The 72089-nt window shown below is 37.0% G+C and overlaps 2 protein-coding genes and 1 long non-coding RNA gene across 3 annotated transcripts; 2 read left to right on the top strand and 1 right to left on the bottom strand.

The window, feature by feature from the left end:
• Window positions 1-18447: 18447 nt before the first annotated feature.
• On the bottom strand, window positions 18448-35547 carry LOC102808522 (uncharacterized). The gene is made up of 8 exons (XM_085494738.1): window positions 35255-35547; window positions 33465-33763; window positions 32610-32761; window positions 27715-27832; window positions 27184-27347; window positions 22926-23016; window positions 20345-20509; window positions 18448-19969 (listed from the first exon to the last, which is right to left on the bottom strand). The coding sequence occupies exons 1-8, from the start codon at window positions 35511-35513 to the stop codon at window positions 19787-19789; spliced, it is 1431 nt and encodes a 476-aa protein (XP_085350864.1). The 5' UTR covers window positions 35514-35547; the 3' UTR covers window positions 18448-19786.
• Window positions 35548-41001: 5454 nt separating this feature from the next.
• On the top strand, window positions 41002-41896 carry LOC144351966 (uncharacterized). The gene is made up of 2 exons (XR_013420508.1): window positions 41002-41324; window positions 41755-41896. It is a non-coding gene; the product is annotated as an uncharacterized LOC144351966 (long non-coding RNA).
• Window positions 41897-46745: 4849 nt separating this feature from the next.
• LOC100371210 (guanine deaminase-like) lies at window positions 46746-51698 on the top strand. The gene is made up of 7 exons (XM_085494384.1): window positions 46746-46869; window positions 47114-47296; window positions 48568-48656; window positions 49393-49564; window positions 49750-49837; window positions 50351-50453; window positions 51551-51698. The coding sequence occupies exons 2-7, from the start codon at window positions 47168-47170 to the stop codon at window positions 51696-51698; spliced, it is 729 nt and encodes a 242-aa protein (XP_085350510.1). The 5' UTR covers window positions 46746-46869; window positions 47114-47167.
• The last annotated feature ends 20391 nt before the right edge of the window (window positions 51699-72089 follow it).

The raw sequence follows: 72089 nt of genomic DNA, 5'->3' as shown, positions 1-72089 counted from the left end.
CCTCTCCATTGAGTCAGTATGTAGCACACTCCACATGGGTACAGTGACTGTGACCTCTTCATTGAGTCGGTATGTAGCACACTCCCCCAGGGTACAGTGGCTTTGACCTCCCCATTGAGTCAGTATGTAGTACACTCCCCCAGGGTACAGGGGCTTTGACCTCTCCATTGAGTCAGTATGTAGTACACTCCCCCAGGGTACAGTGGCTTTGACCTCTCCATTGAGTCAGTATGTAGTGCACTCCACATGGGTACAGTGACTTTGACCTCTCCATTGAGTCACTATGTAGTACACTCCCCCAGGGTACAGTGACTTTGACCTCCCCAGTGAGTCAGCATATAGTACACTCCCCAGGGTACAGTGGCTTTGACCTCCACATTGAGTCAGTATGTAGTACACTCCCCCAGGGTACAGTGGCTTTGACCTCTCCATTGAGTCAGTATGTAGTACACTCCCCCAGGGTACAGTGGCTTTGACCTCCCCATTGAGTCAGTATGCAGTACACTCCCCCAGGGTACAGTGGCTTTGACCTCTCCATTGAGTCAGTATGTAGTACACTCCCCCAGGGTACAGTGGCTTTGACCTCCCCATTGAGTCAGTATGCAGTACACTCCCCCAGGGTACAGTGGTTTTGACCTCTCCAGTGAGTCAGTATGTAGTACACTTCCCCAGGTTACAGTAGCTTTGACCTCCCCAGTGAGTCAGTATATAGTACACTCTCCCAGGGTACAGTGACTTTGACCTCCACATTGAGTCAGTATGTAGTACACTCCCCCAGGGTACAGTGGCTTTGACCTCCCCATTGAGTCAGTATGCAGTACACTCCCCCAGGGTACAGTGGCTTTGACCTCTCTATTGAGTCAGTATGTAGCACACTCCCCCAGGGTACAGTGACTTTGACCTCTCCATTGAGTCACTATGTAGTACACTCCCCCAGGGTACAGTGACTTTGACCTCCCCAGTGAGTCAGCATATAGTACACTCCCCAGGGTACAGTGGCTTTGACCTCCACATTGAGTCAGTATGTAGTACACTCCCCCAGGGTACAGTGGCTTTGACCTCCCCATTGAGTCAGTATGCAGTACACTCCCCCAGGGTACAGTGGCTTTGACCTCCCCAGTGAGTCAGTATGTAGTACACTTCCCCAGGGTACAGTAGCTTTGACCTCCCCAGTGAGTCAGCATATAGTACACTCCCCAGGGTACAGTGGCTTTGACCTCCACATTGAGTCAGTATGTAGTACACTCCCCCAGGGTACAGTGGCTTTGACCTCCCCATTGAGTCAGTATGCAGTACACTCCCCCAGGGTACAGTGGCTTTGACCTCCCCAGTGAGTCAGTATGTAGTACACTTCCCCAGGGTACAGTAGCTTTGACTTCCCCATTGAGTCAGTATGTAGTACACTCTCCCAGGGTACAGTAGCTTTGACCTCTCTATTGAGTCAGTATATAGTACACTCTCCCAGGGTACAGTGACTTTGACCTCCCCATTGAGTCAGTATGTAGTACACTCCCCCAGGGTACAGTGACTTTGACCTCCCCATTGAGTCAGTATGTAGCACACTCCCCCAGGGTACAGTGGCTTTGACCTCCCCATTGAGTCAGTATGTAGCACACTCCCCCAGTGTACAGAGACTTTGACCTCCCCATTGAGTCAGTATGTAGTACACTCCCCCAGGGTACAGTAGCTTTGACCTCTCCATTGAGTCAGTATGTAGCACACTCCCCCAGGGTACAGTAGCTTTGACCTCTCCATTGAATCAGTATGTAGTACACTCCCCCAGGGTACAGGGGCTTTGACCTCTCCATTGAGTCAGTATGTAGCACACTCCCCCAGGGTACAGTAGCTTTGACCTCTCCATTGAGTCAGTATGTAGCACACTCCCCCAGGGTACAGTAGCTTTGACCTCTCCATTGAGTCAGTATGTAGCACACTCCCCCAGGGTACAGTGGCTTTGACCTCTCCATTGAGTCAGTATGTAGTACACTCCCCCAGTGTACAGTAGCTTTGACCTCTCCATTGAGTCAGTATGTAGTACACTCTCCCAGGGTACAGTGACTTTGACCTCCCCATTGAGTCAGTATGTAGCACACTCCCCCAGGGTACAGTAGCTTTGACCTCCCCATTGAGTCAGTATGTAGTACACTCCCCCAGGGTACAGTGGATGTGACCTCCCCATTGAGTCAGTATGTAGCACACTCCCCCAGTGTACAGTGACTTTGACCTCCCCATTGAGTCAGTATGTAGCACACTCCCCCAGTGTACAGAGACTTTGACCTCCCCATTGAGTCAGTATGTAGTACACTCCCCCAGTGTACAGTGGCTTTGACCTCTACATTGAGTCAGTATGTAGTACACTCTCCCAGGGTACAGTAGCTTTGACCTCTCCATTGAGTCAGTATGTAGCACACTCCCCCAGGGTACAGTGGCTTTGACCTCTCCATTGAGTCAGTATGTAGCACACTCCCCCAGTGTACAGTGACTTTGACCTCCCCATTGAGTCAGTATGTAGCACACTCCCCCAGTGTACAGAGACTTTGACCTCCCCATTGAGTCAGTATGTAGTACACTCCCCCAGTGTACAGTGGCTTTGACCTCTACATTGAGTCAGTATGTAGTACACTCTCCCAGGGTACAGTGACTTTGACCTCCCCATTGAGTCAGTATGTAGCACACTCCCCCAGTGTACAGTGGCTTTGACCTCCCCATTGAGTCAGTATGTAGTACACTCCTCCAGGGTACAGTGGCTTTGACCTCTCCATTGAGTCAGTATGTAGTACACTCCCCCAGTGTACAGTGGCTTTGACCTCTACATTGAGTCAGTATGTAGTACACTCTCCCAGGGTACAGTGGCTTTGACCTCCCCATTGAGTTAGTATGTAGCACACTCCCCCAGGGTACAGTGACTTTGACCTCCCCATTGAGTCAGTATGTAGCACACTCCCCCAGGGTACAGTGACTTTGACCTCCCCATTGAGTCAGTATGTAGTACACTCTCCCAGGGTACAGTGACTTTGACCTCCCCATTGAGTCAGTATGTAGTACACTCTCCCAGGGTACAGTAGCTTTGACCTCTCCATTGAGTCAGTATGTAGTACACTCTCCCAGGGTACAGTAGCTTTGACCTCTCCATTGAGTCAGTATGTAGTACACTCTCCCAGGGTACAGTAGCTTTGACCTCTCTATTGAGTCAGTATGTAGTACACTCTCCCAGGGTACAGTAGCTTTGACCTCTCCATTGAGTCAGTATGTAGTACACTCTCCCAGGGTACAGTAGCTTTGACCTCCCCATTCAGTCAGTATGTAGTACACTCTCTCAGGGTATAGTAGCTTTGACCTCTCTATTGAGTCAGTATGCACCCTGGAGTACAGCGGCCTTGACCTCCTGCTCGGGAAAAAGAATCGAGGCTGGTAGTACAGAATCCTTTTCGGGTAGATCAATACCTTGCTGATGTCATCCCAGCGTTTTTTGTGTTCAGCCTCTTCGTGTTACACCAAAAATGTGAGTATTATAGCTGTGAATCATGATAACCCAGGGTTTTTTCTAGATACAAACTGCAAAAGAAAGCACTGCACATCAGTGGCGCCACCAAGTGGGGGAGATAGCAATCTTCCTACCAGGGTGTGGATAATTTAAAATGGAGCATTCTATGGCTTCCTTGGGGCCAAAATTACTACCAGACAGGTCACAGTTGAAGACTGTGGCCACATGTGATCCCTGGTCATTCAGAATGTCATGGTTGGCAGAGAATCTGCTCCCCATGGTAAGGGGGTGCATGGCCATAGCATGAGGGCGCTGCGCCCCTGTTCCCTTGTTTTTAAAAATAAACCCCGATAACCTTGTGATACAACAAGGCTGAAAACACACTTTTCTGGCTTGCTACCCGGAATATACAGATAGATACGGGATTTCACATTATATAACCATTGGCCGGGAATTGAATGTGTTTTTTTTTGGTATCGGCGTGATATCAATGGAATCTAAAATGCAAACACCACAGACGAAAGAAATATCACAACCAAATGTCTTGTATATAACATAGTATTCACAGTGTTTGTAATTACTACCAACTATAACCCTGAGACAAGTAACTTTCTAATCTGGCTTTTAATAATGAAAATTGAAATGCTAAGTGATCTGGTAAAGAATTTTCATGGTCTGCTCCAATAAAATGTAATTTTACTAAATAATAATAATAATGGATATAATAGTTGAATGCTTTTCTTCTGTGGTAGCTGATATTAAGAAGGAAACAATTTAAAATGAAAAATTTAAATTATCCGTTTCTGTGTTTCTGCAGAATGTTGTTTTTTTGTTGAGCTTACTTAAATTGGAAATGGATGTATTTTAAAATAATCTTTAATTATGTTAAATTTTTTTTTCAGTATAAATTTGGTGAATTACTGCACATGTACAGATTTGCCTTTTCAGTTAATCTCTGTTGTAGTGTAGCCACCAGTATATAGCGCCACCTAGTGGCAGCAGATTCTCAGTCTGCTTCCATATTTTTGTTTTCCCGGCTGCTTTATATTTTGTCTACCCCCACCACCACCACCTTCACTTCCCCATTCCCTTTCTTTTTATTTCTTTTAACAGCATTGTGAAATTAATCAGTTTCAGTAATTACTTACTTTCCTGTTGTGGTCTGGGGTACTTTGAGGCCTAGTTTTGTATCAAAGTACCTCCTTTCTGCCAAACAATTTGTGTGTGTGTGTGTGTGTGTGTGTGTGTGTGTGTGTGTGTGTGTGTGTGTGATTCAGTTATCCATTTTTCTAGCATATTGTAGCAATTCTGGGCTGGTCGGGTAATTTTTTAGCAAGGCTGGTCAATTTTGAAGAGATCACTTGCCCTGGTGTCCTGGACACAATTTTGACAAATTTTAAACACAGATTAACATTATCCGCTTTACGCTCGACGGAGTTCCTGAATAATTTTCAACCCTTTAATCAACATAGTACGGTAAACTTTAGGCATCATATGCAAAATAGTTACATTTGCAGTCTGCGCTTTTTCACATAAAATGTTGTGAACAAAATTTTAATTTTTTGGCGAAAAAATAAACACTAAAACTATATATCATGATTTAAGCTGAAAACTTCAATCTGGGTTAAAAAAATGTCACTGTAAAATACTTTATTTTAGCTGGAAGTAATGTTTGCTGATAAGACATTTTGAGCGATTTGCATGGAATTTATTTTTACTGATTTTTGATGAGTTGAATGTAAAATACAGAAGAAAAGGTATTTTCACTGGATTTTATTTTCACACATTTGTCCCTTCAACAAAAAAATATAAAAAGTACTTTAAAGTATTCGATTTTTTTCTGATTAAATACAAAACAAAAATTTACATAAGTTAAATTCCAGTAATACTTCAGTGGTAGAATAAAATTAAAAAAAAGCTGAATAAAATAAAAACGGTGATTCACATTTTAGAAATAATTGATAAAAAAAAATATTTAAAAAAGAGCCTAAAATTATTGGTTCATTTCATTGCCTAGCAACCATCAGGGTAAAAGCAAAAATTCTTCATCATTGTCTCATGAAGACAATGATACTTTAATCTTTTCACCACCGGACTTTCTCGCCAAAATTTTTCTGCACTTTTTTCTAAACAGTAAGTAACATTACCCCCAGACAATACAGTGTCCGATATTAGTAACATAGGTAAATACTACAATTGCGAGGATACCAAAAAGTATGCACGAAGGCAGTACACTGTCGCTTTGATGACAATAATATTCACATTAAAATTATAGGTTTTCTGAAAAGGCAAAGGCAGCTGATGGCCAGCTTGGAAGTAACGTGACCCCCAGACTGTACAATATGTCCGATATTAGTAACCATGGTAAGTACTACAAAGAATAAGTGGAAATTATTGATGACAATTTGAAAAAGATAAGTTTTTATGAAAAGGCAAAGCCTGCTAATTAAAGGGCGGTAGTCGTCGCGCCACGCATGCACGAGGTATATGGGTCTCATATAACAAAGATGGCGACTTTGACTGTTGCGCAGATCAACAAGTTCAAAACTGAGATTTTTTAAGCTTTAATTAGGTATTTTTAGGTGATTGGAAGGTGTCGAAAGAGTCACCGGCGGTAATTAGTGCAAGTCGTGCCCAGGTCAAACCTCATACTTGTGATTTCCATTTGGAGAGCGCAATGGATTGTGGGAAAATCAATGTTTATCAACACAAATTTCGCACATGCACAGCGCGATGACAACCACGCTTTAAGTTACCCCGGACTGTTCTGTACCTTCTTATTATTTTATAAGTACCTGGGTCTTCTCTCTGCCATGGTCTGAAAATGCTGCAGAGAATTTTGCCTTTGTGGACAATGGGTGACTGCGATATTTTGATTGGCTGATAAATATAACACCCCGCTAATCTGATTATGCAAATTTTCGAAGCAATGGATGACAGTTACCATGGAGATGAAACATGTGATCGCCTCATTATTTGTGACATTAAGGTAGAAGCCTACTCATAATTTTTTGAGAAAGTTGGTCATAAATCGCATAGCATATTCATTAGTATGTAAAATACTTGATTTTCGCTTGGAATTTATTTTCGCTATTTTCGCTGAAGGGATGATTCAGTGAAAATAAAATCCAGCGAATATACTTTTTTTCCTATGTTTCACATTAAACTAATCAAAAATCAGTGAAAATAAATTCCAAGCAAAACGCCTAAAAACTTTTTCAGCGAAAATTAATTCCAGCGAAAATAAAGTATTCCACAGTATGTAAAATCATGAAGCTATTGTCCTATGGAACCATCAGATAGCATTGTTTTGTGTGTTACAGTGAAATTTATTTGAGAAAATTGTCCTAATAAATTGCTATTATTAGCATAATTGCATTTTTGCCACCTTTTTAGAACTCTGATTTTTTAAGATAATAATTCAGGACAACAAACAGTATTCCTTCATTCACAATATAAGATTTTTTCAGTCCATGTCACCAGACTACAATTTGGGATAATATATCTTCCAAATGAACCTATGGTGAAAGCATTTTAATACTGATAAAATGGCAGCTATCCACTAATGTACATGTACAACCATCATGTTCTCAAAAATTAGGCTAGTCAGACTCTATAGTATTCAATACTGTAGAATACTTTATTTTCGCTTGGAATTTATTTTCGCTATTTTCGCTGAAGGGATGATTCCGTGAAAATAAAATCCAGCGAATATACTTTTTTTCCTATATTTCACATTAAACTCATCAAAAATCAGTGAAAATAAATTCCAAGCAAAACAGCCCAAAAAGCCTTTTCAGCTAAAATTAATTCCAGCGAAAATAAAGTATTCCACAGTATTCTTATATTCCCCTTAAGTACAATTTATTAAAAAATGAATAAATTCTGGGTATTATCATTTATGTTTTCATTTCCACTTTAAAATAAATTTACATGGTTATAAGTAAAATCAAGGCTATATTTCCAGATATTTACAATGGAGAGGAACCACAAAATTAAGGTAACCAGGCTACTGTAAAATACTTTATTTTAGCTGGAATAAATTTTCGCTGAAAGGACTTTTTGGGTGTTCCATGATTTTTGACAACTTGAATGTAAAATATAGGAAAAAAGATATATATTCGCTAGATTTTATTTTCAACGAATCATCCCTACAGCAAAAATAAATTCCAAGCGAAAATAAAGTATTTTTCGGTATTAAACTGTAGATATGTAATTGGAAAAAATAAAATAAAAAATTAAACAAACCCTACCATCATCTCAGTACTTTATGTTACCCGAGACATCAAATTTGTTTTATATGGCCAAATAAAATATGCAAATTAGCCCCCTTGCTTTGGCAACCCTGAGAAAAAAACATCTTAACGATGTAATCAAACAAGAATACAATTTACCAAATATTTTGCTCTTGAAATCTTCATATATATATATATATTTTTTAAATTGCTAATTATTCTGAACCACTCGAAAATGAACTTTTAAAAAATAACAACTCACTCAAAAAGTTATAAAAAGAGTTCAGGGGTTAAGGGGTCAAAGGTCACCGACTCACTTGTATCCAAGTTTCAGTTTAAATTCCAATCCACTGTCTGTTTGTTTTACACAGAGTCTGATATCTTCCACCGACCAACTATTGCCGTCAGGAAGAACTCGCGAAAAATCAATGTCAACAGTTGGATTTATAAAGTCGCGGAAATATTCCCGATGATTTTGTCCATTCTCACCGTTATCGATAGTCAAACCGCCGCGAAATTTACCTGATGTGTTGTTCATGGTGTATTTCCCTTCAGCGATTATAAACTGATTCTCCTCGTTGTTTTTGCCTGCCACCCCTTCTTTGGAATGAACTGTTCCAGTATCAGATTGCGAATCGCCTTGAGTTTTTGTTGTATCATTTTGTGCACTCCTTCTGGGCAAATTAAGTAGCGACTCACCACTGTTCTGTCTTCTGTTGTTGCTTCGAACTGCTGGCTGCTTAAGCCTCCCATCCAAATCAGAACGGTGTTTGAAAGATGATTTTTCGTGCGCGTCTGGCACATCTTTCTCATCGTTACTGTCAGAGTTTTCCGCAATGAAGATTTCCTCATACTCCTGCTTGATGACCATTTCAGGTGACTCCGAATCACCGCTACTTCTATTTTCATCTCCCGAAGCAGCAGAACTAGGTATAATCACCCTACCTGTCGTACATGTCCAAGTCTGCGACAACGATGGCACATCGGACGAATGACCCCCTGCAACGTTAATGCTATGCTGCTCCCCAACGTGTACCGTTCTAGTCTGTGAAACATCTGTCGACGAGAGGGACATCGGGTTAGCCATCATGCTGGAGGCTGTTGTCATGGCAACCATTTCCGACTGCACATGTGGCTTGCTGCGTATCTGGCGCATGGTACCCATGATGCTGGCTGGACTATTGAAGATCTGAGGCTGACCAGTCTGTAACACCATACCCGGCACCATCGATTGTTGACTTGTCGGTACCATGGTGATCATCGGTGGTTGAGCAGCAGGCATGCTTGTTACATTCATTGGGAGGGTGGCAATGGGCCCTGCTGCATGTGTAGTCATGGTAACTGCTGGACCAATGGATGAAAACTGCTGCGGTATCTGCGATACAGAAGGGCAGACTTGGTGCTGAGACGATGATCGATTACTTCCGGTGTTATTCGGACAAGGGCTGTCTACAAGTAGACTAATTTGTTTCTGTTCGTACGCGGTACATGTTGAGTAGTCCCTTTTCCCATAATGCAATATCTGTCCGACAATATTGCTACGGAATGCTTTCAAAGAGCTCGCGCAGTATAGACCATTATAACCCGCGTCGGCCATCATGCTACGAATACGTTGCTGCAAACTATTTTTACCGACTGCGCTAACAGCGTAAAGAATGATATCGCTATTTTCGACAGGTTTCGGTGAGCGATACAAGAATCCGCTGGGATATATCTTTGACAGATATGTTTTGAATATTTTGTACACCGATCTTGGATTTTCCGGGTCGTCGTACTGCACGATTTCCTGTTTGACCTGCACGCTAGCTATCGGATGGTGAACGTCGTTCATCGAAGAAATCATCGGATTCTCGTATAACATAATGTATTTCCCGTTTTCGTCTTCGCCGAATTTAAAATTCTCCACACAAAGGGAACGGTGATCATCACCGCTTAACAGACAGAAAACTTTACAATTATAAAAATAAATTGTGTTACTTAATGACTGTGCCGTGCTCATTGATAAAATTCCTAGATCCCAAAGAGTTTTCTCGTGGTCGTAAGTTAATGGTAGTGGCTGTTTTAGACCCGGTCCAGCGCCCTCATCAGTAAGACGTTTCATTTCTGACTTCAAGGTCAGGGCGACCCCGGTATCACCAGTTGCAAGAGTCGCATATTTGTATCCAATCTCAGTCAGATACCGTTGTACGCCGGATAGTAAACAGGGCAGAGAGCTGGCTGTGTACGTCCCACCGTCCTTCTTTCGCAATTCCCGCAAAAACGTCTGTATTAACAGACTAAATTTGTTTTTGTCGACTCCGTGCATTTCGTCGAGCATTGGGATCCGGCCGAGATCGGGCTGTAAGTTCTCCGATGGGGAGCGAGAATTCCGCTCGTTCGCCCAGGCTCTCCACTTGTTGTAAGCCGTCAGAGTGGCTTTTTGCGTCCATTTTGATTTACTTGTAGCTTGCCACGGCCATGCTTCGATTTGCTGACTCGAATGCGTCGACATCACCGCTGAAATATCCATGCCTGAAACCTCCTCCAGTTCGTCGTCTGTTTCGGACGAAAACCTCGCTCTTTTCCAGTCCTGGTGGTCCGTAGTACGGTCGTCGGCCATCGTCCACCACGCTAACATCCAAATAAGTCGAAAAAATATCGAAAATCCGGTGTTTTATTTACACGGTGAATAAACAAACAGTGGATATCTGTAAAATGTCCTTTGTTCTGTATTAGTGTGTGTAGTAATTAAATGGACATGCGCAGTACGTTTATTTAAACACCCCACCCATATGCAAATGAGTTAGTTATTGTATTATGATAACGAGTTTGCGGCCGTGTTTTATGTGAGATTTGCGATAAACATCACCACTCCGATAAATATTTTAGAGTTGTATAATTTTCTTAAACAGCAAGAATGTATATATGGGTGATTGCTTAAGAATACTTGGGTATAAATAAAAAAATACAACTAGGAGCCGACCTTTAGGATCTCTGGGAAGGGATAAAGTAGGAAAAATGCATGTTTTTTGTTTCCTCCACTTAGTTAGGAGATGGCTTGCTTGACGCTGGTGAATTTTTATTTGCATTTTCTGTCAACTGTGCTTGTATAACAGGACATTTTCTGGAATATTATTTATATATTTTATTATTAAAATCACTGGATTTATCACAAATTATTTTAACTTGATTTTTCTCTGATTTTCTCTGTCTACAAAAGATTACCCTTCCCTTCCCTTGAATTTTAATGAATATTCATGATTTTTCAATGACAGTTGAAGACAGCCAGCCAATCAAAGAACGCAGTGCAGAATTACATCATTTTTAAAATGTTGCAATATTATTCCATCTGCCAATAGAAACCATTTCAAGTTAGATTGTGAAATTTCTAAACATTCATAAACATAAAGGTTGTATTGACAGTACTTCTTCAAGGAGTAATTTTTTGTCTCAGCAAGACAAGTTGTGTCTAGGCAATTTTTTTTCTCTTAAACTCTTCTTCTTTTTTTTCAATGTAGTGATATTGGTATATGTACAATGTTTTAAAAAATTCTGTTACTTTTTAAAAAAACATTATTTCCTGTAAAATACTTTATTTTTGCTTGGAATTAATTTTCGCTATTTTGGCTGAAGGGGATGATTCAGTGAAAATAAAAATCAGCGAATATACTTTTTTTCTTATATTTCACATTCAACTTGACAATTATCAGTGAAAATAAACTCCATACAAAACACCCAAAATGTCTTTTCAGTGAAAATAAATTCCAGCTATAATAAAGTATTTTACAGTAACAGCAACTGAATGTATCCCCATTGAATTTTTGCTGACCGTTAACGACAAGGATTGCTTATCTGATTGTGTAAGTATTTGTATGCACTTGTGTTCATTATGGCGATTTTTCTACCAGACATTCTCGCGCCGAAATTTTTCTGCACTTTTTTCTTATATTCTTCAATATTTTTGAAACGAACTCATATTTTGAAGCCAACAGAGAAAATTTGGGTCACTTTTCTGTTTTTACTAAAAAAAAATTGCTATTTTTGTCTAAATTTTCTGAAGGAAAGTGCAGACTATAAATGGGACTATTTTGTGGATTTGTGATGAAAAGAGGGAACTGGTGGTGAAAATGGTGGTGTAATGATTCAGTAATACAGTAAATGAGAAGTTTGGTTTGTATGCATTTCTAAAAGGGCAAATAGTCCACGCAGTGTTAAGTGGTTATATTTTTTAAAGCCCAGGAAAAAATATTTATTAAAACATGTATACACAGCATATTACTTTAGACTATTTTCAGAATTTTTGAATAAAAATTATATGATAAATTGATGGTGGATACATTTGATATTATTAGTGGTGCCATAACACACTTGTGGCAAATAAGGGGCAGACCATTTGAAATTATGAGGGGGGGGGGGTATTACAAAAACAATTTCAAGGTAGACTGCAAGAGAGAGATAAAAATGCATGGAAGGTTTTACAGGAATAATTGTTGGAAAAATTCAAGTAAAAGAAAAATGCGGAGACAAGACAAAATTATTGCACTGGCCAAACTCTACAGCCCCCCCCCCCCCCGCATGATTTCTCAAATGGTTGTTGACCCCTAGAAACAAATTGAAAAATCAATCTTCTGTCAGCAAAATTCCAGATTTTCAAATTCGATATGTAAAACTATAATTTTTTCCCAGTTTTCCATATTTCTAATACTTAAAATATTTATTCTGTCACTACATGTGTAACAAAAAAAAGCTATTTTAGAAAATGAACTAAAATATCATGAACAAAAATTTTTATTTTAAGAAAAGACTCTATAGAACCTATTTATTAATTTAATTTATTTTTAACATGTATTTTGAAATAGACCATCACAAGAATATGCTGCAAATATTCACCGCTAGCGAAGTCCACTATTGTGGCTTTTTTTCTCCGGAAAATTTCACTGTCAGAATTATATTTTATTCACAAATTTTTAACAGGACCAGTAGGCAATCGAAAATAATGTTCATTTAATTTAAAATCAACAAAATAAATATCTGAAAATGTTGCATTTAATTTTTAAGGGAAAAAAAATATGGTGTCCAAACTTGTGCAGGGACTGCTATGAAATGTTTATGACCCAAAGGGCAATAATTGGTTTGTATTCGAAATGAGTCCCATGCAACAGATGCAAAACATATTTTAATGTGGGCAGATTACATTACCAATTTTCACAACCCCTAAGGGTCACATCCTGGTACTTTGCATAACCACTAAAAGTTGGTTGGTTAAATCACAAGTACCAGGATGTGTGACCTTTAGTGGTTATGCAAAGTACCAGGATGTGTGACCTTTAGTGGTTATGCAAAGTACCAGGATGTGTGACCTTTAGTGGTTGTGAAAAGTGCCAGGATGTGTGACCCTTAGGGGTTATGCAAAGTACCAGGATGTGTGACACTTAAGGGTTATGCAAAGTACCAGGATGTGTGAACTTTAGGGGCAATGCAAAGTACCAGGATGTGTGACCTTCAGGGGTTGTGCAAAGTACCAGGATGTGTGACCCTTAGGGGTTATGCAAAGTACCAGGATGTGTGACCCTTAGGGGTTATGCAAAGTACCAGGAACTGTGACCCTTAGGGGTTATGCAAAGTACCAGGATGTGTGACCTTTAGTGGTTATGCAAAGTACCAGGATGTGACTCTTAGGGGTTGTGAAAAGTGCCAGGATGTGTGACCCTTAGGGGTTGTGAAAAGTACCAGAATGTGTGACCCTTAGGGGTTATGCAAAGTACCAGGATGTGACCCTTAGGGGTTATGCAAAGTACCAGGATGTGACCCTTAGGGGTTATGCAAAGTACCAGGATGTGTAACCTTCAGTGGTTATGCAAAGTACCAGGATGTGCAACCTTCAGTGGTTATGCAAAGTACCAGGATGTGCAACCTTCAGTGGTTATGCAAAGTACCAGGAAGTGACCCTTAGGGGTTATGCAAAGTACCAGGATGTGCGACCCTTAGGGGGTTATGCAAAGTACCAGGATGTGCGACCCTTAGGGGGTTATGCAAAGTACCATGATGTGTGACCTTTAGTGAGTATGCAAAGTATTTAGCTCTACCGTTCATTGTAAATGACACAAGACACATTTGCTAATTCAGCACAATTTTTTTTTTATTATTTTATGCACGACTAGACTCAGAAGCACTCATCTATAAATTAAACAATTCATACAAAAACAAATAATTCAAAATTGTACACATAATTTATTTTAAAAAATATTTTAAGTATATAGTAATATTTCCAATCTGATTAAAATCTGATGTATTGTATGGCGTGAATTTAATTTAATTTTTAATATATATAATATGTTTTATTGTGTTTATTATTATTACATACATCTTATTTTGTGTTACTTTAACTATCACTACATTTGTAGTCACCGAAATTTTTTAAACAAGCAGTCTGTCGGCTGAGATAGCTCCGCTGTTAGCAATGCACATGGCAATTAAAGAACAGAAGATATCATTAGAAAATGAACAAATCTGAGAGAGGTCCACATGTAATACCTATATGTATAATATATCAAAGCAATTGGACTTGTGGTTTTTAACAAGAAGTCGAAAATATCACTTTTTACCAAAATTTACAAAAATATTCACTAAAATTAGAGAATTAAAGATATCATTACAAAATGAACAAATCTGAGAGAGGTCCACATGTAGTACCTATATATGTAATATCAAAGCAATTGGACTTGCGGTTTTCAACAAGAAGTCGAAAATATCACTTTTTACCAAAATTTACAAAAATATTCACCAAAATTAGAGAAGTAAAGATATCATTACAAAATGAACAAATCTGAGAGAGGTCCATATGTAGTACCTATATATGTGATATCAAAGCAATTGGACTTGCGGTTTTCAACAAGAAGTCGAAAATATCACTTTTTACCAAAAATTTCAAAAATATTCACCAAAATTAGAGAATTAAAGATATCATTACAAAATGAACAAATCTGAGAGAGATCCACATGTAGTACCTATATATGTAATATCAAAACAATTGGACTTGCGGTTTTTAACAAGAAGTTGAAAATATCACTTTTTACCTAAAATTACAAAAATATTTACCAAAATTAGAGAATTGAAGATATCATTATGAAATGAACAAATCTGAGAGAGGTTCACATGTCGTACCTATATATGTAATATCAAAGCAATTGGACTTGCGGTTTTTAACAAGAAGTTGAAAATATCACTTTTTACCAAAAATGACAAAAATATTCACCAAAATTAGAGAATTGAAGATATGATCATGAAATGAACATATCTGAGAGAGGTCTACCCAAGGTACATATACACCAAGTATCAAAGCATTCAGGCTTGTAGTTTTCAAGAAGAAGTCGAAAAAGTAAAACATTGAAACTGACGACGATGGACAATCACTCATATGATAAGCTTCGCTCGACAAAGTCGACAGCAAAGCTAAAAATGACAAAATAATAAAGTGATGAAAATAAAAATTTAAAACATATTTGAAAAAGAAAAGAAAAGAAAAATACAGCCAAAATAGAATCTTATTTCAATCAGATTGGCTATATAATAATTTTTTCAAATCAATGATTAAATCAATAAAGACCAGGATTTACCGAGTATAAGCAAGTAAGTGGTAGGATACTAGATGAAGATCTCGCGAGAATTGTAGAGGTCTCATGAATTGCGAGATGTTCACAAAATTACAATACAAGTGTACATTTCTAGACATATTCATGTTATTGAGCAAACCCTACAGAGCGCCCTCTAAGTCAATATGCCATTTGCTGTGACACAACTAGTTGTACGAATTCACTGGTGTGCCCTCGACACAACATGTACATTAATATCGTGATCTTGAAAAACATGTTACTATAGTTACAGAATTTATAATTTGGTAAAATGACATTTACATTTCATAAACAGAATAAGTGTAAAATTTTGTTTGTGCTCTAATTCACCTAAACGATAATGTGAATTTATACAAAATCACAACAAGTTGAAAAGATTACTGCACACGTATCCTCGGGGGCGGAGCTACGTCACGGATGTTCCACGTTGCTAAGACGCGCACCACTGTACCACATATTTCTATGGGCTTTGTGCGCGCTGCTGTGGAACGCCGGTGGAGCCGGTGAAAACTCGAGAAAACAACATAAACTCAACTTTGAAGTAATCCCGAACAACCAAATTCATATATGTTACACACGTAGGGCTAATCTTGTTACACTGTTCAGGGGACTCTCATCAACCATCGCAAAGTACCGTTTTCTGCGAGTTTTTGGTCTTTGTTTTCACCGCGAGGGTTGCCAGGAGGAGGAAAATACCCGGATGTCCGCCCCCGAGGATAGCTCATATATGGTTTTCTGTTGCATCAATAATCCGCCAGTGAATGCGTCACAGCATATACATACATTAAAGGACGGTAGTCGTCGCGCTGCGCATGTGCGACATTTTGTGTTGATAAACATTGATTTTCCCACAATCCAATGCGCTCTTCAAATGGAAATCACAAGTATGAGGTTTGATTTGGTCGCGACTTGCACTAATTACCGCCGGTGACAATTCGATACCTTCCAATCACCTAAAAATACCTAATTAAGGCTTAGTAACGTTTCAGTTCGTACTCGTTGATTTGCACAACAGTCAAAGTCGCCATCTTTGTTTATACGAGACCCATATATCTTGCGTATGCGCAGCGCGGCGACTACCGCTGTTTAAAAGTTGATTTGGATTGATGAAACAACCTTTGAAACATTTCTCTATTTTACCATAAGTGGCGCACTTCACTGGTATGTAAAATGGCAAAACAAACGTTTGAGGCTCATACAGATTTCAGAGCGATTTTTTTTTGCAGCCTTAGTAGCTTTTCATCGAAGAACGTTACAACAGACAGGTATGACTAGATTCCTTAAGGAAAGGGGGATTACAATTCTGTAGGGAGAGGGATTGAATGAAAAACACGTGCAAAATAATAATTGCACAGACCCACCTCCAAATCAAAAGGTTTACCCCTGAAAAACCTTTACAGAACATGGTTGTAATAGACATTGTCTGCAAATAACCACCAAGATTTTGTTGAGATAAATAGTTTTTCTCTCTCATCGTGTACACTATTCTTAATACTGTAATGCAATTTAATTTAATTTTGATGTTTTTAGCGTATTCACCATGTTTTAAAGCGGGAGGGTCGTCACCTGCGCACGCACAGGAATTGAGTCCTAAGCGACAACAACAACACACGCTAAAAACGCAAAGACTCATGGGTAGATGCTTGTTTATAAACAATGACATGCTATGGCCATCTGACGCACGCGCAGGTGACGACCCCCCCCCCCACTTTAATTTCACGAATTAGGTCAAGGAAACAATAAATTATATTGTTATTTTACATGTTCACATTCATTTAATTTAGCGTATTTTACTTGTCAGCGAAAATAGCAAAATTGAAACCTGGGTACCATGATTCCATAGACCAGGAGGACAGTAGACACCATGACAGGAGAGAATAAACAATATCTGAAAAGCAAAAACAAGTCTTGCGGCACTCTCACTCTCAACGAGATCTCGGCGGCCAAAACAAAACTAGATTATGTAATACTCGTATATTAGGCAAACAAATTATTTTTGGTCAAGAAATGTTTCAAAAAATTACACTATGACAAACAATTTGTTGTTTAACTGCTACCAAAATTATTATTTTTGCATTTGACAACAAAAATGGTTCAAATTGACCTGAAACAAATTTATTTGGACGAAACATGATGTGGTTGTACATTTTTATGTATAGTTTAGTAAAACCCTGTGTTCACATTACCCTATTCACTACCAGTTCCATCTTTTCATCACAAAATAGTCCCATTTATAGACTTTCTTCAGAAGATTGGGACAAAAAATAGCCCTTTTTTTTTAGTACAAACTGAAAAAAAACTTAAATTTTGTCTATTGGTTCCAAAATTAGAATTCATTTCCAGAAATATTGAAGAATATAAAAACAAGTGCAGACAAATTTTCTGAAAAAAATTTTTGTGGTGAAAATGTACTGGAAATCCCTTACGAAAACAATCTGAAGAATTTCTATGGATTCTACAAAATTGTATAGATTTTAATAGTGGAATAAAATTTTATAGAATATTATCTACAGAATGAATTTACATACAATTTCTATAGAAAACATGATTTCTATAGATATTATCTACAGAAGTGTTGCAAATTACAGACAATTTCTATAGAAAATAAGTTTTCTATAAATATTATCTACAGAAGTGTTGTAAATTTCCATACAATTTGTATAGATATTATCTACAGAAGTGTTGTAAATTTCCATACAATTTCCATAGAAAATAAGTTTTCTATAGATATTATCTACAGAAGTGTTGTAAATTTCCATACAATTTCCATTGAAAATAAGTTTTCTATAGATATTATCTACAGAAGTGTTGTAAATTTCCATACAATTTCCATAGAAAATAAGTTTTCTATATATAGAATATTCAATTCTATAAAAATTCTATAGAAAAGAAGCCAATAAATACTCCATTAAAATCAACAGAAATTCTACAGAAGAATTTCGTAAGAAATATTTTTGTTTTCATATTACATATGAATTTTCAAGCAAATAAAAATTAATATTGCTTGGTAAATGTTTATACAAATTTGTATTCAAACTGTCTTTGCAAAAAACCCTGTTGTACCATTTTTTTTCAACAAAATTTTATAGAAATCATGAGAAAATCAAAATAACTTCACTACTGGTTGTAAATGTTATATTGTACCATTTTCAAATTCAATGTAAAATGTGCGTTTGTTTCCCCTACCAAAATTTAGTGCACAGTTTTGTAAGTTTTGTAATCCAGCGAATATACTTTTTTTCCTATATTCCACATTAAACTCATCAAAAATCAGTGAAAATAAATTCCATACAAATCGCCCAAAAAGCCTTTTCAGCGAAAATTAATTCCAGTATCAAGTATTCCACAGTATCTTAACCCTTTGAGTGCTAACGAAATAAATTTTTTTATATTTTTTTAATTCTGATCAAATCTATGTACTTATTTCCATAGAGCTAAGGGATCCATGTACTTATTTCCATGAGAAGCTAAAGGATCCATGTACTTATTTCCATGGAGATAAAGGATTCATGTACTTATTTCCATGGAGATAAAGGATTCATGTACTTATTTCCAGGGAGACAAAGGATTCATGTACTTATTTCTATAGAGATAAAGGATTCATGTACTTATTTCCATGGAGACAAAGGATTCACATACTTATTTATATGGAGATAAGAAATCCATGTACTTATTTCCATGGAGCTAAGGGATCCAGTACTTATTTCTATGGAGATAAGAGATTTTTGTACATATTTCCTTGGAGATAAGGGATCTATGTTCTCGTTAATTTTCATGCTTGTTAACACAATCAGTGTTAAGTCTACTTAAAGACTTTGCAAGGAGTACTACATCAAATATTGTAACAATATACTCACACAATCTGCTTTAGTCAAGATGATTATTAACACAGTCTGCTTTAGTTAACATGCTTATTAACAGTCTGCTTGATTTAACATGTTTATTATTAACAGTCGGCTTTAGTCAACATGTTTATTATTAACAGTCGGCTTTAGTCAACATGTTTATTATTAAGTCGGCTTTAGTCAACATGTTTATTAACAGTCGGCTTGAGTCAACATGTTTACTATCACAGTGTTAATTGCTTTCATACTTTGCAAGGAAAACTACATCTAAAATTGTAACAACATACTAACATAGTTCGCTTTAGTCAACATGCTTATTAACACAATCAGCATTAAATCTGCATTCATACTTTGCAAAGAGTACTACATCGAAAATTACATTCAGCTTTAGTCAACATGCTTATTAACAGTCGGCTTCAGTCAACATGCTAATTAACAGTCGACCTTAGTCAACAAGCTTATTAATAATCGGCCTTAGTCAACAAGCTTATTAATAATCGACCTTAGTCAACAAGCTTATTAACAGTCAGCTTTAGTCGACATGCTTATTATCACAATCAGTGATAAAACTGCTTTCAAACTTTGCAAGGAGTACGATGAGGTCTTCCAATCTCAATGCATCCATGTTAACCAGGGATGTAATGTCCCAAGATGCACCTCTGTGGTGTCTATATAATCTTTGTACACTCCTAGTGAAGGAAGTCCAATAAACGGTTTCACAATGTCATCAAACACCTCAGCATGTCGGATAATTCTCCATCTACTACCTTCAACCAACACTTCTGCTGGTCTTTGCTATGAATAGAAAAGAAAAATGAATACCAATTAAATAATATTCATGAAAACATTCAATTCAAACAAGGAGAGACTCTTCATCATTTTCGATTATTTTTTAGGAGGGATTGCAATTCAAAGACCAATCAAATACATTTTGATCTGAGTGTTGCTATGGGAACAGGAAGTTTGGGAAAGATTCTTCACCATTCCCAGATAGAGTCATTAATTCTATACATTATTGACAGGGGCCAATCAGAGAGCTTCATTAGGTTAATAGTGTGATGTAATATGTTTTGTCATGTTATTTGTAAGATTTACACAGAAAATAACAAATAAAACTATAACTTTATTAATCTGCAAGGTTCTGAACTTATACATAGATGGTATACATACCCGTAAACTGTAATTTGATGACATACTACCGCAGTAGGCACCGACATCTCTGATTGCCAGACCACATCCTTCATGCGGATACGGCATGTAGTAGTCTTCTGCTAAGAAGTCGCTACTTTCCCCGATGGGACCCACAATGTCAAAAACACATCCTTCTTTTTTACACTGAAATTAAAAAAATTAACAAGTCATTGTCAATGACACGTCCCCGTTCCGTTCATATTTGAGTGACATATACATTCAAAGCAGATCATGACCGAAATGCACCTGCATATGTACAACACATTGTGCTAAATCTGAACAAAATCCATCCATGCATGACTGAGATCCGGTTCTGGAATTGTGAAAATACGTGAATTTGATGCATTTTCGGCCTTAAAATGGCCATCATTCCGCTATTGTTAAGCAGATCATGAAACAAATGCACATATCTATTTGTGACATGATGTACCATGTGTGTGTGAAGTTTGAACGTGATCAATCCAGACATGTCTTGGATATGGATCCAGAACTGAATTCTTTAACAAAATGGCCGCCAGTCAGCCATTTCGAACTTGATCCGAAAAAAAAAAGACGTGCATCAAGGTCCTATTATGTTTAATGTATGTACCAAATTTGAACAAAATCCATCCATGCATAACTGAGATACGGGTCCGGAATGGTGAAAATGTGCGATTTCAATGCATTTTCGGCCTTAAAGCGGGCCCCCATTTGGCTATCGTTAATGAGATCATGAAACAAATGCACATACATATTTGTGACATGATGTACCTTGTGTGTGTGAAGTTTGAACTTGATCAATCCAGACATGTCTCGGATACGGATCCAGAACTGAATTCTTTAAAACAAAATGGCCGCCAGTCGGCTATTTCGAACTTGATCCGAAAAAAAAATGACGTGCATCAAGGTCCTATTATGTTTAATGTATGTACCAAATTTGAATGAAATCCGTCCATGCATAACTGAGATCCGGGTCCGGAATTGTGAAAATGTGCGATTTCAATGCATTTTCGGCCTTAAAGCGGCCGCCATTTGGCTATCGTTAATGAGATCATGAAACAAATGCACATACATATTTGTGACATGATGTACCTTGTGTGTGTGAAGGTTGAACTCGATCAATCCAAGCATGTCTCAGATACGGATCCAGAACTGAATTCTTTAAAACAAAATGGCCGCCAGTCGGCCATTTCGAACCCGATCCAAAAAAAAAAAATGACATGCATCAAGGTCCTATTATGTTTAATGTATGTACCAAATTTGAACAAAATCCGTCCATGCATAACTGAGATCCGGGTCCGGAATGGTGAAAATGTGCGATTTTGATGCATTTTCGGCTTTAAAATGGCCGCTATTCGGCTATCGTTAATCGGATCATGAAAAAAATGCATGTGCATATGTCCCATATAATGTGTGATGTATGAGTGAAGTTTGAACTTAATCGGTCCATGCATGTTCGAGATACAGGTGATCACGGACGCACGGACGGACGGACGCACGCACGCACGCACACAGGGCAAAACATAAGTCCCCGTTTTCGGACTGCGTCCGAACGGGGACTAAATATTATTCTAGTTGAATGATACAGCAAATGTTGTGAAGGGCTTAGAAAAATTAGTTATGTTTTTAGTCAGAGTGCGCACCACAACAATTCTTTTTTTCTTTCATTTTGCAACTGGACAGTACCAAATTAATAAAACCTGCGTAACTTTTCACCACCAGTTCCCTCTTCTCATAACAATTTCCCATTCATAGTCTGCACTTTCCTTCAGAAGATTAGGACAAAAACAGCCAAATTTTTTGAGTGAAAAACTGAAAATATAATCTAAATTTGTAATTTTATCTGTTGGCTCCAAAATTAGGGTTCATTTCCAGAAATATTCAAGAATTTAAGAAAAAAAGTGCAGAACAATTTGGGGGAGAAAGTCTGATGATAAAAAGGTTAATAACTTCAACTTTCATCAGACATTATTTGATCTAGCTTGGTAATTAATTAACAATTTTTACATAATAAGTCTTTTCAATTTGGCCAGAACCCTGGATAATAGATATAGATAATAAATAGTTGATTTTGCGCCATTTTTTCATGTTTGACTGAATTAAAATTTAGGGTAGACAATGTATTTTAGGTAGGATAGAGTTATCAGAACCATGCATACTTTTTTTTTTTAACTTTTACTACAATACAGACAATGCTTTGACATTTACCAGTTACATGTCCCTGTATTCTCTAGTGTAATTGAATCAGGTATTTCGCCACACTAGTCGGTAGCGGTCGGCCCTTACCGGCACTCAGAATTAGCGACCACCACAGAAGCGCTTTCGACCAAGACCATTGTCCAATTGTTTGCACTGTGACCAAGCTTATTAATATACATGTAGCTCATTAATATACATGTAGCTCATTAATATACATGTAGCTCATTAATATACATGTAGCTCATTAATATACATGTAGCTCATTAATATACATGTAGCTCATTAATATTCATCAGCTTATTAATATTCATCAGCTCATTAATATTCATGAGCATCTAGCACTCCCATTGGGCGAGTGAGATCCCTGATTTATGTAACCTACCATGGTTGGTTCTATAAGTTGTATGTGGTGATAGGCACCATAGAGACTGGGTCTGATTACTTCAGCCATTGAACCATCTATCACAATGAAGCTAGAAATGATTGGAAAAGACACCAGTTATATTGAAGTTATCGTATACACTACAGTGGCGTCATCATATACACTACAGTGGAGTCATCATATACACTACAGTTGGGTCATCGCATACACTACAGTGGGGTCATCATATACACTACAGTGGAGTCATTATATACACTACAGTGGGGTCATCAGAAACACTAGTGAGATTATTGCATACACTACAGTGGGGTCATTATATACACTACAGTCGGGTCATTATATACACTACAGTAGGGTCATTATATGCACTACAGTAGGGTCATCATATACACTACAGTGGGGTCATTATATACACAACAGTGGGGTCATCATATACACTACAGTGGGATCATTATATACACTACAGTGGGGTCATCGCATACACTACAGTGGGGTCATCATATACACTACAGTGGAGTCATTATATACACTACAGTGGGGTCATATACACTACTGTGGGGTCATTATATACACTACAGTGGGGTCATCGTATACACTACAGTGGGGTCATCGTATACACTACAGTGGGGTCATCATATACACTACAGTGGAGTCATTATATACACTACAGTGGGGTCATATACACTACTGTGGGGTCATTATATACACTACAGTAGGGTCATCATATACTCTACAGTGGGGTCATCGCATACACTACAGTGGGGTCATTGCATACACTACAGTGGAGTCATCGCATACACTACAGTTTGGTCATCGCATACACTACAGTTTGGTCATCGCATACACTACAGTGGGGTCATTATATACACTACAGTGGGGTCATTATATACACTACAGTGGGGTCATTATATGCACTACAGTAGGGTCATCATATACACAACAGTGGGGTCATCATATACACTACAGTGGGGTCATTATATACACTACAGTGGGGTCATCGCATACACTACAGTGGGGTCATCATATACACTACAGTGGAGTCATTATATACACTACAGTGGGGTCATATACACTACTGTGGGGTCATTATATACACTACAGTGGGGTCATCATATACACTACAGTAGGGTCATCGTATACACTACAGTGGGGTCATCATATACACTACAGTGGAGTCATATACACTACAGTGGGGTCATATATACTACTGTGGGGTCATTATATACACTACAGTGGGGTCATCATATACACTACAGTAGGGTCATCGTATACACTACAGTGGGGTCATCGCATACACTACAGTAGGGTCATCGCATACACTACAGTAGGGTCATCGCATACACTACAGTGGAGTCATCGCATACACTACAGTGGAGTCATCGCATACACTACAGTTGGGTCATCGCATACACTACAGTTGGGTCATCGCATACACTACAGTGGGGTCATCATATACACTACAGTGGGGTCATTATATACACTACAGTGGGGTCATTATATGCACTACAGTAGGGTCATCATATACACTACAGTGGGGTCATTATATACACAACAGTGGGGTCATCATATACACTACAGTGGAATCATTATATACACTACAGTGGGGTCATTATATACACTACAGTGGGGTCATTATATGCACTACAGTAGGGTCATCGTATACACTACAGTGGGGTCATCATATACACTACAGTGGGGTCATCAGAAACACTAGTGAGATTATTGCATACACTACAGTGGGGTCATTATATACACTACAGTGGGGTCATTATATACACTACATTGGGGACATTATATGCACTACAGTGGGGTCATCACATACACTACAGTGGGCCTATTATATACACTACAGTGGGCCACCATTGCATACACAACTGCACAGTTAATTAATCACATACACTACAGTGGGGTCGTCACATACACTACAGTGGGCTTATATACAGTGGGGTCGTCATATACACTACAGTGGGGTCGTCATATACACTACAGTGGGCTTATATACAGTGGGGTCGTCATATACACTACAGTGGGGTCGTCATATACACTACAGTGGGCTCATCATATACACTACAGTGGGGTTGTCATACAATACAGTAAGGTCAGCACATGCACTCCAGTGGGGAGCGGGGCTCATCACATAAACTACAGTGGGATCATCACATACAAGGGGAAAAGTAAACTATTCATAACGAAAAGTAAATTATTCATGTTGAAAAGTAAACAATCATCTGTTTTCACAAAACCCTGTTTTATGATGCCCAAACCATTTATTAACATTCGATTATTTCCTGCTTATTGCTTTTAAAGGTAAATATTTTTTGTGAAAAAAAATCTCTGGCAAAGTAGTAATTTTTACCCAAAAGATTATTCTGCTATACATAAATCACAAAAATTAATTAAAAAATTATCACAGGACAGCTAACAATGTCTCATCTCCTAGTGTCTCAGTAGGATCCATCTGTTCTACAACTTGACAGACCAATCGTTTCTGAGCATGCAGCTTGCCGGAATGGCACAGGCATTATATCTCAGTACAATAATGTTACTGTCAAATTCTTTATTTCAGCTGGAAATAGGCTTTTTGGGTGTTTTATACGAAATTTATTTTCACTGATTTTTGACAAGTTGAATGTAAAATATTGGGAAAAATTATATTCGCTGGATTTTATTTCCATTGAATCATTCCTTCAGCGAAAATAGCGAAAACTCATTCCAAGCGAAAATAAAGTATTTTACAGTACATGATTTAGGATTGAACCAATTGATATTTGAGGGGGAGAGAATAATTCAATAACTTGGCAATATGTTATTTCTCGGAAACACTATAATATTTTTTTCCAATTTATATAATTTATTTCATGATATGAAAATATCATAAGTCAGAGGCTGCATCAATCAATATTAAATTGAAAACGCTGGGATAAAAAATATTGCACTGACAAGAATTCGCATGTTTCCCAGACTAGACAGATGATGTGTGGTGCGAATATAATTTTTTTTTCATTCTAATTTCAGAACAGAATACAGAAAATACATTTTCCATCTTCATTTAGAAAAAAAATCATTTTTTAAATATATATTTTTTTAAATTTTATACAATACTTGTAGCTATCTATCTTTATTAGAAAAATTTGAGCGAGAAAAAAAATATGGTTAATTACAATTCTTTTTTTTTTTAATTAAGATAACATGGAACTCAAAATACACTTTAGACATGAGTATCCTTCAGTTTAATAACAGTTAATATTTGGTGATTTAAATTTGATGTTATTCAATAGACCATTTTCCGTTCACTGCGAGAATCACGCGTTATGCGTGAAATCAAACGTAAAAACAGGACAAACAAAGGTCATAGCGTCGTAGTGGCGTCAAACATCGCGTGGGATTCGACAAACGCGAAAGTATTTTGGGGACATTTCCATGCTTAATAATGTGCTGTCCACATTTGATGATAGGCGATTTCGATTAAGTAAGGGTATTCGGAAGCAATATTCCTCTGTCGAAGATCAGCCGGTCGGTGTGAGCTACGAAATAAGGAAATTCGAGTTCAAAATCAAATCGTTCGATTTTTGCGGCAGACGTTCGACGCGCGTCTTTCATGCATCTCGCGAGATCTCGCAATTGTACGAAAAATCACCTATTCATTGTCATCTGAGGGTGACTTATTGATACCACTGGTATAACATGCCTACTTTTTGAATGTCTCGGTTTGTACTTGTTCAACTTTTGTTTCCATACTGTTTTGCTTGAATTTCCGCGACAAAATATGTTTCATTACTCTTGTTCATTCGTAAATAAAGCATAGCGTCGTTTTTAATTTGTACTAATTTTCAGACTGTGAGACATTTGTTCTCAATGGTTTAGGCAGTACACCGTCGCATCGACCTCCAAAGCGCGTCAGTTAAAACTCTCGCGGTACTGCCTTCGCACATACTTTGAGGTATCCTCGTAATCACTCATATTAACACCTTTCTGCATTCTGTACCTTTAAAAACCAGATGGACTACCAAATATTACCATGGGATGACTCTTAAAACAGGCTACCCAGCAGACTTCAAAGAAATATTTTAATTTCAAGTTCTGTGCCATAATTATATGGTATCCATAATTTATTAATACCAGTACGTCCACATTCAAATAAACCTTGGCTACAAATCAGTATATACTTCATATATCTTTATAATATCATTAAAATAACTTCATATTGTGTGTACACACTAGGATAAATATTTTTACAAAATATGATTTCATAACTTACTTTTTATTTTCATTAGTTTTGACACCAACCACTTTTGTCACCAATATACCTGTGTTTCCAACAATAGAGATGCCTGGTTCCAATATCAGGCAGATATTCTTGGATTTGATGCCCTCAGCGATAGAACTTATAAAATCTTTTGTTTCTGGTAAAATTTCATCACTCTAAAATTAAGAATAATTATATGTAAATTAGTGAATATGTGTATTTGTTCAAGTCAGTATTGACTGTAGATTTGATTGGTCGATTAATTGGTGGTATTTTCAATCAACCAATCAAATTTACAGGTCAATAGCCGACAGTGATGAGATATTACTAGCATCATACCTAGGCATAGTTGATGAATTTTCAATCAACCAATCAGATTTACAGTCCATAGCTGACAGTGATGAGATATTACTAGTTTCATACCTAGGCATAGTTCATGCATTTTCATTCAACCAATCAATGGAGTGGTGAAGTATTCAGTTGAATGTTGCATGCTTATTCTGACACAAGAAACACCATACACATACATTACACAACCCTTACCTGTGGTATGTGACGTTTATAGTTCAGTCCGATTCCCTCACCCATATTGAGATAACGGATATCAAATCCCATCTCACGTACTTTGTCAACCCAAAAAAGCATTGTATCCAATGATTCTCTGTAAAGCAATATAAACGATACTGTATTTTAAATAAAATTAATAGTTTTAAATTCACAGGTTTGGGAAGGAAACAATACATTTAGTCAACTCACTCCAGGTTTAATTTTAGTACCGGTAGATTTGATGTTATACCAATATTCACTATGACTTTTGATAAGGAAGCTATTATGAAATTGGGTTCTGCAAAGTTGGTTCTGAGGTTCTGAAAAGTATACACTACCGATCATGTACATTGGTAAAACTTGTGAATATGAAATCAATAATTCATGAATCTGAATCTAACCGAATCAATTTATTCTTAGCATGCTCAGTTGCTCTGTCAGTGCAGTAGGGAGAGGTAATTTCATTTAAATTCACTGGCTTGAATAGTTGTACATCATCAAGTGTAGTTTCTAGATGACAATGTAATCCAATCAGATCTATTAAGTCTACAAGTATATTAACTTACTTGAATAGTTGTACATCATCAAGTGTAGTTTCTAGATGACAATGTAATCCAATCAGATCTACTAATTCTACAAGTATATTAACTTACTTGAATAGTTGTACATCATCAAGTGTAGTTTCTAGATGACAACGTAACCCAATCAGATCTACTAAGTCTACAAGTATATTAACTTACTTGAATAGTTGTACATCATCAAGTGTAGTTTCTAGATGACAATGTAATCCAATCAGATCTACTAAGTCTACAAGTATATTAACTTACTTGAATAGTTGTACATCATCAAGTGTAGTTTCTAGATGACAATGTAACCCAATCAGATCTACTAAGTCTACAAGTATATTAACTTACTTGAATAGTTGTACATCATCAAGTGTAGTTTCTAGATGACAATGTAATCCAATCAGATCTACTAAGTCTACAAGTATATTAACTTACTTGAATAGTTGTACATCATCAAGTGTAGTTTCTAGATGACAATGTAACCCAATCAGATCTACTAAGTCTACAAGTATATTAACTTACTTGAATAGTTGTACATCATCAAGTGTAGTTTCTAGATAATGTAATCCAATCAGATCTACTAAGTCTACAAGTATATTAACTTACTTGAATAGTTGTACATCATTAAGTGTAGTTTCTAGATAACAATGTAATCCAATCAGATCTACTAAGTCTACAAGTATATTAACTTACTTGAATAGTTGAACATCATCAAGTGTAGTTTCTAGATGACAATGTAATCCAATCAGATCTACTAAGTCTACAAGTATATTAACTTACTTGAATAGTTGTACATCATCAAGTGTAGTTTCTAGATGACAATGTAATCCAATCAGATCTACTAAGTCTACAAGTATATTAACTTACTTGAATAGTTGTACATCATCAAGTGTAGTTTCTAGATGACAATGTAATCCAATCAGATCTATTAAGTCTACAAGTATATTAACTTACTTGAATAGTTGTACATCATCATGTGTAGTTTCTAGATGACAATGTAATCTAATCAGATCTACTAAGTCTACAAGTATATTAACTTACTTGAATAGTTGTACATCATCAAGTGTAGTTTCTAGATGACAATGTAATCCAATCAGATCTACTAAGTCTACAAGTATATTAACTTACTTGAATAGTTGTACATCATCAAGTGTAGTTTCTAGATGACAATGTAATCCAATCAGATCTACTAAGTCTACAAGTATATTAACTTACTTGAATAGTTGTACATCATCAAGTGTAGTTTCTAGATGACAATGTAATCCAATCAGATCTACTAAGTCTACAAGTATATTAACTTACTTGAATAGTTGTACATCATCAAGTGTAGTTTCTAGATGACAATGTAATCCAATCAGATCTACTAAGTCTACAAGTAAGTTACTTGTAAGTTACTACAAGTAAGTTACAATGTAATCCAATCAGATCTACTAAGTCTACAAGTAACTTACTTACTTGAATAGTTGTACATCATCAAGTGTAGTTTCTAGATGACAATGTAACCCAATCAGATCTACTAAGTCTACAAGTATATTAACTTACTTGAATAGTTGTACATCATCAAGTGTAGTTTCTAGATGACATTGTAACCCAATCAGATCTACTAAGTCTACAAGTATATTAACTTACTTGAATAGTTGTACATCATTAAGTGTAGTTTCTAGATAACAATGTAATCCAATCAGATCTATTAAGTCTACAAGTATATTAACTTACTTGAATAGTTGTACATCATCAAGTGTAGTTTCTAGATAACAATGTAATCCAATCAGATCTACTAAGTCTACAAGTATATTAACTTACTTGAATAGTTGTACATCATCAAGTGTAGTTTCCAGATGACAATGTAATCCAATCAGATCTACTAAGTCTACAAGTATATTAACTTACTTGAATAGTTGTACATCATCAAGTGTAGTTTCCAAATGACAATGTAATCCAATCAGATCTACTAAGTCTACAAGTATATTAACTTACTTGAATAGTTGTACATCATCAAGTGTAGTTTCTAGATGACAATGTAATCCAATCAGATCTACTAAGTCTACAAGTATATTAACTTACTTGAATAGTTGTACATCATCAAGTGTAGTTTCTAGATGACAATGTAACCCAATCAGATCTACTAAGTCTACAAGTATATTAACTTACTTGAATAGTTGTACATCATCAAGTGTAGTTTCCAGATAACAATGTAACCCAATCAGATCTATTAAGTCTACAAGTATATTAACTTACTTGAATAGTTGTACATCATCAAGTGTAGTTTCTTGATGACAATGTAATCCAATCAGATCTACTAAGTCTACAAGTATATTAACTTACTTGAATAGTTGTACATCATCAAGTGTAGTTTCTAGATGACAATGTAATCCAATCAGATCTACTAAGTCTACAAGTATATTAACTTACTTGAATAGTTGTACATCATCAAGTGTAGTTTCTAGATAACAATGTAACCCAATCAGATCTACTAAGTCTACAAGTATATTAACTTACTTGAATAGTTGTACATCATCAAGTGTAGTTTCTAGATGACATTGTAACCCAATCAGATCTACTAAGTCTACAAGTATATTAACTTACTTGAATAGATGTACATCATTAAGTGTAGTTTCTGGATAACAATGTAATCCAATCAGATCTACTAAGTCTACAAGTATATTAACTTACTTGAATAGTTGTACATCATCAAGTGTAGTTTCTAGATGACATTGTAATCCAATCAGATCTACTAAGTCTACAAGTATATTACATTACTTGAATAGTTGTACATCATCAAGTGTAGTTTCTAGATGACAATGTAATCCAATCAGATCTACTAAGTCTACAAGTATATTAACTTATTTGAATAGTTGTACATCATCAAGTGTAGTTTCCAGATGACAATGTAATCCAATCAGATCTACTAAGTCTACAAGTATATTAACTTACTTGAATAGTTGTACATCATCAAGTGTAGTTTCTAGATAACAATGTAACCCAATCAGATTTACTAAGTCTACAAGTATATTAACTTACTTGAATAGTTGTACATCATCAAGTGTAGTTTCTAGATGACAATGTAATCCAATCAGATCTACTAAGTCTACAAGTATATTAACTTACTTGAATAGTTGTACATCATCAAGTGTAGTTTCCAAATGACAATGTAATCCAATCAGATCTACTAAGTCTACAAGTATATTAACTTACTTGAATAGTTGTACATCATCAAGTGTAGTTTCTAGATGACAATGTAATCCAATCAGATCTACTAAGTCTACAAGTATATTAACTTACTTGAATAGTTGTACATCATCAAGTGTAGTTTCTAGATGACAATGTAACCCAATCAGATCTACTAAGTCTACAAGTATATTAACTTACTTGAATAGTTGTACATCATCAAGTGTAGTTTCCAGATAACAATGTAACCCAATCAGATCTATTAAGTCTACAAGTATATTAACTTACTTGAATAGTTGTACATCATCAAGTGTAGTTTCTTGATGACAATGTAATCCAATCAGATCTACCAAGTCTACAAGTATATTAACTTACTTGAATAGTTGTACATCATCAAGTGTAGTTTCTAGATGACAATGTAATCCAATCAGATCTACTAAGTCTACAAGTATATTAACTTACTTGAATAGTTGTACATCATCAAGTGTAGTTTCTAGATAACAATGTAACCCAATCAGATCTACTAAGTCTACAAGTATATTAACTTACTTGAATAGTTGTACATCATCAAGTGTAGTTTCTAGATGACATTGTAACCCAATCAGATCTACTAAGTCTACAAGTATATTAACTTACTTGAATAGATGTACATCATTAAGTGTAGTTTCTAGATAACAATGTAATCCAATCAGATCTACTAAGTCTACAAGTATATTAACTTACTTGAATAGTTGTACATCATCAAGTGTAGTTTCTAGATGACATTGTAATCCAATCAGATCTACTAAGTCTACAAGTATATTACATTACTTGAATAGTTGTACATCATCAAGTGTAGTTTCTAGATGACAATGTAATCCAATCAGATCTACTAAGTCTACAAGTATATTAACTTATTTGAATAGTTGTACATCATCAAGTGTAGTTTCCAGATGACAATGTAATCCAATCAGATCTACTAAGTCTACAAGTATATTAACTTACTTGAATAGTTGTACATCATCAAGTGTAGTTTCTAGATAACAATGTAACCCAATCAGATTTACTAAGTCTACAAGTATATTAACTTACTTGAATAGTTGTACATCATCAAGTGTAGTTTCTAGATGACAATGTAATCCAATCAGATCTACTAAGTCTACAAGTATATTAACTTACTTGAATAGTTGTACATCATCAAGTGTAGTTTCTAGATGACAATGTAACCCAATCAGATCTACTAATTCTTCTTCTTTTACGATTTGCAACGCCTTATCAAACTCTTTATGATGGAGTCCAAATTTAGTTTCAGTAATATCTTGGCTGCTATCCTAGATCAAAGAAAGCATGCTGTTACTCAAACAGTTACAGTTGCTACCAGTCTTATACTGTAAAATACTTAATTTTCGCTTGTAATTTATTTTCGCTTTTTTTCACTGAAGGGGTGATTCATTGAAAATAAAATCCAGCGAATATAACTTTTTTCCTATGTTTTACATTCAACTCATCAAAAATCAGTGAAATTAAACTCAATACTAAACACTAAAAAGTCTTTTCAGCGAAAATTAATTCCAGTTAAAATAAAGTATTTCACAGTATACTATTCAGTTCAAAGTAGGAGTTATCTCTTTTTTATTATAAACGGGGTATTAGAGAATTTCATTGTTTCATTCGTACTGAGATTTGTGCTGCAAAAAACGCAGTTACAGTTTATGATAAATCATAGTCCAATGTATTTATTCATATGCAGTGTTGAATAAAAATACTAAAAATTAAATTTTCTAGACCATGTTGCACCTTTAAAGCGGTGGGGTTGTCACCTGCTTATGCCAGGAATTCAGTTCCAAGTGACGATAACACCGCACGCTAAAAACGCAAAAGCTCATGGGTAGACGCTTGTTTAAAAACAGCAACGCATTATGGCCGTTTGCTGCATGGGCAGGTGATGGCTCACCTGCTTTAAGTTATGCTTGTTCATAATCATACTGTACAGATGAATAAGGATAAAAAAAAGGATATGACCTTTGAACTTACTGAATCAATTTCAGGATGGAGCCTCATTAAAACGTTCGCTTTCTTATGTAACATTCGGCAAACTTTACGAATATGCTCAAGATCAAAGAGCGAGTCGACGTTAATCATCACACCACACTTGACGGCGAATTCCAATTCGTTGAGTTGTTTACCGTTTCCATTATACACCATCATGTTCGGGTTAAAGCCCGCCATCATGGCAATTTTGATTTCATTGATGCTCGCAACGACGGCGGAGCAACCAAGCTTTTGTAAGATTCGTAAGATTTCTAAGTTATAGTTGGCTGAGACAGTGTAACCTGAAAAGAAATAATACAGAGTTAGAGGGTTGACAAGGGGTATTTCCGTAAGCTGTAATCAATTGTTTTTATTTTCGTAATAATGTAATTTAAATAAATAACAAGCAGCCTGTCGGCTGAGATAGCTCCGCTGTTAGCAATGCACATTTCAATTAAAGAACTGAAGACATCATTAGAAAATGAACAATATGTATAGTATCAAAGCAATCAGACTTACAGTTTTTAACAAGAAGTCGAAAATATCACTTTTTACCAAAAATGACAAAAATATTCACCAAAATTAGAGAATTAAAGATATCATTACAAAATGAACAAATCTGAGAGGTCCACATGTAGTACCTATATATGTAATATCAAAGCAATTGCACTTGCGGTTTTTAACAAGAAGTCGAAAATATCACTTTTTACCAAAAATGACAAAAATATTCACCAAAATTAAAGAATTGAAGATATCAACCTGAAATGAACAAACCTAAGAGAGGTCTACCCAAGGTACATGTACACCAAGTATCAAAGCATTCAGGCTTGTAGTTTTCAAGAAGAAGTCGAAAAAGTAAAACATTGACACGGACGACGACGACGACGGACAATCACTCATATGATAAGCTCCGCTCGACAAAGTCGACAGCGGAGCTAATAAGAAAAATTTTTTGTTTACATGAAATTCTTCTGCACGATATCAACTGCCCCTTTTTTGGAGAATTAAAACCTAGAGAAAAACTGATGCATTTACAGTAAAATTAAATTGGGGGGGGGGGTAAAAAAAAAAACTTTCTAAGAAAACTATAACTTGGGGTAACCGAACTAGTTTTGGAATAATAAAACTGAAAATTTTACATATTGACAAATCCATTGTATATTCAAAATGGCTACTAAATAAATAAGAAAGACATTGTTTCCATTGAGGCAAGATTGGTACACATTTTATTTACTCTGTTTTGCAGGTGGAAAATCTTGCTTAGAAAAATATCAAAGATTTATAGCGTTTTTAAATTTTTTGCATTATTGTAAACATATCAACTACTCTAGCCCTGCGTACAGTTCTGTGTGTACGGGGACGCGTTCGACATCTATCAACCGAACGCGTCTCCGTACACACAACACTGTACGCAGGGCTACAACTATTCAGATGGTTTTATTTTCGCTATTTTCGTTGACAAGTACATTCACTAAATTAAATCCACATGAAAATGTCAAATAACGCTATAATTCATTGTTATCCTTGCCAAGTTCGTGAACTTAAAACCCAGTGAAAATGCATCAAGATAGTGAATTTACCGTTAATGCCAGTGAAAATAAATGGTATTGCAATTATTACGCCCCCAGATGGAGGTCATCTAACAAAGGCAAGGAGGGTCATTGCCCGACAGGTCAAGCTGGAACGTTATATCAATATTTAACTTTCCGGTAGTCTGAAGTGAAAAACAAACACTCGAAATAACAAAATACAGTAACCCACGTCGTTTGGCAGTGGGTTTCTGAGTCACTTACCTAGCAAATGTGGAACGTCGTTTTTTTCCAGGGACCGCTTGTACTGCTGGACATTGTCGACGATCTGCGCTCTACTGTACAAGTAAAACGGACTCGCATAATCCGTCTTCATCGCCAGTTCGTACTGGATTTCTTTGACACAAAGGTTTTCACAGAATAGATGACCATCTCCCGTCATATAGATGTTTGATGACGTGGAGATATTGGGCTTAGAGCTGAGGGCTGTTCGGTAGTCTACTTTCAGTAACTCGACCGCCATGTTGAGATATGCCGTCTGATATCAAACCACTGAGACATCGCACGGACTTCTGGGTATTATAAAAAAGAAAGTTTGGGTTCATTTGTTAAAGGGATATAGAATACCGAGCGAACACTGTTCATATAAAATATCTAGGAAATAAATTAATAAATAAAACACACTGCATCATATGAACATAAGAATGGAGATAAAATTGTCCAATTGTTTTTGTTTTTTCCACAAAATTGTATAAAAAGATGATGATGTTTTACTCATGAAACATTATCCTCGGGGGGGGGGGGGGGGGGGGCGGACATCCGGGCATTTTCTACCGCCTGGCAACCCTCGCGGTGAAAACAAAGACCAAAAACTCGCAGAAAACGGTACTTTGCGATGGTTGTTGAGAGTCCCCTGAACAGTGTAACAAGATTAGCCCTACGTGTGTAACATATATGAATTTGGTTGTTCGGGATTACTTCAAAGTTGAGTTTGTGTTGTTTTCTCGAGTTTTCACCGGCTCCACCGGCGTTCCACAGCAGCGCGCACAGAGCCCATGGAAATGCATGGTACAGTGGTGCGCGTCTTAGCAACGTAGAACGTCTGTGACGTAGCTCCGCTCCCGAGGATAGGCGTCTCAGTATATTACCATCAATGTCAAAGCTTCTGGAGAAAATTATGCACAATTATTGCCTTTCCTCAACCACATATTAGATCGAAGACTATCAGCTAATGAGAGGGGATACATGTGTAACGTATTCTTCTACGTCTTATATAAGACTGAAAAATCGCCTCGTAGAACGAAGAAACTAGTAGAACAAAGAATCATTCAGGTCCTGTCTCGATGGACTTTAGTAAAACGTTTGACTGTCTATCGCATAGTTTAGTCGTTGCTAAGCTACGGGCTCATGCTGTGTCTAGGAATGGCTGCGGTCTTTTGTGGTCCTATTTAAAGTCCTGTAAAGCACCTTCTGTCTGTGTCAGTGAATGGTTAGACTTATTGAAAGGGGTCCCTCGAGGGTCCGTGCGGTTCTTTGTGCCGGCTTTGTTCAAAGTATCTTTAAACGACCTCTATTTTTATTTACCACAGCCCTCTCTATAGAAGGACTGTGATTTTACAATAAGCATCTTTTTTACCTCCATGCAATAAGTAAGGTGTATTTATATAATCACGGAGGTAATAAGAAATTACCTTCATGATATAATTATGCCGACGATAGTACTGTATCGGCACAGGGTCCGAGTCAATCACAGCTTGTGTAAACCTGAAAATGTACGTGTTTTATATTTGGAACTTAAAGCGCGGCGGTCGTCGCGCTGCGCATGTGCGACATTTGTGTAGATAAGGCCAGACTTTTTTTATTCCTTGTTTCGCAAGTTTTCATAAGGCAATTTTTTTGAGGAGGGTGGAAAAAAATATAATTATTTTTTTTTTCTATTACATTTGTGTGATTCTCAAAGAATTGTAAGTGAGATCATTGATCGGAGAGAAGAAATTAAATAAAATGTTATTCCATGTATAACCTTGTTTCTCATCTGCGCGAGACTTCGGTACTTTGATTATGATACTCCCACGCAAAATGCAACTTTGATTTTTTATGCGGCGGGCGGTAAAAAAATGAAGATAAAAATAATATTTTTTTAGCATTTTTTCGCGCTTACAAGTCGGCGGGCGCGAGAAATTACGCTGAAATAAAATTATATTTTTATTTCATTTTTGGCTCCTGTTCCTTCGGCGGGTTCGCGAAACAAGGGATAATAAAAGTCTGGCCTAAACAATGATTTTCCCAAAATCCAATGCGCTCTTCAACTGGAAATCACAAATATGAGGTTTGACCTGGGCGCGACTTGCACTTAATACCACCGGCGACTCCTTCGATACCGTCCAATCCCCTAAAAATGACCTAATTAAAGCTTGGAAACGTCTCAGTTTGTACTCGTTGATCTGCGCAACAGTCAAAGTCGCCATCTTTGTTTATATGAGACCCATACATCTCGCGCATGCGTGGCGCGACGACTACCGCGCTTTAACGTGCACACTTTCCCTACTGACAACATTATGCTTGTCGTTTTCCATTGTTTGTTGAGGTCTACCATCTTCTAAGTAGGAACAACTATTGTGACTGTTCAATCGAAATATCCACTAAACTAACAATGAGTTTGAATAATGACCGATCCATGACAAAAGCTAATGTTTACGAGGGACGACTTCAGACTACTCTTGGATACTGAGTGGGGATTCGGATTTAATAATAATAATAATAGTAATAGTAATAGTAATAATAATAATAATAATAATAATAATAATAATAATAATAATAATTTTATTCAACACGAAAATCTACTACAGAGAGTAATTTTATGGTTGTAAAACAAAAACAGAAATAATACAAATCTCGTTCGCCTGTGGACTAACAAACAGTATTATGTCAATTGTGGGTCGGATCTACTGTATATTATAAATCTACTAAGCGTTGCATACTGGACTATTCGTATCTCTCCAATGTGTATACCCTTACTGCCCGGTAACTATTCCAGTACATACCTCTAGTCTACCAATTGGCGAAGCTAATCTATGATGGCTGATTTCCTCAAACTCCGTAGAAACCCCGATCACACTAGAAGGTGGTTTAATTCGTGAAAATGGCGTGCAAGCAAACCCTATTAAATTTCAAGCTATCGTATTGAAATATTCATATAGTGGCATAAATTTTGACATTGGAGGTAATATTATCATGATTTATATTTTCATGTATTTCGGTGAGGCCGCTTTTAGCGGTAATAGCGGCTTCCAATGGTGACCCCTGGATAATCCACACCTGCTTGTAACTTGTCATGATCAGGTTCATTCGTATGTAAGGGAATTAGTGATTGGAACAACTGGCTGATATAATGGTCGACTATGGAAGTTGGTTAAGTCAACAAGACGCCTATAAGTATGAGAGTTATGTCTCAGCATCAGGGGGCAATTAATTATTATGGCGTGTTGAATACTTTGCGTGATTGGCTGTATGTGTGAATGCGACGCCTTAGAGTTTTTTAACTTCTCTGTAATTGGTTAACAGTTGGAATGTGAATAAAATCGATCTCAGTTAGTTGTGGCAAGCTCTCGACGAGGGCCAGTCTTGAGGCGGCCATGCGAGAGAAACAACGCGGCTGAGACCAAATGTGAAACGATTCGATTCTCTGTGTGTCTTTCGATAGAAAGATGGAGAATTCCCCGAACTTAGTACCTCTGACGTGAATGTTTAATAACACTACAATTAATCTTTCACAATACTATCAATTTGTTTCCGAAAAATGTATCAGGTTACTAGGGGTGAATATATACGGCGTTCACGTTCACGGGATCTCGGCACGTGCCGAAATTATTTATCGTTTATGGACGGATAGCGAGTACAGCAGTGGCGTTCACGTTAGTTTTATACGTCGACGTCGACGTAGTTTGAGGGGGAGGCAAGGGGGGTAGCTGGTACGGTTTTACGGGAAATAAAAAGGGCTTTTTACAATTTACGAGAAAAAAAAAAGAAGACGTTTTTACAGTTTACAGTGAAAATTGAATTTTGCAGTGAATTGTGTCATCTAGTCGTTTTACAGTTTCGAAAATGTAATTTCCCTGGATTATTCTTTATGACTTTTTTAATTTGGGTGTAAATTCTTGTATGTACCGAGAAAAATGACACATTTTTACAGTGAACGAAAAAAAATATTTGACTGATTACGTTGTACGTCTATTTTTTAAATTCACATTGTACGAACAAAAAAATATTGCAATTACGTTGAACGAAAATAACCCTTGCCCCCCCCTCTAGTTTTGCAAAATGAAGCCAGTTGAGCACTACATAAATACAATGCGTCAGCCACAATGTTCTGCAATAGCATCCGGCCATATCTAGCCGCACTTCCGTTTACCCCCTCCCTCTTGGGGGGTGGGGGTGGGCAGTGGATACATAGCTGGGCAGGGAGGTCCTCCCGAGTGTCAAAAGTGCGACCATTTTTATACCTGGATAGTACTAAAATATATACCCATATTTATACCCAAGGTCCCTTTTCTGTCATCATCAATGTTTATTCCGAATAAAACAGATACCGTTAGAAGCAAAATGTAAGCCAACAGTTGCATTGTATATTGATTTATTAAAATATGTATTTTGACTGTTGAAACACCTCTGTCACTTACATAAAAGCATATTATTAACACATGGTTCAGGTTTTTAAGGTTGTTAAATGAGAAACAACAGTTCGCTTTCTCTTTGATTTCCTTAGGGGTCCGCTACTATCAGAAACTGGGGGTTGAACAAATCGGAAAATAATACGACCAAATCGGAAAAATATTACCGATATTCTTTATACCTATCTTGACCAGAAATAAGACCGATACTTATACCTAAAATCAAAAAAACGAGACCCATTTCAGGGGCACGCCCCCATTAGGCAAGTTCCATGTACCCCCCCCCCCCGGGTTACCGCCATGTTATAATACTAGTACGTGTGTAGTATGAATCAGTAAATGTTGTTCACCGCCGAGGGCGTGATTTCGGCTCGTACCGAGTTTTTAGGCAGCAAGTCTGGGGCAGCATGTGACGAGTTACGCTCCCGACTCTATTGGGCCTAGATCGATTTTTATTTCGGTACTTGGTTCCGACCGTTTACATACACGTTTCGGCACGTGTCGGCATGGCTCGGCACGTGCCGAGATCTGTATCATGACTAGTGTTTATGCTCAGATACTCATATTTTAATTATTGTGCTTTTGGTTGGAATTGTTGTGGAAGTAATATCCGGGGGGGGGGTCATTTAAAGGGCGGCAGTCGTCGTGCCGCGTTCTGTTCGATATGGGACTCATGGCGACGTATACAATGCGTGTAAAATACATTGGTTCAATATTATGTCTAGGATGGGGTCTGTTTTCAGAATAGGGGGCTCAAGAAATAATCAGTAAATAATAATAAAAAAAAAATATCCAAAATACTCAGGCTCTCAATGTCCACAAAATGGTAAAACAACAACTTTTTGTGAATCAAATAAAATGCTGTGTTGAAACGTAAGTACTGTAGTTTTCAAGTTGTTCTTATTTCCCATTATTGATTATTCATTAAGATTGATGAGTAGATTAAATCTATAACTGAATAAACTGAATTCAGTGACAGTTTGGTCTCTGATGGAATACACAAAATCACTATTTGGTTTATAATGGGGTAGGATTTTTGAGGTGAAAATGGTCTATGATAGGATCTGGGGTTTTACTTCCTGGCCGCAAACCCCAACCAAACTGAAAGGCCAGTACCTCTCCCAGGGGTGATATAACCATGGAGCAAAAAAAGAAGTAGACTGGCGCAGTCAGGGCAATTAATTTGTTTTTTAAATGAAATAAAAAAATCGCGAAATGGAGGTGTTAGCGCGAAATCCCCTGTAACTGCGAAATCACCCCAGCCGGAGTGATTTCGCGGTAACACCTCCATTTCGAGTTTTTTTTTTTAAACTACAAAAACAAATTAATCGCCCCGACTGCGCCAGTCTAAAAAAGAAGGAGCAGTGACGGAAAATAAGCCTATCAACTTAAATTGTGTATTGCTGAGTTAAGCTTCTAATCCTTTTATACTGCTGGTATTTTCCGATGAAATTTAAATGGGGGTCATTACTCATGCGCAGTGACCTTTGTTGAAAACAAGAAGTTACCATTCACACGACTAGTATTTCCGTAAATGGATGGAGCGTATCCAATATAGGACTTTGACAAGGGGGGTTTCCGATCATGGTAACCAAGATGGCATCGCACAGTGCATGAATCTTCCGCGATGTTTAAAAGCAGCGTTGCCGATTATGATTTCTAAGGTATTTTTTATATTTTTTATTTAACTGAGGATTTCACGTTTGTGTATTTTGTCACTGAAAAGCCATTGCAAAAATGAACTCGAAGCTAGTTGAAGTAAAAAAAAAAAAAAAAAAAAAAAAAAAAACGCTGCACCGTACCGAGGCCAGCCATTCATTTACATATAACATCAAAAGTGACTTGTCAATCAAAAAGCAACGTAAACAAACTTTCGGGACTTTTAATCACGTACGCGTGCCAGGGTTCCATATATTTTTTTAATCTTTTTTTTTTTTAGTTTGTTCCAGCATTCGCAGAGCTTGGGTGCGCTCAAGTCCCACTCTACTGTTGTATTATTAGTCTGAGTTCATAATCAACAACTTGCATGTTTCGGGTAAAGATTATAAACATATTTTACAGGAATTTGATAGATTGTTTACTTATTGTATTCAGTAGTGGCAACCTGGTAGTCACGTGATCGTGTCAACGACTGCAGCGATCAGCTGATCGCAAGTTTACTCTGCCACGCACGTCTTAGAGACTTGACTTTTTAAAATAAAGAGTTTGTAACTTTTTTGGGCAAGAGACGAAGAGAGAGAGAGAGAGAGAAAAAAGTACGAGAGAACTGTACAGCGAGGGGCTACCTCAGATGACTGTTTGGAAGAATAAAGGTGGGCTATCTGTTTGTGTAACCATTTTAATTCCTTCTGGGGAATTTTAAGTGTTTCAATAAACGTATCAACGGTGAGACCAAGATCCCCTAACACGAAGCTTCTGTGACGGTGAGTACGAACGAAAATATACACATGTGGGACGATCGTCGTCCGCCATTTTAAGAATAAAACGTTCTCATGGAAACATATATGGATGAAGTACTGTGGGGTTGATGAACGAGACTTGTTGCCATCGCACCCTGTGACGTCACACCTATCCACAACGTATACATTTCGGTAGGCGGCGACATAAAAAACGAAAGTTTTTAAAACATTGTTTGTATCGTTCAGTACCAGGCCATAAAGTTACTGAGTAACACGACGACTGCGCATTGCCGAGGGAGTACACGTTTAAACACGGATACATGTCATACATGCTACGACCTCTGACCTAGTTTGACAAAATATCCAACGCGACCGAACCTTTTTTTTCAGCCAGCCAGGGACGTGACTTCATAACAACACTGAGTGTGGTTCTTAACGGAGTTACCAGGACACATGTATATGTTTGTCTTACGCTGTATGTTGTGTTGAATCCTAATTTTCGATTGGATTTGGTATTTTGGCTGACTTTTCGGCATACATACACTGTTCATGCCGGCGTGCTGTTGATCGGCCCGTTTTGGTACACTGATTAATGAGGCAGTGTAGTTCCGACTATCACCCAGTATCGTTATCAGCGTTATTTCGTCGACATAACTGAATGTGCCGACGCTCACCACCGCCTTAGCTCTATGTAACAAGGTATGAAGTTGATCTAATTATTATTTTTCTAAGCTAATTACCGTCAGTAAATTTGACGTGTATCTAGCGAGCCTCTTTAACCCCTATAATGTGTACTTAGCCAGCGAGCAGTACAGCGATGCTATGTTAGCGCATCACTCATGAGTGAATGGAAATAACCGCACCAGGGGGGTTGATTAACCGGTATTACCAACAAATGGGCTCCATTTGCATGTTAAAAGTTTACACGGCGCCCAGCTGTAACAGGATCGCAGTAACCCAAACGCTGAATGTAGAAATCGACAAAACAACAACTAAAATTATTGTAATTCAAAGGTCGCCTTTTTGTATCCTCCCTAATCTAGATTATCACAGCTATTTTTAAAGCGCGGTAGTCGTCGCGCTGCGCATGTGCGAGATATATGGGTCTCATATAAACAAAGATGGCGACTTTGACTGTTGCACAGATCAACGAGTACGAACTGACACGTTTCCAAGCTTTAATTGGGTAATTTTCATGTGATTGGAAGATATCGAAGGAGTCACGGGCGGTAATCAGTGCAAGTCACGCCCAGGTCAAACCTCATACTTGTGATTTCCATTTGAAGAGCGCATTGGATTATGGGAAAATCAATGTTTATCAACACAAATGTCGAACATGCGCAGCGCGACGACTACCGCGCTTTAAGCTAGGTTGCCTTCTGCTCCAGTAGGTTGTTATGAGTTAATAAATATGTCTTGGCTGCCAGACCAGATTTATTCAGATGCGTGTAACTCAGGGAGCTGTAATGGGAAACCGAAGTCGTTCTTTTTATCGATTGCGATTACATCCTAATATACCGGTAAAGATACACTGCTTGTAGATTTTTCAAGTTGAGATGAAATCACTGAATATTTATTAGCATGAACTCAGGGGTGGTGAGGGCGTAATTTACGGTAGTACTTGGATCCATGATTACGTGCTCTGTATCGTAACGTGGAGCAAGAATCCGAGACAGTCTGTCCAGTTCACATAAGTAGATGCGTCAAGGCGAGATGAGCCCCACCTGCTGCCCATAGTATAACGACTCGCTGTAGGGCGAGCACCACGGCGTACCTCACTATATTGTTGATTTCGGAGAAAAGTCGGGGTTGAAAACATCGCTGTCATTTAGGGAATGACCAATTATTATTCTGGGGGTCAGCATATTTTCCAAAGCCACAGGGGGGGGGGGGTGACTTTTTATCAAGGCTGAAGTGGGGGCGAATATTTTTCTCTTAAAGATCGAGTGACAATTTTTTTTTACTTTACGCCTTTTTTTATTGAACATGAAAATATATATATGGAGCGAGAGAGAGGGAAGTTACATTTTTTTTCATTTTTTCTAAGGGGCATCCTCTTTTACAAAATGAATAAAGGAAGGGGGTCCATTGATTTCTTTTTGAAAAAGCACCGAGAATTGCCCCCTAGAAATAATAAATGGTCACTCCTTTATAATGATCGAGTCAACACATTTTTTTCTTTACACTGAACACGTTGCCGACAGCAGCTGTACACTGCCTACGTCATCGTTTATTTCAATGCGTCGAATGCTGGGCCATATATTAAAAACACTACACAAATCAGGTGAAATTCCTTTGCTTTAAAGTTGGAATTAATTTTCGTTATTTTTGCTGGAGAGATGAATCATTAAAAATACCCTCGGGCCATTTCCTTCTATATTTTGCTTTAAAAATCATACAAAATAGCTGAAGTTACTTTTCATGACGCTTTGGGCTGTTTCTTTTATAGCCATCAATTCTTTCGAATAGACCATTTTCCGTTCACTGCGAGAATCACGCGTTATGCGTGAAATCGAACTAAAAACAGGACAAACAAAGGTCCTAACGTCGTAGTCGCGTCAAACATCGCGTGGGATTCGACAAACGCTAAGTATGTTGGGGTCATTTCCATGCTTAATAATGTGCTGTCCACATTTGATGATAGGCAATTTTGATTAAGTAAGGGTATTCGGAGGCAATATTCCTCTGTCGAAGATCGGCCGGTCGATGTGAGTTACGAAATAAAGAAATTCGAGTTAAAAATCAAATCGTTCGATTTTTGCGGCAGACGTTCGACGCGCGTTTTTCATACATCTCGCGAGATCTCGCAATTGTACGGAAAATTCCCTATTTATAGAGAATAGACGCAACTACATGAATATTGAAACTCGACAGTACTGTTTCGTAAGGTTCAAGTACCTCACTCATCCTTGTACTTTGTGCCCATTTTCTTTCCCTCCGGGGATTGTGTAAGAGTCAATAAGTAAATAAATAAATAAATAAATAAATAAATAAATAAATAAATAAATAAATAAATAAATAAATAAATAAATAAATAAATAAATAAATAAATAAATAAATAAATAAATAAATAAATAAATAAATAAATAAATAAATAAATAAATCAGGAGCTTTACGAGCATAAATTATAAACTTCGCAAATTAGTATATTAATTAAAATAAAAACCACAATGGGATAGAGGGACTGTGTAAAAACGTACCAATTAAAATACAAACGTATAGGTTTAAGGTAGCGAGACTATTATTTGTATTGAAAATTACGATTTTGACATTTATTTATCAGATGAAATGCACTATAAACTTTCATATGATAAAGTGAACATATCATAGAATGTCATGTAAATTGGTTAAAACATGGAACTATAAAGGGTCTATAGTTCCATGGTTAAAAAGTAGAATTTCTGAAGGGAAACAAGGCAGCCTCAGTAGTGTTTTCCAAAATCAACAACACAGGTTTAATCTGTGTGCCTATAAGTTTCAAAGATAGACTCAAGACAAAGCAATGTTAGGATGTGTTATCAGTCGCTTTCTGACACACAATGAGTGTTTCCAAACACTTGAGGGGTTTATCTCCGATTGAGTGGTTACATAATAAGACTTTTGATCTGTGTCTGGGGAATTGAAATGAACTCTATTTTATTTACCCTTCTTCACGGCGCGAAACCAATATTTGTCTTTGATTTTGACATTTTATGATCGAAACATATCATTAAAAATAGGTGGGCTGACTTGTTATTTGTCACACCGCATTTTATCAATGTTCAATTGAGCGACTTTTATGGATGCTCTTTTCGATCGTAAATGCAAATGGCGACGTTTTGAAATGACAATATACAAAAATTGAAGCATTGTTTTATACTGGTGTATCGAATAAAGTCATTAGTTGTTGTATAGTTGACTTGAATTTATACGAACCCCCACAAATCAGAAATATCACAGGTTTTTCGATCGACTACGTTAACATGAACGACGCCATTTTGACGAGATTTGTTTAGAGATGTCAGCATGCTGGTACGTGCTGTTTTTTCCTTATTAAAACTAGAAGATGAACATAATTCTCGATATTAATCTGTACATGGCAGCAACTGTATGTTTATGGGTTGGTAGGCTGGTTTTGATACGTACCAGGGTTCAAAAACCCAACATTTCATAGTGCTAATTTTGTTCACACGCTTTGTTTACGTTGTAGTTGCCCGAATTTGAGGTCAGAGTGAAGTCATACAATGAGGTATCGCTTTGCATGACGGTAAATTTGCCGATTTCAAAGATTATCTTGACTTCCTTCCTTTTGTTTCAAAGGGACTCAATCTGATTAAAATCTGATGTAGTGTACGGGCTTTAAATATTTTGGCTATAAACTTATTTTAATTTTATTTTTTATTACTTTTGTTATTAATGCCTTTTATTTTATTATTTTATTTTTATTTTTATTTTGTGATTTTTTTAATTCCGCGGAATTAAAAAAAAAATCACAAAATCAAAGTAAAATAAAAAGGCATCAATAACAAAAGTAATAAAAAATAAAATTAAAATAAGTTTATAGCCAAGATAATTAAAGCCCGTACACTACAACAGATTTTAATCAGATTGAGAGGGACTGTGACATCGTGATAATTTTTTTCACACGACACGACATAAACTTTTTCAATAATTGCGCCCTCTAGTGGCGAAGCGTTTCCATGATACGAAAGCCGTTCAAAGCGTCGACATCGTTTTGATATGTAGTTGTCAATCATTGAAGATTCCATTTTTTGTCAGAGGGCGCAATTTATAGAAATGGTTTTATCAGTGAAGGTTTAGAAATGTTAAGGTACTTTGTTTTAAAGATTAGTCATTATTAAACATGTAATATGTGAAATTAAAATTTAAAATGGTCGACTTGAACTTATAGATATTACATATTAGATATTTTTATTTCAGCACCGCAAAACGGACTGAGGTTAAACACAAAATGGCGGATTCCTTGTGCACATAACTGCACAAAAAATGAAAAAAAAAAAACTGCTTTGTCTAACTTAACAATAGAAACTTGTTTTTTTATTTCTGCCGTCTAGCCTACTTGATAAACAAACATATCCAATTCCACTTCCGCTGACACGCTATTGACGATGGACAGTAATCAGAACACCACCATAACTACTCCCCTTACGGTCTTCGCCGGAACCCTTGTGCATTCCACTCGCACAGTGCCATTGCAGATTGTGAACGACGCCCTCATCGGCGTACGTGGGAAGACGGTGAGTACAAATCGGGCCTGGTACAAATCAACCTGATGAAACCAATGGTTTCTTATATCGTCTTTGGGTTAAGGAGCGGTAGTCGTCGCGCCACGCATGCGCGAGATGTATGGGTCTCTATATAAACAAAGATGGCGACTTCGACTGTTCAACGGACTGTTCAGCAGATCAACGAATACAAACAGAGACGTTGCCGAGCTTTATTGGGGTAATTTTTGATGTTTAGAAGGTATCGAAGGATTCACCGGCGTCAATTAGTGCAAGTTGCGCCCAGGTCAAACCTCATACTTGTGATTTCCATTAGAAAAGCGCATTAGATTGTGGGAGAATCAATGTTTATCAACACAAATGTCGCACATGCGCAGCGCGACGACCACCGCCTTTTAAACGTTCACATGGAATTTCCTCTTTACAGTAGTAATGCAGGAACACCGCGTCTTTTTTAAGTCGCGCCCTCTAGTGTCAAAACGCTTCCGTGCCTGACGTAAATGAACGATGATGAACGCTGTAAACATTTTCGATATCTTCGCTAGCCTGTCAATAAAAGTATGTTTTTTAGAGATTGTCTTTATTCTGAAGGAGAACGACTACATAAATAACGCAGTTGTCAATTTCATCGACATTGCTTAATTTATTTACGTCACAGAAACGTTTTTATTGGGCGAAAGTTATTAGAAATGACGAATATGCTTCATGCTAATGCCAAAATGTGTGAGCTTCCTCCGTCTGTTTCGCCGCTTCACTACTGTGAAGAAACAGACGAAGGAAGCTGGGGGTAATATCATGATTACTAGAAGAACGGTTAGGAAACTCTTTCGGTTCTTTTGTTATGAAGCGTGTCTCGGTAAGCATTTAAAACAAAGGGAATTAGCATACTGCCGACGTTGCGGCGATCATAATTTGCATAAAATTACATATTCGTTCGAAGACGATTCCATCGATCGGGCACGGTTACTAGAAGAAGACTAGTAAATAAACGTTGTAATATAAAAGATAAACTGACAGAAAACTTCCCCTGTCGTTTCTTCCGCTCTTGGCTTTGGTTTAACTTTCCCCAACGAAGAAAAGTAGACATGAAACCAAGCACGCTCAAATGACCGACAATCTTTATCTGTTTCCCGCCAACGTGTTCGTTCTCGCTGTTTCATCAAAACACGCAGTGTGCGAGAATCCCCTGCGGGGAGGATTCGTCAGTAAGACAAGTAACCCCGGCACGTGATACAGCCACGTATCTATATTTGGTCATTCATTAACATCTTTTATGCTTTCAGATAATCTTCATTGAGAGTCAGAGTGATTTGAACGACCTTGCAAGGAGGTACTTTTTCAATCCGAAAGACGTGAGATACATGAAGCAGAGGTGAGTTGCATTCCTAACTCTTGGAACGTCACATATGTAGATTTGCATACGGCTCATTTGCATACACGCAGTTTTTCTAACCAGAAGGACTTTCTTCGAACTTCTAAGGAAACGTAAATACGCTAAAAGAGAAAATCATTGACCGAGGCGCAGCCGAGGTGAATAAATTCTTCAAAAAGTCATTACAAACTGATTGTTTTATTGTACCGAGTAAACACAGCAAAAAGTGAATTATGGTATCTGATTATTTTGGAAATAACTAGGCATGCGTAATAACGAAACGGATTGTTATTATTGACTACGAGTCATTATTCGGTTTTATTGACCGCCACGTAATCACGTTCAAACCAATCAAATTGACGATCTTGTACATGAGGTATAATAAGAAAATGTAATGTATGCATACAGTGCATTTCCATATTCCATGTTTGAGACTACGTGACAAGTCTGTGCGACCATCTTCTTATCTTAAAGGACGGTGGTCGTCGCGCCGCGCCCTGTTCGATATGGGACTCATAGCGACGTATACAACGCGTGTAAAATACGTTGTTTGTTCACGCGCCGCACGACGACCACCGCCGTCTCTTTAATGACTTATTACAAATGCTGACTGTACATGTTGTCACAGATACCATATTTTATGTGTGGGCATAGACAGACGAAATGAAAATTTGTGTGCAGAAATTTATCCTCGTGCAAACTATTATCAATCGTGAGTTGACCTGATTTTTTTCAGTCAATTCCTCATTCCTGGTTTTGTTGACACCCATATTCACGCGCCACAGTACGCCATTTCCGGTTCTGGAATGGACCTGCAGTTGTTGGATTGGTTAGAAAAATACACATTCCCGACGGAGATGAAATACAATAATACGAAGTTTGCTGAGAATGTTTACGAGAAAGTTGTCGTAAGTTCCATCCACTGTCTATGGTATGATTCTGCAAAGTGCGCCCTCTGTTGGCTAGTTCATCGATTGTCTTTCCGGTATTTTACGCAATTGTTTTACGTCAATAAAATAAACCATATTTACGGTGCCTTACTTGAGAAAAAATACTATGTGTTAAAGGACTTTTCACGCGCTTATTTCTTCAGGATCGTACTCTAAAATGGGGGACCACTACAGCATGTTACTATGGTACAATCCACACAAAGTCAACACTCATCCTTGCTGACGTCATAGGTGTGTATTTCAAAAGCCATTTCCTATAGATGGCGCCCTCTAGTGACGGAGCGATTATGTGACGTAAAAGATAAATACAATGTGGTTTAGAGCGACAACTCTGACTGTGCAGTCGTTCGTTTCTTATAATATCGCAATCTCGCACGACGTTGGACCATAACAATTGCGGCGATGTATTCTTGTCCCCATAGACGTCACTGAATAGTTTTGTGAGAGAGCGTCATTTAAATACTGTAAAGGGGTTAATTATTCACTGGGTTTTAATTTTGCTTATTTCGCTGAAAATGCGCTAAATTAAAACCCAGTGAATATGTAAAATTTAGCATAGAACATTGTGAATTTAAAACCCACTGAATATGACTGAAATGGTAAATCAGCGAAATTTAAACCCAGTGAAAATTAGTCATTGTACAGTAGAGTTATGTAATATTCAAATACGATATCCATTATTTATTTATTTATTTACTTTTTGTTTGTTTGTTTATTTATTTTTACTTATTTATTTTGCCCCAGACAAAGCTGGCCAGCGTGCTTTTGTAGGAAAAGTGAATATGGACCAGAATTCACCTGAAAATTATATGGAGGACATACAAACGTCAATACAGGAAACTGAACGGTAAACTCGTGAGTCCATTGGGTGGGCAATGACGGCAGGGTGCAGTTCGTTTAGAAACCGCAGTCTTGGCTCGCACGTTCTTACCTGTAAAATACTTTTTTTTTTCTTTAGCTGGAATTAATTTTTGCTGAAAAGACTTTTTAGCTATTTTGTATGAAATATATTTTCTCTGAATTCAGTTGAATGTAAAACATAGAAAAATATTTTTATTCTTACTGACTCATCTCTTCAACCAAAATAGCAAAAATAAATTTCAAGTGAAAATAAAGTACTTTACACTATTATACATTTGAACAATGTTAACTCCTGTAATGTCTCATCAATATTTTTTTTTATATTTAATGATGTGTAGGCGACGGTTCACGACAGTGCTGCTATATGTTGGGGTCGTCGCGTCGCGTCCTGTTCGATGTGGGACTCATAGCGACGTTCACAACGCGTGTAAAATACATTTTTTGTTTACATGAAATTCGAACACCGCCGCTCTTTAATGTGCCTGAGGGGTACCGATTTTTTCTAATATAACGGACGATTGTGGTTGTTTAATGCGCTGTCTTTGCGTCGGTCGTGTCAGCAGGTATGGACTTTAAATGGGGGGGGGGGTTTGTCGTGTTTACGATACGAGTCCCATAGCATCGTCTAATATGCTCACGCGGACAAAGAGAAGCCCCCCTTATGAATTCACTGAATTCCAACATAGCGTCATACATTCTCTCACGCAGAGGTCTATTTCCACGAATATATACTTTCGGTGTTGTAACCGCAAGAAGCTCTGGGAAGAAGAATGAGCGTTGGAGTGGAATAAAACAAAATCGACAAACACGAACGTGTTTCGGGGGTGTTTCCAACGCCATATTCGCATCTGAAAGAACGTCATTTCAACATTGACTACAAAATATTGATTACAAAAATTTACAGAAATTTGAGTTTAAAAAAAAACAAATCATTCACTTTTTGCGGTAGGCGTTCGGTCCGCGTTTTCATCCAATACGCAAGATCTCGCAGTTGAACGGAAAATCGTCTGATCTTGGCCGGTGGTTTTGGCCTGTCAAAACGGTAGCTAACCGTGATGGTCATGTTTGTGACGTCTCTTTCAGGTTTGTGGAGGAGATTAACCGTCGGGATTACGAGAGAATTTCCGCCATCATCACCCCACGATTTGCAATGTCTTGCTCCGTGGAATTAATGACGAGTTTGGGAGAACTTGCAGTTAAATACGACTTGCCTATACAGGTGAGTATTTAGCCGTTTTTTTTTTATTTTTTTATCTAAAATCGATGCGCGTTCTTAGGTCTAAGATTCCTTCAATAACGTGAATTGATGACATGCGTTACGAGGTATGAGACATCTGCGAATGGCGCCTAGAAAGTGTATGCTTTGTCAAGGATGGGACCCCTGCAATAACGCATAGAATTTGTGCACATTCCGAGATTTGAGACACCTTGAATCCAGTATGCGCGTTCTGAGGGATAGGACGCCTGTAATGGCGTTTAGAATGTGTGCGCGTTCAGACATATGCGACTCCTGCCATAGCACAAACGATGTATGGTCCAAGTTATGTTTCTCCAGACCTCATAAAAAACGCCTAGAATCTATGTGCATTCCGAGGTATGAAACAACTACAATAACACCTAGAATCTATGCACGTTCCAAGGTAAGATACTCTTTTAATGATACCTGAAATTGATGCACGTTCTGAGGTATGAGCCGGGGAGGGGGGGGGGGGGCTACTTCCACATTAAGAGGGTAAGGGTGTGAAGCCCACCTCTCGAAAACCATACTCACTTCTAAACCATTTTTTTTAGCTCCGCTGTCGACTTTGTCGAGCGGAGCTTATCATATGAGTGATTGTCCGTCGTCGTCCGTCGTCCGTGTCAATGTTTTACTTTTTAGGGGCCCAAGCCTGTAGGGCGTGGCCCCTATTCTTATTGTTCGGTTTTTAGGGGCCCAAGCCTGAAGGGCGAGGCCCCTATTCTTATTGTCCGGTTTTTTAGGGGCCCAAGCCTGTAGGGCGTGGCCCCTATTTAGGGGCCCAAGCCCGAAGGGCGAGGCCCCTATTCTTATTGTCCGGTTTTTAGGGGCCCAAGCCTGAAGGGCGAGGCCCCTATTCTTATTGTCCGGTTTTTTAGGGGCCCAAGCCCGAAGGGCGAGGCCCCTATTCTTATTGTCCGGTTTTTTCTTTCTTCTTTCTTTCTTTCTTTCTTTCTTCCGTAACCTATTTCGTCAAGCCGTTTGAGAAAACCGCTGAACGGAATGGTCTGATAATGCTCTATACTGATAGTCCCTAATGTGAACTAGTGCAACATGCTTTCAGAATTTTGATTGGTCAATTAGTTTGGCAGTCATATTGGATTGAAATAAAACCGGAAGTGGCTGTTTGACCACTTTCTGAGGGTCTAGGCCTCTAGATTTTTTTATGGTATATAGTACAACTCATGTGTAATAGATATCAGCAATAAAAACTTTAGCGGTCATGTGACTTTTCCCGCCATTTTGTTTTTCCTAAAAACGGCAAAAAACACTAAAAAATCTTCTTCTTCAGAACCACCAAGCAGAATGCTCTCATATGTAGTATTTAGCTTCTATATATGTATCCCATTTACGTTTGAAAAAATTATTACGATTGGTCACGTGGTTTGGCCACCATTTTGGATTTCTTCTAAACAGGAAGTAGTTTTTTACTCAGACAACACTTGAGGGATTATTTTCAATTTTGCTTCATGGTATCTGTATATCAAACCCTTTCAGAAACCTAAAAAAGATTTCAGATCAGTCACATGGTTTGGCCGCCATCTTGGATTTTAAACAAAATTGACCAAAAGTTTGGGCATTTGTTTCTCAGAGGTGATTCAACCAATCTACTAGATGTTTTTATATTTACCATGCCTGGCCTTAGCTCCATATGAGAAAAATAATATTATTTTCATCAGTCACGTGGTTTGGACGCCATCTTGGATTTTGTGAAAATAGAAATTATGCAACTACATGTTTTGTATTAGTCTGATTTCTTTCAAATTTTGTATGTGCATTTGTGTCATCAGATGCATCATTTTGCCCCAATAGCACACTGTTAGGCCACGTGGCTGGGCACCCATGGGGTGGGGGCTTCTAACCTCATTAATATGCATAACTGTTATAACTCAAGCACTGTTGTAGTTAGGATGGTGAATCCTGTGTTATTATGACAACCTTGAACAAGAGATTCGATTAAAATAACAAATGACCATATATGGTCGTGTGAGCTCATTAATATGCATAACTGTCATATCTCAAACACTGTTGCAGTTAGGAAGTGGAATCCTGTGTTATTATGACAACATTGAACAAAAGATTTGATTAAAATAACAAATGACCATATATGGTCATGTGAGCTCATTAATATGCGTAATCGTTATATCTCAAACACTGTTGCAGTTAGGAAGATGAATCCTGTGTCATTATGACAACAGTGAACAAGAGATTTGATTAAAATAACAGATAACCATATATGGTCATGTGAACTCATTAATATGCATAACCATTATATCTTAAACACTGTTGGAGTTGGGAAGATGAATCCTGTGTTATTATGACAACAGTGAACAAGAGATTTGATTAAAATAACAGATGACCATATATGGTCATGTGAACTCATTAATATGAATAGCAGTCATATCTGAAACACTGTCGCAGAGCTGGACATGTAACTAGTGTCATTATGAAGACATTGAATGAAAGATGTAACTGACATTAGAAATGGCTATATATGATTATGTAATCTCATTATTGTGCATAAGAACATGGCTCATTATATATCCTGAAAACCCTATTTCGATAACCAAACCACGTAAATACATGGTACCAATTTCATTTCGACCTCTTGTTACTGATAATACAAGCTACCTGATTGTCTAACATGTGACCACATTAATTATGAAACAGAATCTTGTCAGCTTGGGCCCCGGTGACGCCGCTTGCGGCTTTAATTAGGGGCCCAAGCCTGTAAGGCGTGGCCCCTATTCTTATTGTCCGGTTTTTAGGGGCCCAAGCCCGAAGGGCGAGGCCCCTATTCTTATTGTTCGGTTTTTTAGGGGCCCAAGCCCAAAGGGCGAGGCCCCTATTATTATCGTTCAGTTTTTTCTTTCTTTCTTTCTTTCTTCCGTAACTTTTTTCGTCAAGCCGTTTGAGAAAACTGCTGAACGGAATGGTCTGATAATGCTCTATACTGATAGTCCCTAATGTGACCTGGTGCAACATGCTTTCAGAATTTCGATTGGTGAATTAGTTTGGCAGCCATATTGGATTGAAATAAAACCGGAAGTGGCTGTTTGACCACTTTCTGAGGGTCTAGGCGTCTAGATTTTTTTATGGTATATACTACAACTCATGTGTAATAAATATCAGCAATAAAAACTTTAGCGGTCATGTGACTTTTCCCGCCATTTTGTTTTTCCTAAAAACGGCAAAAAACACTTAAAAATCTTCTTCTTCAGAACCACCAAGCAGAATGCTCTCATATGTAGTATTTAGCTTCTATATATGAATCCCAATTATGTTTGAAAAAATGTTTACGATTGGTCACGTGGTTTGGCCACCATTTTGGATTTCTTCTAAACAGGAAGTAGTTTTTTACTCTGGCAACACTTGAGGGAATATTTTCAATTTTGCTTCATGGCATCTGTGTATCAAGCCCTTTCAGAAACCTAAAAAAAATTTCAGATCAGTCACATGGTTTGGCCGCCATTTTGGATTTTAAGCAAAATTGACCAAAAGTTTGGGCATTTGTTTCTCAGAGACGATTCAACCAATCTACTAGATGTTTTTATATTTACAATGCCTGCCCTTAGCTGCATACGAGAAAAATAATATTATTTTGATCAGTCACGTGGTTTGGCCGCCATCTTGGATTTTAAGCAAAATTGACCAAAAGTTTGGGCATTTGTTTCTCAGAGATGATTCAACCAATCTACTAGATGATTTTATATTTACCATGCGTAGTGTTAGCTCCAATTGAGAAAAATAATATTATTTTGATCAGTCAAATGGTTTGGCCGCCATCTTGGATTTTATGAAAACAAATCTTGCACAATTACATGTGTTGTATTGGTCCGATTTGGCTAAAATTGTATATGTGCATTCTACTCTTGAGATGCATTCTTTCAACCAAATAGCACGTGGCTGGGTTTTGTCACTGGGCGCCTAAGGGGGTGGGGGCTTCTAACCTCATTAATATGCATAATTGATATATCCCAAGCACTGTTGGAGTTAGGAAGATGAAACCTGTGTTATTATGACAACAGTGAACAAGAGATTTGATTAAAATAACAGATGACCATATATGGTCACGTGAGCTCATTAATATGCGTAATCGTTATATCTCAAACACTGTTGCAGTTAGGAAGATCAATCCTGTGTCATTATAACAACAGTGAACAAGAGATTTGATTAAAATAACAGATAACCACATATGGTCATGTGAACTCATTAATATGCATAACCATTATATCTTAAACACTGTCGCAGTTAGGAAGATAAATCCTGTGTCATTATGACAACAGTGAACAAGAGATTTGATTAAAATAACAGATAACCATATATGGTCATGTGAACTCATTAATATGCATAACCATTATATCTCAAACACTGTTGTAATTAGGAAGATGAATCCTGTGTTATTATGACAGCAGTGAACAAGAGATTTGATTAAAATAACAGATGACCATATATGGTCATGTGAACTCATTAATATGCAAAGCAGTCATATCTTTTCTTCTTTCTTTCTTTATTCCGTAACTTTTTTCGTCAAGCCGTTTGAGAAAACCGCTGAACGGAATGATCTGATAATGCTCTATACTGATAGTCCCTAATGTGAACTGGTGCAACATGCTTTCAGAATTTAGATTGGGCAATTAGTTTTGCAGCCATATTGGATTGAAATAAAACCGGAAGTGGCTGTTTGACCACTTTCTGAGGGTCTAGGCGTCTAGATTTTTTTATGGTATATAGTACAACTCATGTGTAATAGATATCAGCAATAACAACTTTAGCGGTCATGTGACTTTTCCCGCCATTTTGTTTTTCCTAAAAACGGCAAAAACTACTAAAAAATCTTCTTCTTCAGAACCACCAAGCAGAATGCTCTCATATGTAGTATTTAGCTTCTATATATGAATCCCATTTACGTTTGAAAAAATGTTTACGATTGGTCACGTGGTTTGGCCACCATTTTAAATTTCTTCTAAACAGGAAGTAGTTTTTTACTCTGGCAACACTTGAGGGAATATTGTCAATTTTGCTTCATGGCATCTGTGTATCAAGCCCTTTCAGAAACCTAAAAAAAAATTCAGATCAGTCACATGGTTTGGCCGCCATTTTGGATTTTAAGCAAAATTGACCAAAAGTTTGGGTATTTGTTTCTCAGAGACGATTCAACCAATCTACTAGATGTTTCTATATTTACCATGCATGGCCTTAGCTGCATACGAGAAAAATAATATTATTTTGATCAGTCACGTGGTTTGGCCGCCATCTTGGATTTTGTGAAAATAGAAATTATGCAACTACATGTTTTGTATTAGTCTGATTTCTTTCAAATTTTGTATGTGCATTTGTGTCATCAGATGCATCATTTTGCCCCAATAGCACACTGTTAGGCCATGTGGCTGGTCACCCATGGGGTGGGGGGCTTCTAACCTCATTAATATGCATAACTGTTATAACTCAAGCACTGTTGTAGTTAGGATGATGAATCCTGTGTTATTATGACAAACTTGAACAAGAGATTCGATTAAAATAATAAATGACCATATATGGTCATGTGAGCTCATTAATATGCATAACTGTCATATCTCAAACACTGTTGCAGTTAGGAAGTGGAATCCTGTGTTATTATGACAACATTGAACAAAAGATTTGATTAAAATAACAGATGACCATATATAGTCACGTGAGCTCATTAATATGCGTAATCGTTATATCTCAAACACTGTTGCAGTTAGGAAGATGAATCCTGTGTCATTATGACAACAGTGAACAAGGGATTTGATTAAAATAACAGATAACCATATATGGTCATGTGAACTCATTAATATGCATAACCATTATATCTTAAACACTGTCGCAGTTAGGAAGATGAATCCTGTGTCATTATGACAACAGTGAACAAGAGATTTGATTAAATAACAGATAACCATATATGGTCATGTGAACTCATTAATATGCAAAGCAGTCATATCTAAGCACTGTCGCAGAGCAGGACATGTAACTAGTGTCATTATGAAGACATTGAATGAAAGATGTAACTGACATTAGAAATGGCTATATATGATTATGTAATCTCATTATTGTGCATAAGAACATGGCTCATTATATATCCTGAAAACCATATTTCGATAACCAAACCAGGTAAATACATGGTACCAACTTCATTTAGACCTCATGTTACTAATAATTCAAGCTACCTGATTGTCTAACATGTGACCACATTAATTATGAAACAGAATCTTGTCAGCTTGGGCCCCGGTGATGCCGCTTGCGGCTTTAATTAGGGGCCCAAGCCCAAAGGGCGAGGCCCCTATTCTTATTGTCCGGTTTTTTAGGGGCCCAAGCCCAAAGGGCGAGGCCCCTATTCTTATTGTCCGGTTTTTTCTTCTTCTTTCTTCTTCTTTAGGGGCCCAAGCCCGAAGGGCGAAGCCCCTATTATTATCGTTCAGTTTTTTTAGGGGCCCAAGCCCGAAGGGCGAGGCCCCTATTCTTATTGTCCGGTTTTTTCTTCTTCTTCATCATCTTCTTTCTTCCGTAACTTTTTTCGTCAAGCCGTTTGAGAAAACCGCTGAACGGAATGGTCTGATAATGCTCTATACTGATAGTCCATAATGTGAACTGGTGCAACACGCTTTCAGAATTTCGATTGGACAATTAGTTTGGCAGCCATATTGGATTGAAATAAAACCGGGAGTGGCTGTTTGACCACTTTCTGAGGGTCTAGGCGTCTAGATTTTTTTATGGTATATAGTACAACTCATGTGTAATAAATATCAGCAATAAAAACTTTAGCGGTCATGTGACTTTTCCCGCCATTTTGTTTTTCCTAAAAACGGCAAAAAACACTTGAAAATCTTCTTCTTTAGAACCACCAAGCAGAATGCTCTCATATGTAGTATTTAGCTTCTATATATGAATGCAATTTATGTTTGAAAAAATGTTTACGATTGGTCACGTGGTTTGGCCACCATTTTGGATTTCTTCTAAACAGGAAGTAGTTTTTTACTCTGGCAACACTTGAGGGAATATTTTCAATTTTGCTTCATGGCATCTGTGTATCAAGCCCTTTCAGAAACCTAAAAAAAATTTCAGATCAGTCACATGGTTTGGCCGCCATTTTGGATTTTAAGCAAAATTGACCAAAAGTTTGGGTATTTGTTTCTCAGAGACGATTCAACCAATCTACTAGATGTTTTTATATTTACCATGCCTGGCCTTAGCTGCATACGAGAAAAATAATATTATTTTAGTCAGTCACGTGGTTTGGCCGCCATCTTGGATTTTGTGAAAATAGAAATTATGCAACTACATGTTTTGTATTAGTCTGATTTCTTTCAAATTTTGTATGTGCATTTGTGTCATCAGATGCATCATTTTGCCCCAATAGCACACTGTTAGGCCACGTGGCTGGGCACCCATGGGGTGGGGGGCTTCTAACCTCATTAATATGCATAACTGTTATAACTCAAGCACTGTTGTAGTTAGGATGATGAATCCTGTGTTATTATGACAACGTTAAACAAGAGATACGATTAAAATAACAAATGACCATATATGGTCATGTGAGCTCATTAATATGCATAACTGTCATATCTCAAACACTGTTGCAGTTAGGAAGTGGAATCCTGTGTTATTATGACAACATTGAACAAAAGATTTGATTAAAATAACAGATGACCATATATAGTCACGTGAGCTCATTAATATGCGTAATCGTTATATCTCAAACACTGTTGCAGTTAGGAAGATGAATCCTGTGTCATTATGACAACAGTTAACAAGAGATTTGATTAAAATAACAGATAACCATATATGGTCATGTGAACTCATTAATATGCATAACCATTATATCTTAAACACTGTCGCAGTTAAGAAGATAAATCCTGTGTCATTATAACAACAGTGAACAAGAGATTTGATTAAAATAACAGATAACCATATATGGTCATGTGAACTCATTAATATGCATAGCAGTCATATCTAAAACACTGTCGCAGTTAGGAAGATGAATCCTGTGTTATTATGACAACAGTGAACAAGAGATTTGATTAAAATAACAGATGACCATATATGGTCATGTGAACTCATTAATATGCATAACCATTATATCTTAAACACTGTTGCAGTTAGGAAGATGAATTCTGTGTTATGACAACAGTGAACAAGAGATTTGATTAAAATAACAGATAACCATATATGGTCATGTGAACTCATTAATATGCATAACCATTATATCTTAAACACTGTTGCAGTTAGGAAGATGAATCCTGTGTTATTATGACAACAGTGAACAAGAGATTTGATTAAAAATAACAGATGACCATATATGGTAATGTGAACTCATTAATATGCAAAGCAGTCATATCTAAAACACTGTCGCAGAGCAGGACGTGTAACAAGTGTCATTATGAAGACATTGAATGAAAGATGTAACGGACATTAGAAATGGCTATATATGATTATGTAATCTCATTATTAAGAACATGGCTCATTATATATCCTGAAAACCATATTTCGATAACCAAACCAGGTAAATACATGGTACCAACTTCATTTTGACCTCATGTTACTGATAATTCAAGCTACCCGATTGTCTAATATGTGACCACATTAATTATGAAACAGAATCTTGTCAGCTTGGGCCCCGGTGATGCCGCTTGCGGCTTTAATTAGGGGCCCAAGCCCAAAGGGCGAGGCCCCTATTCTTATTGTTCGGTTTTTAGGGGCCCAAGCCTGAAGGGCGAGGCCCCTATTCTTATTGTCCGGTTTTTAGGGGCCCAAGCCCAAAGGGCGAGGCCCCTATTATTATCGTTCAGTTTTTTCTTTCTTTCTTTCTTTCTTTCTTCCGTAACTTTTTTCGTCAAGCCGTTTGAGAAAACCGCTGAACAGAATGGTCTGATAATGCTCTATACTGATAGTCCATAATGTGAACTGGTGCAACATGCTTTCAGAATTTCGATTGGACAATTAGTTTGGCAGCCATATTGGATTGAAATAAAACCGGAAGTGGCTGTTTGACCACTTTCTGAGGGTCTAGGCGTCTAGATTTTTTATGGTATATAGTACAACTCATGTGTAATAAATATCAGCAATAAAAACTTTAGCGGTCATGTGACTTTTCCCGCCATTTTGTTTTTCCTAAAAACGGCAAAAAACACTTGAAAATCTTCTTCTTCAGAACCACCAAGCAGAATGCTCTCATATGTAGTATTTAGCTTCTATATATGAATCCCATTTATGTTTGAAAAAATGTTTACGATTGGTCACGTGGTTTGGCCACCATTTTGGATTTCTTCTAAACAGGAAGTAGTTTTTTACTCTGGCAACACTTGAGGGAATATTTTCAATTTTGCTTCATGGCATCTGTGTATCAAGCCCTTTCAGAAACCTAAAAAAAATTTCAGATCAGTCACATGGTTTAGCCGCCATTTTGGATTTTAAGCAAAATTGACCAAAAGTTTGGGTATTTGTTTCTCAGAGACGATTCAACCAATCTACTAGATGTTTTTATATTTACCATGCCTGGCCTTAGCTGCATACGAGAAAAATAATATTATTTTGATCAGTCACGTGGTTTGGCCGCCATCTTGGATTTTGTGAAAATAGAAATTATGCAACTACATGTTTTGTATTAGTCTGATTTTTTTCAAATTTTGTATGTGCATTTGTGTCATCAGATGCATCATTTTGCCCCAATAGCACACTGTTAGGCCACGTGGCTGGGCACCCATGGGGTGGGGGCTTCTAACCTCATTAATATGCATAACTGTTATAACTCAAGCACTGTTGTAGTTAGGATGATGAATCCTGTGTTATTATGACAACCTTGAACAAGAGATTCGATTAAAATAACAAATGACCATATATGGTCATGTGAGCTCATTAATATGCATAACTGTCATATCTCAAACACTGTTGCAGTTAGGAAGTGGAATCCTGTGTTATTATGACAACAGTGAACAAGAGATTTGATTAAAATAACAGATAACCATATATGGTCATGTGAACTCATTAATATGCATAACAATTATATCTTAAACACTGTCGCAGTTAGGAAGATAAATCCTGTGTCATTATGACAACAGTGAACAAGAGATTTGATTAAGATAACAGATAACCATATATGGTCAAGTGAACTCATTAATATGCATAGCAGTCATATCTAAAACACTGTCGCAGTTAGGAAGATGAATCCTGTGTTATTATGACAACAGTGAACAAGAGATTTGATTAAAATAACAGATAACCATATATGGTCATGTGAACTCATTAATATGCATAGCAGTCATATCTAAAACACTGTTGCAGTTAGGAAGATGAATCCTGTGTTATTATGACAACAGTGAACAAGAAATTTGATTAAAATAACAGATGACCATATATTGTCATGTGAACTCATTAATATGCATAACCATTATATCTCAAGCACTGTAGTAGTTAGGATGATGAATCCTGTGTTATTATGACAACGTTGAGCAAGAGATTTGATTAAAATAACAAATGACCATTTATGGTCATGTGAGCTCATTAATATGCATAACCATTATATCTCAAACACAGTTGCAGTTAGGAAGTGGAATCCTGTGTTATTATGACAACAATGAACAAAAGATTTGATTAAAATAACAGATGACCATATATAGTCACGTGAGCTCATTAATATGCGTACTCGTTATATCTCAAACACTGTTGCAGTTAGGAAGATGAATCCTGTGTCATTATGACAACAGTGAAGAAGAGATTTGATTAACATAACAGATGACCATATATGGTCATGTGAACTCATTAATATGCATAGCAGTCATATCTGAAACACTGTCACAGAACAGGACATGTAACTAGTGTTATTATGAAGACATTGAATGAAAGATGTAACTGACACTAGAAATGGCTATATATGATTATGTAATCTCATTATTGTGCATAAGAACATGGCTCATTATATATCCTGAAAACCATATTTCGATAACCAAAGCAGGTAAATACATGGTACCTACTTTATTTCGACCTCATGTTACTGATAATAAGAGCTACCTGATTGTCTAACATGTGACCTCATTAATTATGAAACAGAATCTTGTCAGCTTGGGCCCCGGTGACGCCGCTTGCGGCTTTAATTAGGGGCCCAAGCCCAAAGGGCGAGGCCCCTATTCTTATTGTTCGGTTTTTTCTTCTTTCTTCTTCTTTCTTCCACAACTTCTTTCGTCAAGCCGTTTGAGAAAACTGCTGAACTGAATAGTCTGAAAATGCTCTATACTTATAGTCCCTAATGTGAACTAGTGCAACATGCTTTCAGAATTTTGATTGGTCAATTAGTTTGGCAGCCATATTGGATTGAAATAAAACCGGAAGTGGCTATTTGACTACTTTTTGAGGGTCTAGGCGTCTTGATTTTTTTATGGTATATAGTACAACTCATGTGTAATAGATATCAACAATAAAAACTTTAGCGGTCATGTGACTTTTCCCGCCATTTTGTTTTTCCTAAAAACGGCAAAAAACACTTGAAAATCTTCTTCTTCAGAACCACTATGCAGAATGCTCTCATATGTAGTATTTGGCTTCTATATATGAATCCCATTTACGTTTGAAAAAAGTGTTATGATTGGTCACATGGTTTGGCCGCCATTTTGGGTTTCTTCTAAACAGGAAGTAGTTTTTTACTCTGGCAAAACTTGAGGGATTATTCTCAATTTTGCTTCATGGCATCTGTATATCAATCCCTTTCAGTAACCTAAAAAAGATTTCAGATCAGTCACATGGTTTGGCCGCCATCTTGGATTTTAAGCAAAATTGATCAAAAGTTTGGGCATTTGTTTCTCAGAGGTGATTCACCCAATCTACAAGATGTTTTTATATTTACCATGCCTGGCCTGATTTCCATATGAGAAAAATAATATTATTTTGATCAGTCACATGGTTTGGCCGCCATCTTGGATTTTATGAAAACAAACCTTGTGCATTTACATGTGTTGTATTGGTTCGATTTGGCTAAAATTGTACATGCGCATTCTACTCATGAGATGCATTCTTTCAACCGAATGGCACGTGGCTGGGTTTTGTCGCCAAGCACCTAAGGGGTGGGGGCTTCTAACCTCATTAATATGCATAACTGATATATCTCAAGCACTGTTGGAGTTAGGAAGATGAAACCTGTGTTATTATGACAACATTAAACAATTGATTTCATTAAAATAACAGATTACCATATATGGTCATGTGAACTCATTAATATGCATAACCATTATATCTCAAACACTGTTGTAGTTAGGAAGATGATTCCTGTGTTATCATGACAACAGTGAACAAGAGATTTGATTAAAATAACAGATGACCATATATGGTCATGTGAACTCATTAATATGCATAACCATTATATCTTAAACACTGTTGCAGTTAGGAAGATGAATCCTGTGTTATTATTACAACAGTGAACAAGAGATTTGATTAAAATAACAGATGACCATATATGGTCATGTGAACTCATTAATATGCATAGCAGTCATATTTAAAACACAGTCGCAGAGCAGGACATGTAACTCGTGTCATTATGAAGACATTGAATGAAAGATGTAACTGACATTAGAAATGGCTATATATGATTATGTAATCTCATTATTGTGCATAAGAACATGGCTCATTATATATCCTCAAAACCATATTTCGATAACCAAACCAGGTAAATACATGGTACCAACTTCATTTCGACCTCATGTTACTGATAATACAATCTACCTGCAGCTGATTGTCTAACATGTGACCTCATTAATTATGAAACAGAATCTTATCAGCTTGGGCCCCGGTGACGCCGCTTGCGGCTTTAATTTCTTCTTTCTTCTTTCTTTCTTTCTTCCGTAACTTTTTTCGTCAAGCCGTTTGAGAAAACCGCTGAACGGAATGGTCTGATAATGTTCTATACTGATAGTCCCTAATGTGAACTGGTGCAACATGCTTTCAGAATTTTGATTGGTCAATTAGTTTGGCAGCCATATTGGATTGAAATAAAACCGGAAGTGGCTGTTTGACCACTTTCTGAGGGTCTAGGCGTCTAGATTTTTTTATGGTATATAGTACAACTCATGTGTAATAAATATCAGCAATAAAAACTTTAGCGGTCATGTGACTTTTCCCGCCATTTTGTTTTTCCTAAAAACGGCAAAAAACACTTAAAAATCTTCTTCTTCAGAACCACCAAGTAGAATGCTCTCATATGTAGTATTTAGCTTCTATATATGAATCCCATTTATGTTTGAATATTTTTTTACGATTGGTCACGTGGTTTGGCCACCATTTTGGATTTCTTCTAAACAGGAAGTAGTTTTTTACTCTGGCAACACTTGAGGGATTATTTTCAATTTTGCTTCATGGCATCAGTGTATCAAACCCTTTCAAAAATCTGAAAAAAAAATTCAGATCAGTCATATGGTTTGGCCGCCATTTTGGATTTTAAGCAAAATTGACAAAAAGTTTGGGTATTTGTTTCTCAGAGACGATTCAACCAATCTACTAGATGTTTTTATATTTACCATGCCTGCCCTTAGCTCCATACGAGAAAAATAATATTATTTTGATCAGTCACATGGTTTGGCCGCCATCTTGGATTTTGTGAAAATAGACATTATGCAACTACATGTTTTGTATTAGTCTGATTTCTTTCAAATTTTATATGTGCATTTGTGTCATCAGATGCATCATTTTGCCCCAATAGCACACTGTTAGGCCACATGGCTGGGCACCCATGGGGTGGGGGCTTCTAACCTCATTAATATGCATAACTGTTATAACTCAAGCACTGTTGTAGTTAGGATGATGAATCCTGTGTTATTATGACAACAATCAACAAGATATTCGATTAAATTAACAAATGACCATATATGGTCATGTGAGCTCATTAATATGCATAACTGTCATATCTCAAACACTGTTGCAGTTAGGAAGTGGAATCCTGTGTTATTATGACAACATTGAACAAGATATTTGATTAAAATAACAGATGACCATATATGGTCATGTGAACTCATTAATATGCATAACCATTATATCCTAAACACTGTTGCATTTAGGGAGATGAATCCTGTGTTATTATGACAACAGTGAACAAGAGATTTGATTAAAATAACAGATGACCATATATGGTCATGTGAACTCATTAATACGCAAAGCAGTCATATCTAAAACACTGTCGCAGAGCAGGACATGTAACTAGTGTCATTATGAAGACATTGAATGAAAGATGTAACTGACATTAGAAATGGCTATATATGATTATGTAAACTCATTATTGTGCATAAGAACATGGCTCATTATATATCCTGAAAATCATATTTATTTTGATCAGTCACGTGGTTTGGCCGCCATCTTGGATTTTGTGAAAATAGAAATTATGCAACTACATGTTTTGTATTAGTCTGATTTCTTTCAAATTTTGTATGTGCATTTGTGTCATCAGATGCATCATTTTGCCCCAATAGCACACTGTTAGGCCACGTGGCTGGGCACCCATGGGGTGGGGGCTTCTAACCTCATTAATATGCATAACTGTTATAACTCAAGCACTGTTGTAGTTAGGATGATGAATCCTGTGTTATTATGACAACCTTGAACAAGAGATTTGATTAAAATAACAGATTACCATATATGGTCATGTGAACTCATTAATATGCATAGCAGTCATATCTGAAACACTGTCGCAGAGCAGGACATGTAACTAGTGTCATTATGAAGACATTGAATGAAAGATGTAACTGACATTAGAAATGGCTATATATGATTATGTAATCTCATTATTGTGCATAAGAACATGGCTCATTATATATCCTGAAAACCATATTTCGATAACCAAAGCAGGTAAATACATGGTACCAACTTCATTTCAACCTCATGTTACTGATAATAAGAGCTACCTGATTGTCTGACATGTAACCTCATTAATTATGAAACAGAATCTTATCAGCTTGGGCCCCGGTGACGCCGCTTGCGGCTTTAATTCTTTCTTCTTTCTTTCTTCCGTAACTTTTTTCGTCAAGCCGTTTGAGAAAACTGCTGAACAGAATGGTCTGATAATGCTCTATACTGATAGTCCCTAATGTGAACTGGTGCAACATGCTGTCAGAATTTCGATTGGTCAATTAGTTTGGCAGCCATATTGGATTGAAATAAAACCGGAAGTGGCTGTTTGACCACTTTCTGAGGGTCTAGGCGTCTAGATTTTTTTATGGTATATAGTACAACTCATGTGTAATAAACATCAGCAATAAAAAGTTTAGCGGTCATGTGACTTTTCCCGCCATTTTGTTTTTCCTAAAAACGGCAAAAAACACTTAAAAATCTTCTTCTTCAGAACCACCATACAGAATGCTCTCATATGTAGTATTTAGCTTCTATATATGAATCCCATTTATGTTTGAAAAAATGTTTACGATTGGTCACGTGGTTTGGCCACCATTTTGGATTTCTTCTAAACAGGAAGGAGTTTTTTACTCTGGCAACACTTTAGGGAATATTTTAAATTTTGCTTCATGGCATCTGTGTATCAAGCCCTTTCAGAAACCTAAAAAAAATTTCAGATCAGTCACATGGTTTGGCCGCCATTTTGGATTTTAAGCAAAATTGACCAAAAGTTTGGGTATTTGTTTCTCAGAGACGATTCAACCAATCTACTAAATGTTTTTATATTTACCATGCCTGGCCTTAGCTCCATATGAGAAAAATAATATTATTTTGATCAGTCACGTGGTTTGGCCGCCATCTTTGGATTTTGTCAAAATAGAAATTATGCAACTGCATGTTTTGTATTAGTCTGATCTCTTTCAAATTTTGTATGTGCATTTGTGTCATCAGATGCATCATTTTGCCCCAATAGCACACTGCTAGGCCACGTGGCTGAGCACCCATGGGGGTGGGGGCTTCTAACCTCATTAATATGCATAACTGATATATCTCAAGCACTGTTGTAGTTAGGAAGATGAATCCTGTGTTATCATGACAACAGTAAACAAGAGATTTGATTAAAAATAACAGATGACCATATATGGTCATGTGAACTCATTAATATGCATAACTATTATATCTTAAACACTGTTGCAGTTAGGAAGATGAATCCTGAGTTATTATGACAACAGATTTGATTAAAAGAACAGATGACCATATATGGTCATGTGAACTCATTAATATGCATAACCATTATATCTTAAACACTATTGCAGTTAGGAAGATGAATCCTGTGTTATTATGACAACAGTGAACAAGAGATTTGATTAAAATAACAGATGACCATATATGGTCATGTGAACTCATTAATATGCAAAGCAGTCATATCTAAAACACTGTCGCAGAGCAGGACATGTAACTAGTGTCATTATGAAGACATTGAATGAAAGATGTAACTGACATTAGAAATGGCTATATATGATTATGTAATCTCATTATTGTGCATAAGAACATGGCTCATTATATATCCGGAAAACCATATTTCAATAACCAAACCAGGTAAATACATGGTACCAACTTCATTTCGACCCCATGTTACTGATAATTCAAGCTACCTGATTGTCTAACATGTGACCACATTAATTACGAAACAGAATCTTGTCAGCTTGGGCCCCAGTGATGCCGCTTGCGGCTTTAATTAGGGGCCCAAGCCCAAAGGGCGAGGCCCCTATTCTTATTGTCCGGTTTTTAGGGGCCCAAGCCCGAAGGGCGAGGCCCCTATTCTTATTGTCCGGTTTTTTAGGGGCCCAAGCCCGAAGGGCGAGGCCCCTATTCTTATTGTTCGGTTTTTTCTTCTTTCTTCTTCTTTCTTCCACAACTTCTTTCGTCAAGCCGTTTGAGAAAACCGCTGAACGGAATGGTCTGATAATGGTTCATTCTGATAGTCCATAATGTGAACTGGTGCAACATGCTTTCAGAATTTCGATTGGTCAATTAGTTTGGCAGCCATATTGGATTGAAATAAAACCGGAAGTGGCTGTTTGACCACTTTCTGAGGGTCTAGGCATCTAGATTTTTTTATGGTATATAGTACAACTCATGTGTAATAGATATCAACAATAAAAACTTTAGCGGTCATGTGACTTTTCCCGCCATTTTGTTTTTCCTAAAAACGTCAAAAAACACTTGAAAATCTTCTTCTTCAGAACCACTATGCAGAATGCTCTCATATGTAGTATTTGGCTTCTATATATGAATCCAATTTAAGTTTGAAAAAATTGTTATGATTGGTCACATGGTTTGGCCGCCATTTTGGGTTTCTTCTAAACAGGAAGTAGTTTTTTACTCTGGCAAAACTTGAGGGATTATTTTCAATTTTGCTTCATGGCATCTGTATATCATTCCCTTTCAGTAACCTAAAAAAGATTTCAGATTAGTCACATGGTTTGGCCGCCATCTTGGATTTTAAGCAAAATTGATCAAAAGTTTGGGCATTTGTTTCTCAGAGGTGATTCAACCAATCTACAAGATGTTTTTATATTTACCATGCCTGGCCTGATCTCCATATGAGAAAAATAATATTATTTTGATCAGTCACATGGTTTGGCCGCCATCTTGGATTTTATGAAAACAAACCTTGTGCATTTACATGTGTTGTGTTGGTCCGATTTGGCTAAAATTGTACATGTGCATTCTACTCATGAGATGCATTCTTTCAACCGAATGGCACGTGGCTGGGTTTTGTCGCCAAGCGCCTAAGGGGTGGGGGCTTCTAACCTCATTAATATGCATAACTGATATATCTCAAGCACTGTTGGAGTTAGGAAGATGAAACCTGTGTTATTATGACAACATTAAACAATTGATTTCATTAAAATAACAGATTACCATATATGGTCATGTGAACTCATTAATATGCATAACCATTATATCTCAAACACTGTTGTAGTTAGAAAGATGATTCCTGTGTTATCATGACAACAGTGAACAAGAGATTTGATTAAAATAACAGATGACCATATATGGTCATGTGAACTCATTAATATGTATAACCATTATATCTTAAACACTGTTGCAGTAAGGAAGATGAATCCTGTGTTATTATGACAACAGTGAACAAGAGATTTGTTAAAATAACAGATGACCATATATGGTAATGTGACTCATTAATATGCATAACCATTATATCTTAAACACTGTTGCAGTTAGGAAGATGAATCCTGTGTTATTATGACAACAGTGAACAAGAGATTTGATTAAAATAACAGATGACCATATATGGTCATGTGACTCACTGATATGCATAACCATTATATCTTAAACACTGTTGCAGTTAGGAAGATGAATCCTTTGTTATTATGACAACAGTGAACAAGAGATTTGATTAAAATAACAGATGACCATATATGGTCATGTGAACTCATTAATATGCAAAGCAGTCATATCTAAACACTGTCGCAGAGCAGGACATGTAACTAGTGTCATTATGAAGACATTGAATGAAAGATGTAACTGACATTAGAAATGGCTATATATGATTATGTAATCTCATTATTGTGCATAAGAACATGGCTCATTATATATCCTGAAAACCATATTTCGATAACCAAACCAGGTAAATACATGGTACCAACTTCATTTTGACCTCATGTTACTAATAATTCAAGCTACCTGATTGTCTAACATGTGACCACATTAATTATGAAACAGAATCTTGTCAGCTTGGGCCCCGGTGACGCCGCTTGCGGCTTTAATTCTTCTTTCTTCTTTCTTTCTTCCGTAACTTTTTTCGTCAAGCCGTTTGAGAAAACCACTGAACGGAATGGTCTGATAATGTTCTATACTGATAGTCCATAATGTGAACTGGTGCAACATGCTTTCAGAATTTTGATTGGTCAATTAGTTTGGCAGCCATATTGGATTGAAATAAAACCGGAAGTGGATGTTTGACCACTTTCTGAGGGTCTAGGCGTCTAGATTTTTTTATGGTATATAGGACAACTCATGTGTAATAAATATCAGCAATAAAAACTTTAGCGGTCACGTGACTTTTCCCGCCATTTTGTTTTTCCTAAAAACGGCAAAAAACACTTAAAAATCTTCTTCTTCAGAACCACCAAGTAGAATGCTCTCATATGTAGTATTTAGCTTCTATATATGAATCCCATTTATGTTTGAACATTTTTTTACGATTGGTCACGTGGTTTGGCCACCATTTTGGATTTCTTCTAAACAGGAAGTAGTTTTTTACTCTGGCAACACTTGAGGGATTATTTTCAGTTTTGCTTCATGGCATCTGTGTATCAAACCCTTTCAGAAATCTAAAAAAAAATTCAGATCAGTCACATGGTTTGGCCGCCATTTTGGATTTTAAGCAAAATTTACAAAAAGTTTGGGTATTTGTTTCTCAGAGACGATTCAACCAATCTACTAGATGTTTTTATATTTACCATGCCTGCCCTTAGCTCCATATGAGAAAAATAATATTATTTTGATCAGTCACATGGTTTGGCCGCCATCTTGGATTTTGTGAAAATAGACATTATGCAACTACATGTTTTGTATTAGTCTGATTTCTTTCAAATTTTGTATGTGCATTTGTGTCATTAGATGCATCATTTTGCCACAATAGCACACTGCTTGGCCATGTGGCTGGGCACCCATGGGGTGGGGGTTTCTAACCTCATCAATATGCATAACTGTTATAACTTAAGCACTGTTGTAGTTAGGATGATGAATCCTGTGTTATTATGACAACAGTGAACAAGATATTTGATTAAAATTACAGATGACCATATATGGTCATGTGAACTCATTAATATGCATAACCATTATATCCTAAACACTGTTGCATTTAGGAAGATGAATCCTGTGTTATTATGACAACAGTGAACAAGAGATTTGATTAAAAATAACAGATGACCATATATGGTCATGTGAACTCATTAATATGCATAACTGTCATATCTCAAACACTGTTGCAGTTAGGAAGTGGAATCCTGTGTTATTATGACAACATTGAAAAAAAGATTTGATTAAAATAACAGATGACCATATATAGTCATGTGAGCTCATTAATATGCGTAATCGTTATATCTCAAACACTGTTGCAGTTAGGAAGATGAATCCTGTGTCATTATGACAACGTTGAACAAGAGATTTGATTAAAATAACAGATAACCATATATGGTCATGTGAACTCATTAATATGCATAACCATTATATCTTAAACACTGTCGCAGTTAGGAAGATGAATCCTGTGTTATTATGACGACAGTGAACAAGAGATTTGATTAAAATAACAGATGACCATATATGGTCATGTGAACTCATTAATATGCATAGCAGTCATATCTAAAACACTGTCGCAGAGCAGGACATGTAACTAGTGTCATTATGAAGACATTTAATGAAAGATGTAACTGACATTAGAAATGGCTATATATGATTATGTAATCTCATTCT

This window comes from Saccoglossus kowalevskii, chromosome 20, assembly GCF_978046115.1.
Source record: "Saccoglossus kowalevskii chromosome 20, keSacKowa6.1, whole genome shotgun sequence".
Taxonomy (NCBI): domain Eukaryota; kingdom Metazoa; phylum Hemichordata; class Enteropneusta; family Harrimaniidae; genus Saccoglossus; species Saccoglossus kowalevskii.
This window is presented reverse-complemented; position numbering and strand designations above follow the sequence as displayed.

Coding starts and splice junctions, on each gene's coding strand:
- LOC102808522 (XM_085494738.1), bottom strand. CDS start 35,513: ATGGCGGTCGAGTTACTGAAAGTAGACTACCGAACAGCCCTCAGCTCT. Junction 33,764..35,254: donor CGACGTTCCACATTTGCTAG/GTAAGTGACTCA, acceptor ATTTCTTTTCAG/GTTACACTGTCTCAGCCAAC. Junction 19,970..20,344: donor CATCAAATTACAGTTTACGG/GTATGTATACCA, acceptor TTCTATTCATAG/CAAAGACCAGCAGAAGTGTT.
- LOC100371210 (XM_085494384.1), top strand. CDS start 47,168: ATGGACAGTAATCAGAACACCACCATAACTACTCCCCTTACGGTCTTC. Junction 48,657..49,392: donor GTGAGATACATGAAGCAGAG/GTGAGTTGCATT, acceptor GATTTTTTTCAG/TCAATTCCTCATTCCTGGTT. Junction 49,838..50,350: donor CATCCTTGCTGACGTCATAG/GTGTGTATTTCA, acceptor ATTTTGCCCCAG/ACAAAGCTGGCCAGCGTGCT.